Here is a 72,089-nt window from a genome sequence, read left to right on the forward strand (position 1 = left end):
GACCTCAACTGGCGAACTTGTTTATCAACAATGGCAACTGGTTCTTTTTTATAACCCAAACTATTATCTAGCTGAACTGTGTTGTAGTCTAACACATATGATAGGTCGGCATGATACTTCCGGAGCATAGATACATGGAAAACCGGATGAACTCCTGATAGACTGGGAGGCAAAGAAAGCTCGTAAGCAATCTCCCCAACTCGTCTCAACACCTCAAATAGGCCTATAAACCTTGGGCTCAACTTGCCCTTCTTCCCAAATCTCATGATTCCCTTCATCGGCGAAACCTTCAAGAGAACTTTCTCACCCACCATAAATGATAAATCACGCGTTTTTTGATCCGCATAACTCTTCTGTCTGGACTGTGCGGTACGAAGTCGCTCCTGAATTAACTTTACCTTTTCCAAGGTATGTTTTACCAAATCAGTACCATATAACTTAGCCTCACCGGGCTCAAACCATCCTATGGGCGAACGACATCGCCGACCATATAAAGCCTCAAATGGAGCCATCTTTATGCTGGATTGGTAACTGTTATTATAAGCAAACTCGACCAAAGTTAAGAAAAGATCCCACTGACATCCAAAGTCAATCAGACATGCCCTGAGCATATCCTCTAAAATCTGAACTTTCCGTTCCGACTGCCCATCGGTCTACGGATGAAAGGCTGTGCTGAGCTCTACACGGGTCCCCAATTCACTCTGTACTGCTCTCCAGAAATGTGAAGTAAACTGAGGGCCTCTATCTGATATGATGGAAATTGGTACATCGTGCAACCGTACTATCTCCTGAATATAAATCTGGGCCAACCTCTCTGAAGTATACGTAGTCACAACCGAAATGAATTGTGCCAACTTGGTCAACCTGTCAACAATGACCCAAACTGCATCAAACTTCCGTAAGGTCCGCGTCAACCCAACTACAAAGTCCATAGTAATGCGTTCCCATTTCCACTCTGGTATAGTCATCTGCTGAAGTAGGCCACCTAGCCTCTGGTGCTCATATTTAACTTGCTGGCAATTTAGACACCTAGCTACATACTCAACTATGTCCCTTTTCCATTCGCCGCTACCAATAATGTTGTCTCAGGTCACGATATATCTTTGTAGCACATAGATGAATAGAATATCGAGAACTGTGTGCCTCCTCTAGGATCTTTTTCCTCAGTCCATCCACATTAGGAACATATAGACGATCCTAGAGTCACAGAACACCATCCGCGCCAATAGTAACTTCCTTGGCACCACCCCATAGTACCATTTCTCGAAGAACCATTAAGTGTGGATCATCATACTAGCGAGCCTTGATCTGCTCAAATAGTGAAGACTGAGCTACAACATATGCAAGAACTCGACTGGGCTCTGAAATATCCAATCTCACAAGTCAGTTAGCCAAGGATTAAATATCCAAAGCTAATGGCCTCTCCTCTGCTGCAATAAAAGCCAAACTACCCATACTCTCCACCTTTCTATTTAAGGCGTCTGCAACTATATTTGCTTTGCCTGCATGATACAGGATAGTGATATCATAATCTTTCAATAACTTCAACCATCTGCCTGCCTCAAATTTAGGTCCCTCAGCTTGAACAAATGCTGCAAGCTACGATGGTCAGTGTAAACCTCACAAGACAGCCCATAAAGATAATGCCTTCAAATCTTAAGAGCGTAAACAATCGCAGCTAACTCCAAATCATGCACCGGATAATTCTTCTCGTGGGACTTCAGCTGACGTGAAGCATATGCAATAACTTGCCCTTCCTCCATCAATACACAACCCAAGCCAACGCGTGAAGCATCAAAATACACTGTATACATCCCCGAACCGGAAGGAAACACTAACATTGGTGTTGTGGCCAATGCTATCTTGAGCTTCTGAAAGCTCACCTCACAATCATCGGACCATCAGAACGGAGCACCCTTTTGGGTTAATTTGGTCAAAGGTGCTACAATAGATGAAAATCCCTCCACGAATCGACGATAATAACCTGCTAAACCTAGAAAACTCCTGATCTCAGTCGCCGAAGTGGGACGATGCCAATTTTGAACTGCCTCAATCTTTTTGGGATCAACCTTAATACCCTCGCCCGATATAATATGCCCCAAAAATGTTATAGAATTTAGCCAAAACTCATATTTGAAGAACTTAGCATATAGCTTTTGTTCCCGCAAGGTTTGAAACACCACTCTCATATGCTGCTCGTGATCTTCCTTGTTGTGCGAGTAGATCAAAATATCATCAATAAAAACAATGACAAACGAATCAATATATGGCCTGAATACCCTGTTCATCAGATCCATAAACGCTGCCGGGGCGCTAGTCAAACCGAAGTACATAACCAAAAACTCATAATTTCCATATCTAGTCCGGAAAGCAGTCTTCGGAACATCCAAATCCCGAATCTTCAACGGATGGTACCCCAACCTCAAGTCGATCTTAGAGAACACCCTAGTACCCTGCAACTGGTCAAATAGATCATCAATATGTGGCAACGGGTACTTGTTCTTAATTTTGACTTTGTTCAATTGTCGATAATCGATACACATCTGCATAGTACCATCCTTCTTCTTCACAAATAATACTGGTGCACCCCAAGGCGATACACTCGGTCTAACGAACCCTTTGGCTAGTAACTCTTCAAGCTGTTCTTTCAATTCCTTCAATTCTTTTGCAGCCATACGATACGGTGGGATAGATATAGGCTGGGTATCTGGAGCCAAATCAATACATAAATCAATATCACGATCAGGTGGCATGCCTGGAAGATCTAAAGGAAATACATTGGAGAATTCCTGAACTACAAGCACTGAATCAATAGTCGGAGTCTCTACAGTAGTATACCGAACATAGGCTAGATAAGCTAAACAACCCTTCTCAACCATGTGTTGAGCCTTCATAAAAGAAATAACCCGATTAGATGCACAAATAGACGAACCCTTCCACTCCAACCTAGGTAATTCTGGAATAGCCAAGGTAACAGTCTTGGCATGGCAATCTAGGATGGCATGATATGGAGATAACCAGTCCATGCCCAGGATGATTTCAAAGTCAGTCATCTTAAGCAATAGGAGATCTGCTCTAGTTTCATAACCACAGAATGTAATAATACAGGACCGGTAGATCCGATTCACAACAATCGAATCGCCTACAGGAGTTGACACATAAACAGGAGTATTCAAGGACTCATGAGAAACACCCAGGAAATGAGCAAATAGAGACGACACATAGGAATATGTAGACCCTGGATCAAATAATACGGAGGCATCTTTGCCGCAAACAAAAATAATACCTGTAATCACGGCATCTGAGGCCTCTGCATCTAGTCTGGCTGGAAAAGCATATAACCCAGCTGGATTGCCAACTAGCTGGCCTCCGCCTAGATGACCTCCACCTCTAGGACGACCCCTACCCACCTGTTCTCCACCTCTTGGTGGTCGGACGACTGGTGGAGCCAGTGGTGTGGTAATCATAGGCTGCTGACCCTGCTGCATTGGTCTACCCCCGAAGCCTGGGAAAGAATCTCCGCATGTGACTGGGATCCCCACACTCGTAACAACTCTTCGGTGCGATAGCCTGCTGACTAAGAGTCTGGCCTTGGTGACATGAATACCCACTGGAAGAACCCTGAATAGCTGGTGGGTGATAAGAACTCTCTGGCATGGCACTGAAATAAGGTCGCACTGGAGGACCAAGGGGAGTCAGTGGTGCTGGATATGGGGGTCTGCTGGACTGCCCTCTTACGAACTGACCTCTGCCCCCAGACGGAGCACCTATGAACTCTCCAGAATATCTAAACCGCTTATCTCTCATAACCTGCTCTCGGCTACGCTGACGCAAACCCCCAATCCTCCGGGCTATCTCCACGACTAGCTCATAAGAAGTACCCATCTCAACCTCTCAAGCCATAGTGGCCTGAATGCCAGTATGTAAACCCTCAACAAACCTCTGCACTCTCTCCGCCTCAGTAGGGAGTATCATAAGTGCATGGCGAGATAACTCAGAGAACCTCGCCTTGTAATCGGTCACTACATCTGACCTTGCTAGAGCTGCTCAAACTGAAACCGCAACTCTTCCATCTGGGAGGGTGGAATAAACCTATCCAAGAAAATACGGATGAACCTATCCCAAGTCATGGGAGGAGAATCTGCTGGTCTGCCAAGAAGATAAGACTTCCACCATTTACAGGCTCTGCCCTCTAGCTGAAAAGTAGCAAAAGTCTACCCCATAAGACTCCAATATGCGCACGTTGTGCAGTCTTTCCCTGCATCGATCAATGAAGTCATGTGGATCCTCATGCCGCTCACCCCCAAAGAGAGTAGGATGTAGTCTAGTCCATCTGTCCAATAGCTTATGTAGCTCAGCGGTCGCAGCTGGTCTGGGCTCAAGTGTAGCTGATGCCACTGGCTGGGCTCCACCCACGGGTAGTGCACCCTGGGTCTGATATACAGTAGTTGCCTGCCCATGAGCCTATGCGGTAGGGGTCTGGGCTCCCCCGCCCACCTGAGATGTGGCTGGGTCTGCCGAAAATAAACCGGCCTGAGCCATAGTGTCCATGAACCGCAGTATACGGCAATGACTTCCTAGAATCCCGGTGCAGGCGTAAAATCCACCGGAGCTGGCTCTGCCACGGGCACCTCGCCATGTTCCTCAATAATGGGATCCTCTGTCAGACCCACTGGTGGCATAACTGGAATAATCCTGGGACGTCCTTGTCTCCTACCACGGGCTGTAGCCCTCCCTCGGCCTCTAGCAACTGGGGGAGTAGCTCTTCCCTGGTCTGGAACCTCATTAGAGCGCATTCCCACCATCTGTGAGAGAATAAGAGAAGGATATTTAGTATTACATCAATTTCACGATAGAATATGAAGAAAGGTAGTTTCCTAACACCTTATAGCCTCTCGAAGATAAGTACAGACGTCTCCATATCGATCCGCAATACTCTATTAGGTCTGCTCATAACTTATGAGACCTACGTGAACCTACTGCTCTGATACCTTGTTATCACGAGCCAATTTCACCTATAGGTCATGATGACGCCCATCACTACAGCTAGGCAAGCCGACTAGTAATTTAAACACATATTCAATCCTTTTAAATTTAACCGAGTAATTAAACTCTTCTTACTTGCAGGAATTTAGACAATATGAAAAGATTTGGTAAATTAAATAACCAAGAACAGAATTAAATCCAACATTCTACTAGTGTATGTGCCAAGACCTGGTGTCACAAGTGTATGAGAATCTAGTAGATTATACAAAAAATTTAAATACTATCTGAAATAAAATAGACAGAATAAAATTTCAAGAAGAGGCACTAGTTGCTGCAGAACAACTCAGAAAGGCAGCTCACCACTAAGCCTCTGGATAATGTAGATGCGCTCTGATAGGTCCTACTATAGCACCTGCCTCAGGTCCTGCACAAAAAGTGCAGCAAGTGTAGCATGAGTATGTAAACAACGTGTACCCAGTAAGTATCAAGCCTAATCTCGAAGAGGTAGTGACGAGAGGTCGACTTTGAAACTCACTAAGGGTCAATAATAATAAATAAAGTAAAAATAGAATTATTTAAATCAACATGATTTATAGGATTAAGACTAATTTTCTCTAACCAACAGAAATAATTAAATTCCCTCAAATGGAACAATTTCCAATTTATTAATTAACTTCACAAGCTGCAATAATTAGCAAAGTATTGTGTAATTATTATTATTAGGCACGATGTCTGCCGAGGTCGTACGGCCCGATCTAGAGTGTCCTGTACACTGCCGAGGAAAGTTCGGCGCGATCCATAGATGCATCTATACTATCGAGGCGTTCGGACCGCTCCACAAGAAAGGAAGATATTTTCTTATGTACCTCCGGAATTAGAGTATATTTATTAAAAGATTAATACGAGAGGATTCACAATTCCTTTTAACAATTAATAATTTATACAGAAATTCAAGTATATGAGATTTTAATCTTTTACTATTTTCTCTAACAACTCACAATATGGTTCCAATAATTAATTAAATAAAGGATACAATTATCACATGTAATTCATGATTTAAGTCCTAAATTACCCGGACTTTAGCATAAATAGTAGCTACGTACGGACTCTCGTCACCTCGTGCGTACGTAGCCCCCGCAATTAGCAACAATGATTAATTTAAATCACCTATGGGGTAAATTTCCCCCTTACAAGGTTAGATAAAAGAGTTACCTCGACTTTCTCCAATTTAATTCACTAGTAAGCCTTTTCCTCGATTATCCAACTCTGAATGGCTCGAATCTAGCCAAAACAATTTGATACAGTCAACAAAAATTATAGGAATCAATTTCATAAGAAAATATTACATTTTTCAATAAAAATCCGAAATTAACTCAAAATTTCGTCTGTAGGGCCCATGTCTCGGAATCCGACGAAAGTTACGAAATATGAACGCCCATTCAACCACGAGTCTACCCACACCAAAATTACTAAATTCCGATAACAATTCGGCTCTCAAATCCTCAAATCTATCCAAGAGGGTTTTCAAACTTTTCCAACTTAATTCACCAATTACATGATAAAAAGAGTGATGGATTCGGGTAATTTAACCAATATTGAGTTAAGAGCACTTACCCCATTGTTTTCTCTAAAAAGCTTCCAAATTTCGCCTCTATCCGAGCTCCAAATCGGTAAAAATGGAACTTAAACTCTCTGCCTAGTGATTTCTTCTACACGATCGCGAACTTTCTCACGCGATTGCGTAGCACAAATTTGTATTTCCCAAAAATAACCCTATGCGATCGCGAACTTGTCCACGCTATCGCGAAGTTCAAACTTACAGGCCTACGCAATCGCAAACCATTTCACGCGATCGCGAAGCACAAACACGTGGTCTCCCCTTCTGCTCTACTTACTCTACGCGAACACGACCTTCTTCACGCGTTCGCGAATACCTAACTCCCACACCTATGCGATCGCGGCCCTATTCACGCTATCGCGAATTACAAAATATCACTGCCTCAAACAAGCCTATGCGATCGCAAACCATTTCACGCGATTGCGTAGAAAAAATTCACCTCTGCCCCAAATTAGCTTATGCGATCGGGTCCCCATCTTCGCGATAGCGAAGAAGGTCTGAAACACCAGCAAACAGCAGTGCCAAAATGAAGGAAAATAATCTGAATACCATCCGAAACACACCCGAGCCCCTCACGACCTCAACCAAATATACCAACAAGTCCTAAAACATCATACGAACTTAGTCGAGCCTTCAAATCACATTCAACAACGCTAAAACCACGAATCATACCCCAATTTAAGCCTAATGAACTTTGAAATTTCAAGTTCCACGAACGACAACGAAACTTATCAAATCACGTCCGATTGACCTCAAATTTTGCACACAAGTCATAAATGACATAACAAAGCTATGAAAATTTTCGGAACTGGATTCCGACTCCGATATCAAAAAGTCCACTCCCCGGTCAAACTTCCAAACTTAAATTCCTATTTTAGCCATTTCAAACCTAATTTAACTACGGACTTCCAAATAAAATTCCGAACACGCTCCTAAGTCCAAAATCATCATATGGAGCTGTTGGAGTCATAAAAATTTTATTCTGGGGTCATTTTCTAAAAATATTGACCGAAGTCAAACTTAGCATTTTAAGGCCAACTTAAGGAACCAAGTGCTCCGATTTCAACTCGAACACTTCCAAATCCCGAGCCAACCATCCCCGCAAGTCATAAATTAATCAAAGCACATACAGAGAGTTTTATTTAGGGGAACGGGGTTCTAAAAGTCAAAATGACCGATTGGGTCATTACAGATATTGGTACTATATAATTTATTTACAGCATAACTACAATTATTTCTACAACAACTATACAAAAATACATAATCTATTCAATTTAGCAGTATTGTTAGGAAAGGCTGAAAGAAATAAATAAACCCAGTATTTGAACAAAATAACTACAAACCAATTCCATTAAGAGTTGAAATCTGTTTAGCAAACATTCATTATATGAGACAATCTTTATTCAAATTAGTAACACAATTACACTACAACTATAATTCTCCAGAACATAACAAATATAACTTTTTATGTCTTAAAGGACAGATTATCATCAATAGTACTCAGTAAAAAAAACTTTAAACTGCATCAATTTTTATTTCCTTTTGGGAGCATTCCTACAAGATCTTTTGTTATGCCCTTCTAGTCCGCAGTTGCCACATGAAACCTTGTAATATTTTGCATTTACTTCATCATATGATTTGTATCTTTGTTTTTGAGGTCTCTCTGACTGCCTTTTACCGGTAGGTGGCTTTATAACTTCTTCAGCTATATGTTGTGGCACATTCCATTTGCTTTTATTAGGCAGCGGGTCTACTAGTATTTCATAAGTCTGTTAAAGGCTATCCCTCATGTAATAAGGAGAACAATAGTTTTCATAAGACTCGTTCATGTGCCTCAAAGCCGCCAAAGCATGTGCACAAGAAAGTTCATCAAGGTGGAATTGTCCATAACTACATCTCTTGTTTTGAAGGCAAACAATGAAATGCTTCACACCATCTATCACAATATGGATGTAATTTGTTGAAGCCCTCACCTACAATTTCATTACAAACACACAACAAGTTATCAGCAACGGATACAAAATAAAATAACTACAATTATACAATAACTTTTCTACAATTAACAGTATATATTTAGTTTGATGGAATCAATGATCTGATATTATTGGCTTTAGCTTACTCTCATCTTCTGCGATAATGTCATGTTGTCCTCCAGCTCTTTGTTGTATTTTTTCCCAAGGTATGTGAACGTACCATTTTCATTCAATAACTTTTCATTAGTCGAACGTTCAAGAAGAGTCCTCATGTACTTTAATAGTTCTACTACGGGTAGCTCTCTTGCATCTTTGGTTACCGCATTCAATGACTCTGTAATATTTGATGTCATCGTCCATATTCCGTTCACCGTAGCATGTACCCGAGACCATCCATGATAGCCAATATCGGGTAGGTATGCTTTAACATGTGTGTCGATCTCTTCAATATTTGATATTCTTTCATTAAATTCATCAAGTGTGTATGATCGTGCCATGGCAAAGTATAATTCGCTTAACTTTAGATGACCCTTCTTGAACTCTAACCTTACATTTGTCCAGATATGCCACATGCAAGCATAATGTGGCATGCCAGTATAACCAGTAGATGTTGCCTTCAAGATACTCTCATCCCAGTCCAAAACAACACTCATATTTGGTTTTTTACCATATGCATGTTTGAATTGCTCAAAAAACCACCTCCATGATGTGTAATTTTCTGAATCAACAACGGGGTATGCTAGTGGTAATATGCTACCTATCACACAGGTGACAAACAGAAATTCAATTTCTGTAATAAAACTTGAGAATATAAAAAATACAATCTCAAAAACAACTATATAACAATATTTTTATAATTAATCTACATTACCTGTTGCATCCATTGTGCTAGTTGTTAGCATGATTCCCCTATATGTTGACTTCAAGAAGGTTCCATCAACTACAACAACTGGCATACAATGCTCCCAACCCTTGATGTACGTAATAAGTGCAATAAATGCATACAAGAAACCGTCATCTTCAGTCTTCTGCAATTTCAATACCGACCCCAGATAAGTCTTCTCCAGAATATATAAATAACTCGGCAAGAGACTGTAGGAATCAGCAAGATGACCTCTCAAAAATTCCAAAGCCTTTTCCTTTTCTCTCCAAGCTTACATGTATGTACGTTCAAACCATGATCTGACAACATGTTAGTTTGTACGTCTTTTGGTGTGTATATTATCTTAGATCCGCGTATTTTGGCATCTCCATGTTTCCAACTACCATGGCAGTAGGTTTGCGTTGTATGCATGTGTTGTCCATCAAAGTGCATGTGTGCAAGCTGTTGAGTTTTCAAACCTTAAACAATGTTGATTCATTTATGCTGGTAGACTTGAAGTACCACGTATAATTGTCCCCAACACATACGAGGCAATAGCTACAGAATAAAAATAATTCAAAAAATATTATGCAAATTGTTGCTACAAAATACGAGGTTGTTAATGCACAAAAACTTATCTTAAACAATTTATATACAAAACAACTACAACTTATACACAATATGAATTTGACAAATAAAATGTTCCTACCTTCTTGCACTAAACCTTTTCACCCTAAATTGGAACTTATTCATGACAGAATAGTGCTTCATTGCACTGACAATTATTTGCTTGTCATGGTAAACTTGGCCTACTTCAATTACATTTGTCATATGTTATATTATGATGATACTTTCATATTTCACAATTGCCGGAGATGTTTTCATATCAATCAACTTCATTGTTCCTGATACTTCTCCAATTTTGTTACTATTGCTTGACAATTGTACCACGTTAGTATTACGATAAACAGAAGAACCTGCACTCAATTAAAAGTATAGTAATTCAGACCTCTGTATATTCATGTGTTCAGTATTTGATAGAATGCTTGTAGAGACATAACAATTGAACTACATTTGTTATGTAGTAAAATTATAGATAACTTGTAGTAAAATTATAAAATACTTGAAATTGAAAAAACATCAAAACTGGAAAAACAGAGCAAACCTGCAATTGTGCTCGCATTCGACATACTGCATTCCAAATAGAAATCACGTACTATTATACACAACGGATACATTCCTAAGTTTTTGTTTTCCTTTTTCGTTTCCATATACACTCGAACTCTCATATCGCTCCGAATTCTTATTAGAGGACAACATTAATTGACAGTGTATTTGATTTTGATAATTTTTGCGGAGGTATCGATTATTAGATGCTCTGCAATTACGGAATTCAATTGACTATAATTTGAATCGTCATTGACTACAATTCCGTCAACATCAAAATCTTTGTATCTCCCAACGTTATCCCACCGACCATTAAGCTAAAACATAATCGTTAATTTTGATATTATGTTGGAAAATTCAATTCAGTTGTAGCTAATTATTTTCAATTATTTTGTTCAAAACCTTTGTTTATGGAAAACCAGAGAAAATCAAAGAATAGAAGGATACTATAAATATGTTGCCTTGATTATGATGCGATGATAACCAGTGAAAATCTGCGTAATAGAAGAATTCTACAAGTATGTTGCCTTGATTATGGTGCGATGATTGCGTCAGTAAAATCTCTAAGCGATCCAAAAATCTCACGTCTAAATAAGAAAGACTATCACAGAAAGGATTTTAGTTTAAACAAATGTATATATTTTGTAGCTAAATCGTGTTTAGGTCGCGTAAATTCAAAAACATGGATATTTTTTATAATAAGGTTTCAAATAGTATATAGGAACGAAACAATCCCTAATGTAAACCCAATGAATATTGGAAGGCCTTAATTAGGTTGCCGTTGTCAAACCCATCAATTTTTTTTTCTTTTTTGCATTGTTTGTCTTCTAATGAACTAACACACTAAACAATTTCCTATATCAATACCCTAGATTGTATAAACAGGTGACAGCATAAGGTATGAGCTTGGTCCCGCTTATTTTCACCTTTAAATTAGATCTAAAGTCCTTTATAATCCACTAATTAACATGTGGCCTATTTATTTATTTTTTGGTAATAAATGTGAAATTGTATTACCAGTCCGTCAAACAAATTCAGATTTACAAAGAGAGAGCACTTTACCTGATGATTCCAGGAAAAGCCTCAGTAAAAGAAAAAAATTCAAACAAATTAACTCATCTACGACATCCAGTATCTACCACTAGCTACATAGCCTATGTATTATGTATTTAGCCTTCCTAGATCGTTTTGAATTCTTTATCATGTCCACTCCTTCTCTAATTTCACTTTGAATCTGTTGCACTATGATATTACTCTGTACAATAGAGTCCCTAAACATCTTCCATTTTTTTGCCTGCCAAATCTGGTATAAACCTGCTCCATACACTGTTGCGATAATGCTCTTCTTCATCATACTCCATCTCCTACCCTCTATTCTGCTTAAGGATTGTAGAGCATCCTGCTGCTGAAGTCTGGTACCACTCCATTGGTTCAACATCTCCCACAGCTGCGTAGACCATACATAATTAGAAAAAAGATGTATAGCATTCTCCATTCCAGCTCCGTCACACAGTACACACGTAGTATTTTCACATTGTAGTCCCATTGTCAACCTCCTTTCCTTTGTCAATAGCCTACCTTGAACAGCCAACCACAGGATGAACCTATGGTTTGGTAGACTGATTTTGTTCCACACTAACTCTGCAATTTCTATTTTTGGTATGTCCCCAATCAGTTTTAGGTATCCTTGCATGATTGAATATTTACCATTTGCATTCAGACTATATCTTCCATCCATATACCAGTTCACCATGCAAAACTTCAGTTTGTGTAGCCTCTTCCAATACCAACTACTATCATCCTGAGGTATGTGATTCCATAAATCCACTCCATTGTTCATATAGAGACAATTTACCCATTTTACCCATAGGTTATCAGCGTTTTCCATAATCAACCAAATCGTTTTACCTACAGAAGCTTTATTCCAGTTCTTACATCCTTTTACATTTAAACCACCCTCCTTCTTAGGTTTGCAAATTTTCTCCCATGAAACTAAAGATAATTTCTTTTTCTCTTCTGAGCTTCCCCATAAAAACTCCATGCACTTCCTATCTACCTCGTTCAACACACTTGATGCAACACAAATACTACACCCCAAAAATTATGAACTGAGAATAGCACAGAATTTATTACCTGTAGCTTCCCAGCATATGATAGATGTCTTGAAGAAGTTGCCCTAATTTTCTCTGTGATCTTGACAATCAATTGGAGATACTCCATTTTATTCCACTTTTCGGGGGATAGGGGAAGGCCCAGGTATCTGATAGGGAAATTTCCCAGGGTGAAGCCAGTCATTTGAACTATTCTTGCTTTTGTCTCCTTGTCAACTCTTGTTATGAATATGTGTGATTTGTCAATGTTGGCCACTAGCCCAAATGCCTCTGAAAAGTGGTTTTATGCTTCCATGACCCTCTTCACTGAGCTATCATTTGCTTTATAGAAGATTATTAGATCATCAGCAAAAACCAAATGTGTAAGCTTCTGTCTTTTACACAATGGGTGATGTCTGAAGTCTGGTAGCTGGCTCATCCTATTTAGAATTCTTGAGAGGTACTCCATGACCATGACAAATAACAATGGAGAGATTGGGTCCCCTTGACGCAGGCCCCTCTTCCCTTCAAAATACCCATGCCCTGTACCATTCACTTTGATAGAAAAAGTAGTAGTGGTCACACATGTCATAACTAGCTGTGTGAAGTTGCTCGGAAAACCAAATCCTAGCATCATCTCTGCTAAGAAATCCCATCTAACCATGTCATAGGCCTTCTGTGATGACCCAAAAAGTTATCTTTAAATTTAATAATTAATTCTATATTCTAAGACCTCAAAAAGCACTATTTATCATTCCTCAACTTGCATGCACAGTCCGTATAATTTTTCAAAAAGTTTTTATGTGAAAAATAGATTAAAATGTGAATTAGAGCCTTAAAAACTCAACTAAGTTGACTTTCATCAATATTTTGAGCAAACAAATCTGGATCAATATTTTGACAGTTCCGGTAGGTCTGTATCATAATTTGAAACTTGAGCGTATGCCCGGAATTTAATTTGGAGGTCCCTAGCTCAAGTTATGACCATTTAACGGAAACTAGGAATTTAAAGGTTAAAGATTTTCAAGTTTGACCACGGATTTGACTTTTTGATATCAAGCCCGGAATCTGATTATGGAAACTAGAATAGCTCTGTTATGTCATTTATGACTTGTGTGCTAATTTTGAAGTCATTCCGGATTCGTTTAATATGTTTTGGCACGCGTTTTGCAAATCAAAAAGTTTGAAAAAACAAAAGTCTGAATCGAGGTGTAAATTATAATTTCAGCATTGTTTGACGTGATATGAGACCCCGAGTAAGTCCGTATTATGTTATGAGACTTGTTGGTATATTCGAACGGGATCCCGAGTACCCCGAGTGTGATTCGAATCGAAATCGGAGCAAAAATTGGACTTAAGCAAAATCTGGAAGTTTGCTGCTTCTGGTGCCTTTGCTTCTACGAAGCCTTGTCCGCAGAAGCGGATGGGCTGTCGCAGAAGCGCGACCGCAGAAGCGGCCCACGCGTCGCAGAAGCGGGAAAGGGGGAAGGGGCAGCCTGCGCATAAGCGGACTCCTCTTCGCAGAAGCAGACTCTTGTCCGCAGAAGCGAGCCGGCCCGCAGAAGCGACCCCATTTCCATAAAAGCGGAATTCGCAGATGCGGTTATGTGTCCGCAGATGCAAAAAGTGCTGGGCAGAGCCCATAAATTCGAAAGTCACTATTTTTACTCATTTTTGAGTTTTAAGTCTCAGATTTGGGCAATTTCAAAGGGGATTTTCACGACTTTGAATTGGGTAAGTGTTCTATAACCAAAAGTGATTATATTTCATAAATCCATGTCTATATTCATCATTTATTTCGGATTTAGATGGAAGAAATTGAAATTTTTGTAAAACTTTCCAAAAACGAAAAAGTAAGATTTGAAGGTCCATTTGACATCGAAATTTGATAATTTTACTATGGTTGGACTCATCTAGGAACGGGTGTTCGGATTTCGTAATTTTACCGATATTCGATATGTGGGCCCCACTGTTGATTTTTTAGATGAATTTTGGATTTTAATCCGAAAAATTAGTAAATTCATATGGAATTAATTCCTACCATTTGTATTGAGTATATTGAATTGTTTATGAATAGATTTGAGGATTTCGGACACGAATTCGGGAGGCAAAGGTTTATTGGATTTTTGAATTTGGTTGCAAAGCGAGGTAAGTGTCGTGGTTAACCTTGACTTGAGGGAGTAGGACTTATTTGTCTATTTGCTACGTGATTTAATGTGCGGGTACAATGGATATGTGAGGTGACGAGTACTTATGCGTTGTGGTTGAGTCAAAGCAGGCGGGTGGAATTTGTTTATTATGAATAATTGCCTATTTATTTTAGATATTCCTGTTTAAGTTTAATATTGGTTATTTGATCATTATTCATGAAATTATTATTCATTTAATAATTGTTGAATATTTTGGAAGGTGAAGTCGGTATTCTGGTATTGAATTGATTGATAAGTACATATTCCCGCATTTAAATACTCTTCCAAATTTATATTATTATTTTCATGGTAAGAAAGAGTGTAAAATCATGAAGGGTGATGTCGTGCCATTATTATTGTTTATAATATCATTGTCATGGTAAGGAAGAGTGTAAAAGCACGAAGGGTGTTGTCGTGCCATTTGTGAGTGTAAAAGCACGAAGGGTGATACCGTGTCATTTTCAAGGAGTGTAAAAGCACGAAGGGTGATGCCGTGCCAAATGAGAGTAAAAGCACGGAGGGTGGTGCCGTGCCATTTTCATATCATCAGTTGCTCATTTTATTGTTGAGAAATTATTTGGCTGCTAAGTGATAATTCTCCTGCCGAAATTATTATATCAACCCCCTTTGCATGTTCCCTCCCAAATTTATAACATGTTAATTTATTATTTTATTGTTGCTTCGTATTTGTATATACTTGTACAATTTGTTTACGTACGTGTCTTGTCATAGCCCCGTCACTACTTCGTCAAGATTAGGCTCGACACTTATGGAGTACATGGGATCGGTTGTATTCATACTACACTCTGCACTTCTTGTGCAGATTTTGGAGTTGGTCCCAGTAGCATACCATAGACGTGCTCGGATTCAGCTACTCAGAGGAGACTTGAGGTATAACTGCACAGTGTTCGCAGTTCTAAAGTCCCCTTCTATCCTATCTCAGCTGTGTATTATCTTTCAAACAGCTTGAATTTTATTCATACCTTTATTTGTATTATTTTGGTAGCTCGTGCACTTGTAACACCAGATTCGGGGATGTATTTTGATAATTCGGTATTTATGGTCTTCCGCACTTTATAGTTAAGATTATTTTAATGTTGGCTTGCCTAGCAAGTGAAATGTTAGGTGCCATCACGATCCTGAAGGTGACAGTTGGTATCAGAGCACTAGGTTACTTAGGTCTCACGAGTCACGAGCAAGCTTAGTAGAGTCTGAAGGATCGGTACGGAGACGTCTGTACTTATCTTTCTGAGGCTATGAAGTTTAGGAACAATATCACTTCTTTATTAATCTATCGTGCGATCTTATTCTATCATCGATGATTGAACCATTCTATGCTTATTCTCTCGCAGATGGTGAGAACACGTAATACATCTACCGATGGACAAGGACCAGAACCCCCGGTGGCAACTATGACCAGGGGTAGAGGTCGAGGCCGAGGTCGTGCTAGAGGCCAAGGCAAAGGCAGAGGTAGATCTCAGTCTAGAGCTCGAGCATCAGCACCTGTTGTAGAACCTCAAGTGGATCTTCAGGAGGAGGTTCCCGTTCAGACCGTACCGGTTGGACAAGTTCAGGTCCCGGAAGGACTTATAGCTACTCCGATGCTTTAGGACGCTCTAGTCCGTTTGCTGAGTCTTATGGAGGGCGTGGCCCAGAATGGTACATTTCCAGTGCACCAGCCATCTCACAGGCTGGGGGAGGAGCACAGAATCCCACTACTCCCGCTCCAGAGCAGATGGTTCCATAGTATCAGGCTCCAGCTACCCCGCCAGTTGGGGTAGTTTAGCCAGTTGTTGCGGCACAAGCCGATGATAGGCCCGCCATGTCTTCTGAGGCCTTATTAAGACTGAATAAGTTGACTAAGCTCTTTCCAGTTCACTTCAGTGGTTCACCTTCGGAGGACACACCGGATTATCTTGACCGCTGCCATGAGGTGCTGCGGAACATAGGCATAGTTGAGACCAATGGGGTTAATTTTGTTATATTTCAGATGATGGATTTCGCCAAGAGGTGGTGGAGAGATTTTATGTTTACCAAACCAATTGGGTCGCCTACACTGACTTGGGAGCAGTTCTCATGACTATTTCTAGAGAAGTTCCTCCCTGTCACATTGAGAGAGGATTTTCGCAAGCAGTTTGAGCGTCTCTAGCAGGGCAGTATGACTGTTACTCAGTACGAGACCCGTTTTATGGATCTAGCCCGTCATGCTATCCTTTTACTTCCTACCGAGGGAGAGAGAGTGAGGAGGTTTATTGAGGGACTTACTCACCCTATTAGGCTTCAGATGGCCAAGGAAACCGGAAGTGAGATTTCTTTTCAGGCGGCTGCTAATGTTGCTAGGAGGATCAAGATGGTTCTTGCACAGGAGAGAGGGTAGGGGTCTGATAAGAGGCCTCGGCAGTTCGGTGGGTTCAGTGGTGCCTCATCTGGAGGCATGGGTAATTTTTGTAGGGGACATCCTCCCAGGTCGTTTCATTCAGCACTTCAGGCATCCTATAGTGCACCACCAGCTCCTATTAGTGCACCTCCGATCCAGAGTTTTCAGGGTGGTTACTTAGGTCGACAGGGACAATTTCAGGGTCAGCAGTCACAGCAGCCGAGGTCATGTTATACTTGTGGTGATCCGAGGCACATTGCTAGATTCTGCCCCAGGTCTAAGGGCAGCATGCAGCAGCATGGTTCTCGTGCTATGATTTCAGCACTGTTTGCTTCACCGCTTGCTCAGCCAGCTAGAGGTAGGGGTCAGGCAGCTAGAGGTAGAGGTCAGACCATTAGAGGTGGAGGTCAGACCATTAGAGGTGGAGGCCAGCCAGTTAGAGGCCAATCCAGGGATGCAGTTCAGAGTGGTGGGGCCTAGCCGCGATTTTATGCTTTTCCAGCTAGGCTTGAGGCCGAATTATCTGATGTCGTGATTACAGGTATTGTTCCAGTTTTCCATATAGATGTTTCAGGTCTATTTGATCTAGGATCTACTAATTACTATGTGTCCTCTTACTTTGCTTCATATCTGGTGATGCCTCGTGATTCTCTGAGTGCTCCTGTGTGTCCACTCAGGTGGGAGATTCTATCGTGGTAGGTCATGTCTATCGTTCGTGTGTGATTACTATTGGGAGTCTTGAGACTAGTGTGTATCTTCTACTTCTTGATATGGTAGATTTTGATGTCATCTTGGGTATGGATTGGCTGTCACCTTATCATGATATATTGGATTGTCATGCCAAGACGGTGACCCTAGCCATGCCGGGGTTACCTCGGTTAGAGTGGAAAGGAACTCATGTTCATTCTACCAGCAGGGTTAATTCTTATATGAAGGCTCGATGTATGGTCGAGAAGGGGTGTCTAGCCTATTTGGCTTATATTCGCGATCCCAGTGCGGATGTTCCTTCTATGGATTCAGTACCAGTTGTTCGTGAATTTCCAGAAGTATTTCCTGCAAATTTGCCGGGGATTCCACCCAATAGAGATATAGACTTCTATATTGATTTGGCTTCGAGCACTCGGCCCATTTCTATTCCACCATACCGTATGGCCCCGATGGAACTGAAAGAACTGAAGGAGCAGTTACAAGACTTGCTTGATCAGGGATTTATTAGGTCTAGTGTCTCGCCCTGAGGTGCACCAGTGTTATTTGTAAAGAAGAAAGATGGATCAATGCGAATGTGTATAGATTACCGGCAGTTGAACAAGGCTACTATCAAGAACAAGTATCCACTGCCAAGAATTGATGACTTATTCGATTAGCTTCAGGGTGCCAAGGTGTTTTCAAAGATCGACTTGAGGTCTGGTTACCATCAGTTGAAGATTAGGGCATCTGATGTCCCTAAGACAACTTTTTGGAGTCGGTATGGGCATTACAAATTCCTATTGATGTCATTTGGGCTAACAAATTCCCCATCAGCATTTATGGATTTGATAGATCGGGTGTTCAAGCCCTATTTGGATTCTTTTGTGGTTGTATTCATTAATGATATCTTGATTTACTCTAGCAGTCGAGAGGAGCATGAGCAGAATCTTCGGAGTGTGCTTTAGACTTTAAAGAATAATCAGTTATATGCCAAATTTTTAAAATATGAATTTTGGTTAGACTCAGTTGCCTTTTTGGGGCATGTTGTATCGGCAGAAGGCATGAAAGTGGATCCTAAGAAGATTGAGGTTGTTCAGAATTGGCCTAGACCTACTTCAGTTACAGAGATCCGGAGTTTCCTGGGTTTGGCAGGTCATTATCGTCAGTTCGTGGATGGGTTTTCATCTATAGCAAGCCCATTGACCAGACTGACCTAGAAAGGTGTTCCATTCGGATGGTCAGAAGAGTGTGAGTTGAGCTTTCAGAAGCTCAAGACTGCTTTGACTACGGCGCCAATGTTGGTATTACCCACAGGTTCAGGATCTTATACGGTGTATTGTAATGCATCTCGCGTTGGGCTTGGTGCATTATTGATGCAAAATGGCAGCGTGATTGCATATGCGTCGCGGCAGTTGAAAGTTCACGCTAAGAATTATCTTGTTCATGACTTAGAATTGGCAGCCATTTTTCATGCACTGAAGATTTGGAGACATTACCTGTACAGTGTCTCGTGTGAGGTATTTACTGATCATCATAGCTTACAATATCTGCTCAAGCAAAAGGATCTAAATTTGAGGCAGAGAAGATGGTTGGAGCTGTTAAAGGACTACGATATCACTATTTTGTGTCACCCCAAAAAGGCCAATGTGGTGGCCGATGCTTTAAGTAGAAAGGTTGTGAGTATGGGCAGCCTTGCGTATATTCTGGTGGGTGAGAGACCGTTAGCGGCAGATGTTCAGACTTTGGCTAATCAGTTTGTGAGGTTAGATGTTTCAGAACCCAGTTGGGTTCTAGCTTGCACAGACGTTCGGTCTTCTTTATATGAGCGCATCAGAGAGCGGCAGTATGATGATCCTCATTTACTTGTCCTTAAGGACACGGTGTGGCACGGTGATACCAAACAGGTTGTTGTGGGGGAAGATGGTGTTCTACGGATGCAGGGTCGTATTTGTGTGCCTAATGTAGATGGGCTTCGTGAATTAATTCTAGAAGAGGCCCACAGTTCCAGGTATTCTATTCATCCAGGTGCTGCCAAAATGTATCAAGATTTGCAGCAACATTATTGGTAGAAGAGAATGAAGAAGGATATAGTTACATATGTAGCTCGGTGTCTGAATTGTCAGCAAGTTAAGGACGAGCATCAGAGACCTGGTGGTTCGCTTCAGAAGTTAGAAATTCCTGAGTGGAAGTGGGAGCGTATCACTATAGATTTTGTTGTTGGGCTCCCACAGACTCAGAGAAAATTTGACGCAGTTTGGGTCATTGTGGACAGGTTTACCAAGTCAGCACATTTCATTCCAGTGGCAGTTACCTATTCTTCAGAGCGGTTAGTTGAAATTTACATTCGTGAGATTTTCCGCCTTCACAGTGTGCCCATGTCTATCATTTCTGATCGAGGTATGCATTTCACTTCACAATTCTGGAGGGCTGTACAATGTGAGTTAGGCACGCAGGTTGAGTTGAGTAGAGCCTTTTATCCACAGACAGACGGACAGTCAGAACGCACTATTCAGATATTGGTAGATATGCTCCGCGCTTGTGTTATAGACTTTGGAGGTTCTTGGGATCAATTCTTGCCACTTGCGGAGTTTGCCTATAATAATAGCTACCATTCGAGCATTCAGATGGCTCTGTATGAAACATAGTACGGGAGGCGATGTCTTTCGCCAGTTGTCTGGTTTGAACCAGGAGAGGCTCGGTTGTCGGGTACCGATTTGGTACAGGATGCCTTGGATAAGGTCAAAATTATTCAGGATCGACTTTGCACAGCTCAGTCTAGGAAAAAGAGTTATGCCGACCGTAAGGGTCGTGATATTGCATTCATGGTTGGAGAAAGAGTATTGCTCCGGGTTTCACCTATGAAAGGTGTAATGAGGTTTGGAAAGAAGGGCAAGTTGAGCCCTGAGCATATAGGACCCTTTAAAATTCTTGAAAGGGTGGGCGAAGTAGCCTACAGGCTTGCATTACCACTTAGTTTATTAGCGGTTCATCCAGTGTTCCATGTGTCTATGCTCCGAAAATATCATGGTGATCCGTCCCATGTGTTAGATTTCAACTCAGTCCAATTAGACAAGGATTTGACTTACGAAGAGGAGTTGGTAGCTATTCTAGCCCGGCATGTCCGACAGTTGAGGTCTATGAGTTATCCTTCAGTTCGAGGCAATGGAGAGGTCAATCGATTGAGACAACTACCTGGGAGTCGGAATCAAACATGCAGAGTAAATATCCACACCTTTTTACCAGCTCACGTACTTTTCTAATTCCGTTCGAGGACGAACGTTTGTTTTAGAGGTAGAGAATGTAATGATAGAGAATGTAATGACCCAAAAGATTATCTTTAAATTTAATAATTAATTATGTGTTCTAAGACCTCAAAAATCACTATTTATCATTTCTCGACTTGCGTGCACAGTACGTATAATTTTTCAGAAAGTTTTTATGTGAAAAATGAATTAAATGTGAAATAGAGCCTTAAAAACTCAATTGAGTTGACTTTGGTTAACGTTTTGAGCAAACGAACTCTGATCAGTGTTTTGATAGTTTCGGTAGGTCCGTATCATAATTTGTGACTTGGGAGTATGCCCGGAATTTAATTTGGAGGTCCCTAGCTCAAGTTATGGCCATTTAACGGAAACTAGGAATTTAATGGCTAAAGATTTTCAAGTTTGACTACGGATTTGACTTTTTGATATCGGGGCCGGAATCCGATTATGGAAATTAGAATAACTCTGTTATGTTATTTATGACTTGTGTGCCAATTGTGAAGTCATTTCGGATTCGTTTAATATGTTTTGACACGAGTTTTTTCAAATCAAAAAGTTTGAAAAATCAAAAGTCTGAATCGAGGTGTAAATTGTAATTTTGAGCATTGTTTGACGTTATATGAGACCCCAAGTAAGTCCGTATTATGTTATGGAACTTGTTGATATATTCGGACGGAGTCCTGAGTACCCCGAATGTGATTCAAATCGAAATCGTAACAAAAATTGGACTTAAGCAAAATCTGAAAGTTTGCTGCTTCTGGTGCCTTCGCTTCTGCGAAGCCTTGGCCGCAGAAGAGAGCTCGCAGAAGCGAGCCATGCCTTGCAGAAGCGGACAGTCCGCAGAAGTGGATGGGCTGACGCAGAAGCGCGACCGCAGAAGCGGGAAATGGGGAAGGGGCAGCCTTGCATAGAAGCGGATTCCTCTTCGCAGAAGTGACCCCATTTCTGCAAAAGCGGAATCCGCAGATGCGGTTATGTGTCCGCATATGCAAAAAGTGTTGGGCAGAGCCCATAAATTCGGAAGTCGACATTTTTACTCATTTTTGAGTTTTAAGTCTCGGTTTTGGGCAATTTCAAAGGAGATTTCACGACTATGAATTGGGTAAGTGTTCTATAACCAAAAATGATTATATTTCATAAATCCATGTCTATATTCATCATTTATTTCGGATTTAGATGGAAGAAATTGGAATTTTTGTAAAACTTTCCAAAAATGAAAAATTAAGATTTGAAGGTTCATTTGACATCGGAATTTGATAATTTTTATATGGTTGGACTTGTCTCGGAACGAGTATTCGGATTTCATAAGTTTTTCCGAGATTCGAAACGTGGGCCCCACTGCTGATTTTTAGATGAATTTCGAATTTTAATCCGAAAAATTAGTAAATTCATATGGAATTAATTCCTACGATTTGTATTCAGTATATTGAATTGTTTATAACTAGATTTGTGGATTTCTGATACGAATTCGCGAAGCAAAGGTTTATTGGATTCTTGAATTTGGTTACAAAGCGAGGTAAGTGTCATGGTTAACCTTGACTTGAGGGAGTAGGACTTATTTGTCTATTTGCTACGTGATTTAATATGCGGGTACAACATATATGTGAGGTGACGAGTACTTATGCATTGTGGTTGAGTCAAAGCATGAGAGTAAAATTTGTTTATTATGAATAATTACCTATTTAATTAAGATATTCATGTTTAAGTTTAATATTGATTATTTGATCATTATTCGTGAAATTATTATTCATTTAATTATTGTTGAATATTTTGGAAAGTGAAGTCGGTATTCTGGTATTGAATTGATTGATAAGTGTATATCCCCACATTTAAATACTCTTTCAAATTTATATTATTATTTTTATTGTAAGGAAGAGTGTAAAAGTACGAAGGATGATGCTGTGTCATTCTTATTATTTATAATATCATTGTCATGGTAAGGAAGAGTGTAAAAGTACGAAGGGTGTTGCCGTACCATTTGTGAGTGTAAAAGCACGAAGGGTGATGCCGTGTCATTTTCAGAGAGTGTAAAAGCACGAAGGATGATACCGTGCCAAATGAGAGTAAAAGCACGAAGGGTGGTGCCGTGCTATTTTCATATCATCAGTTGCTCATTTTATTGTTGAGGAATTAATTGGCTGCTAAGTGATAATTCTCCTGCTAAAATTATTATATCAACACACTTCGCATGTTCCCTCCCAAATTTATAACGTGTTAATTTATTGTTTTATTGTTGCTTCGTATTTGTATATACTTGTACAGTTTGTTTACGTACGGTCTTGTCATAGCCTTGTCACTACTTTATCGAGGTTAGGCTCAACACTTACGGAGTACATGGGGTCAGTTGTACTCATACTACACTCTGCACTTCTTGTGCAGATTTTGGAGTTGGTTTCAGTAGCGTACCATAGACGTGCTCGGATTCAGCTACTCAGAGGAGACTTGAGGTATAACTGCACAGCGTTCGCAGTTCTGAAGTCCCCTTTTATCTTATCTCAGCTATGTATTATCTTTCAAACAGCTTGAATTTTATTCAGACCTTTATTTGTATTATTCTGGTAGTTCGTGCACTTGTGACACCAGATTCGGAGATGTATTTTGATAATTCGGTATTTATGGTCTTCTGCACTTTATTCCAGTAATTAATTTCTATTTAATTAAATTAGCTTTAAAATAATTAAGATTATTTTAACGTTAGTTTGCTTAGCAAGTAAAATGTTAGGCGCCATCACGATCCTGAAGGTGAAAATTTCGGATCGTGACACCTTCCTTAGGTCTATCTTCATTAAGCACTAGGAGTAATCTTCCTTTGGTAGTGCCTGAAAAGGTCATGGCATATGAGGACATTATGGACCAAAGATCTACCTTGCACAAATGCAGCATGTGATTCATTCACTAGGTGTGGTAGTACTTGCTTCAATCTTTCGCATAACATCTTTGAAATGCACTTATATACAACATTATATACTACATTACAGCATGATATGGGCCTGAACTGGCCAGCATTTAAAGGATTGGCAACCTTTGGTATAAATGTAATTATAGTAGCATTTATTTGCTTGAGGAGTTTCCCATTTCTAAGAAACTCCAATACTACCTCAGTCACATGTGAACCCACGTGTGGCCTATTTATTAATCACTTATTTAGTATATAGAATAAATTCCCCTTCCACTAGTTAGTATTTGTCCCGATAGCTATAAATAAAATTAATTCTCTAGTCTTACAATTAATAAGTATATATAAAATAAATAGGATTATTACAAAAATAAATAGGATTATTACAAAAATAAATTCAACTACACCTAGCGGCTCAACTTGTAAAATATTATATCTATATTAAGGTTTGCAAGTGTCACAAAATAATATTGTGTCGTACTTTACGCATACTAACTTAAGATCTTAGATTACAGTTCCTGTACATATATAATCCAAGCTGAATACAGAGCGCGCTAAGTGAACGCAGCATGAGAATTACATCTATATATATTGTAATAACCCAAAATAACTTAGACACCAAGTTGACTATAACGTGAAGTTGAGATCAAAGCTCTGATCACGAATCATGGAAGTTGATTCCTTATTCTTTGAAGATGATGGCAATGGATTCTGCACTTGGTATGGCGCTCTAGCCGTGTCTCTGGACGCCACCAAAAAACAGAAATAAGTGAGATCAGTGGCGGAACCAGAAATTTATACAAGGGAATTCAAAAAAAAAAATTAGGATGGTATTTAAACCTATGACCTAAAGTAACTTGTGAATCCCCTTCACTATAATAATTGAATTTTTTTTCATGTCAAAGGAATTCAACAGTTCATGTATAACAACAATAAAAAATTACTTTTACCTTTTTTTCCACAGTGTAATTTTTCGGCGAAGGGGGTTTGCTCGAACCCCCTTCAATGAACTTAGTTCCGCCACTGTTATGAGACCTTTTGATAATAAGAATAATATTGGAACTGTATATGTTTGTTAATAGTACAGCTAGCTGTAGAACTAATCCTTACCTATCTTTCCTCCTGCCAAGGAACCTATGAAGTGAAGATCTTCTTGCAATAGGTAAATCTGAAGGGACAAACACAAAACACGTATCAAAAGCAAATTAAGAAAATTATAAGTATAGCTCAATCTTAAATCCATCCAATCTATCTTAAATTTCATTTAAGATCTTGGCATATATCCATTAATAAGAAAATTGTTTAATACTATCATTAATCATAAATGTTATTCGACTAAAATTATCTTTATCGCTCATCAAAATGAATAATAAAACTGACACTTTTTAGAAAACTAGTCTCAGTATACACGCGTTGAGAAAGAAATCCACCAGAGCAAAAATACTATAGATGCAAGATAGAAAAGAGGAGTGAATGCTTTCTTTTTTGTCATTTTTTTATCTGTGAATTATTAATCAATCCATTAATTTGTACACTCTATGTGATTGAATATTTCTTACACACACGAGTTTTATACAAGGTATCAGACTAATGAATCTATTTTCTTTGTGATTTTGTGGTTAGTCTTTGAATTTTGAAAGAATCCAGAAAAAAGCTAAGAATTTATTTAATTCGAATGAAAAAATTCAAAATATTGTTTTCTTGATACTGATACCTCAATTTCTCAAAATACGAAGAAAATTATATATAGTATAGCTCATTTAATATTGGAGCTAAGGGTAGTTGTGGTTTCATAAATGGACACTTATTTTACTCTTAATTTATTTGGCTAAAATGACATTTAATTACTCAAAATGGACCGGAGGGTGTCATTTAGGTAAAGTAATTAAATGCTTACCAAAGTTGTTAGCAGCAGAATTAGAGCCGAGCTTAAGAGGACCAGTTTTGTCAATGTTAGCCGTCTGAAAAACAGCACAAGAATTCTGAGGGCTTCCTTTGCTAGCTAATAACATCATTGCTCTGGCTTTATCAGCTGGGAAATCATCAAATACTATTACTTTACCACCATAGAATATAGACAACTGCGCTGCCTTTAACTCCTTTTGTGTCTCTTTACTGGAAAAAGAAAAATAATTATTGTCACAGATTAGTAACTATAAGTATTCAAAATGTAAGCAAATTCATTGTATAATTAATTCAATAATGCGATTTTGATGAAAGGAACGAACCTACTGTTGCTGGCTTTATTTATGGACACTTCCATTTCTCTAAAAGAATTTCTTGTTGCATTTCGAGGAACATGATCTATTAATTTCTTGTCTTGGCCCATTGTCTTAGTTGATTGCTCTTCTATGTTTGTCAAAAAATCCATGGTTGCCGTTTCTGTTACCTGAGGTATATCAGTTTTTCCTGAAAGATAAGTATAAGAACGTATCACCTTAGGGTGTAACCTAGCGCCCAATAAAGTGGAAAAAAACGTTAGAGATTAGGAATCAAAGTTATATCTTAGTGTCTAAATTTTAATAGGCAAAGTTATCCAATAACTAAAAGAGTACCAAATAATACTCGATAGGATAGTAAAAGGTAAACACCAATAATATTATAAAAAGGAAAAAACCTAGTGAGAACTTAGATCCCTTTGACCCAAAGCCTACTGGCATTTTGGATGCATGTATTTGAAGCTCTGAAATGTGGATAGAGTTGCAATAACAATTTATAAAACAAAAAATACGTCCAATTAGACTAATTAACAACAAAAGTAACTTGGCGGAGAAAACGATTTTGGCAGAATACCTAAAACCCTCCCCAATTAAGTGCATACTTATATTTTGAGTTGTCTTTATTTACCTTTGAACTTGAATATTTGGTATTATCATGTAACCCCCCGACCAATCTCACCTAATGGAGGTGAGATTCATGGGCTCCCACATGAATTTTTTTGTCACGTGATATTTTTTGAAATACAAAAAATATAATAGTATATTTTTTATATTTTTAAATTCATTAATGTTTTGGATTATTTTTTTTGGATCAAATTTGAAAAAAGCATGGCTGGAACTCCATTGTTTAGGCAAAAAAATTTAATTTGACAAAAAATAATGGAGGTTCAGCCGATTTTCTTTTACAGATTTGGTATGAAAAAATACATAATTAAAATAAATAGCCATTGTCTCTAAAGAGAAAAAGTAAAAATATATTGTTGAAACTCCATTATTTTTGCTAAAACCCATTTTATTAAGATAAATATAATGAAGTTTCAGCCATTTGTTTTACAAATTTTGTTTGAAAAAGAAAAAACACATAGTTAGAATAAATAATCTTTGCATTTAAAGAAGAAATAAAAAAGAAATACACAATCGAAGACGCTCCATTGAGGCTGATTTTTCAATTTTTCTTTATTTCCATGAGCCTAAAAAGATTATATGTATCCACGCTCTTTATCACATTAACGTTCATAGGGTAAACGAAAATAAATAATCAAAAGTTCAGGGAGGTAGTTAAGACAACGCAAAGTTTAAGTATACATTAAATAAAACATGTCAAGTTTAAAAACGGTTTTTGGCATTCTGTCAAAAATCTTTATTAAACTTTAACTCCATATAAATGAAGTACAGAGAAGGAAGCCATTACAATAAACATGGAAATATAACAACTGAAATAATGGAGCTTAATTCTTTGGCTATTATGATAATGTGAAAAAAAATAAAAAAATTCCATATATACCTGGGATTTCTCCCTCGCCATTGATTCCAAGATTCATGAGATCTTTAAGTGTAGCCTTTCCTTTGAGATACTGACTCAACAAATTACAAGTCTGCATGTTATTTGACATGTTTATACACTGCTAAATTATATTCTACTTAATTGTGCAATTCTTCTATTTAGCTTGAGGAAAAATGATAAGTTTTGAAGAGGGGAATATATCTTGATCAACGGTAGGTGTAATTTTACGTACGGAGCTCAGGTTTTTGTTGTGCGAGTAAGTACAGTTGTGCTTGTCATGAGGTGTCTTTATTTCTTCATCTATTAGACAACCTTTTCACTTTCAATTATATATCCACGTTTAATTTGCTTCACCAAAACACAAAAACTGTGTATACTACTAAGTTAATCGCACGGATGTGGGGTCCGATATGGGTATCGATCCAGAGATCAGATCCTTCCAAATGTAAATTATTAGATTCGGGAATGCGGACCTTAGTACGTGTACGAGTGTGCGGGGATTCCGCTAAAAAATAATTCAAAATATAAAAATATAAAAATATTTTTAAATTATAAGAAATTTTGTGAAATATTTATGTATAGCTTGTAAAGTGTGAATTTCTTTTTTATCTTAAGTTGTAGATAAGTAAAGAATTGATTTCCTAGATAAAGTATGTTATTTTCTTCAAATTTATCATAGTTTTGCTTCTGATTTCGTGAATCAAATTGTATCTCGTCTCAATTTTTTTTCTTCCATTATAGTTAAAGAACCCAAAATTATTTGACCAAATCCGATATAGACACGCACTGGTCGGAACAACTTAGTTATACTATGAACATCACGAAGATGACTTGTGGGCCAACCTGGGGCTAGTGCAATAGGACACACACTAGAAACACGTGCTTTAAATTCGAGCTCTCAAAATTCTACTCGATATTTGTGGTCGAAGTAAATGCTCAATATTTGTTAACAATTTAATTGTTTTACCGTTTGATAGAAAACTTTTGTTTAACTCATAGTAGTATTTTCTTATGCTGGTTCGATATATAATTTAAATTGAAAACTATGTTGAGCTGATTTAGCTTTTTAATCCATCAAATTATGTATCGATCAATAAAATATGTTAATTGAGTTGACGCGATGTAAGTCGTATCATGTTTTACTGTTAGATACTACTCCCTTTTGTGGTGTTGTACCAGCTACAAGCACAAAGAGCAGGGGTGTCAATGGTTCGGTTTGGTCGGTTAATTTATAAAATTTGTACCATACTAATTTTTTGGATATTCTATTATGTATAACCAAAATTAGACTTTTCGAAACCGTCTCAATCATGTCGGGTTTTTTTCGGTATCGGTACGTTTCGGTTAATTTTTGATATTTTTTTAAATATCATTAAAATTTACCTGTAGAAGTAGAACGCAATAACATATGTTCTTTTATATGACTTAGCAAAACTATCTAGATATTTTTACTGTTTAAAGGGTGATGAATTAAAAAAATAAAAGATGGCTAGAGCATAGATTTGTCAACTATTCTACAACAACGTAAAAGAAATCAAGCAAAGGCAAAAAAAAAAATATAAATCACACGAGTGGAAAGACATTAACCAAGCTAGGACTCAAGAATAAAGTTTATAGAAGATTAAATATTCAAAAAGATAAATTTAAATTATATGAAAGGAAACATATTCAATACATACTAGTTTGCTACTCATAATCGCTAGAATACTTTGTTAGAGTTTTAGGAATTAGTTGCTACTCATAATCGCTAGAATACTTTGTTAGAGTTTTAGGAATTAGTTGCTACTCATAATCACTAGAATAAAGTTACTTGAAATAACTTTGTTTTAGTAGAAGTAGCAAAATGAGTTATAGGAATTAGTATTTTGAGTTTAATTACTTGTTGACTTGTAACAGTTTTCATAATTCCAAGGCCCAAAGAAAAATTTAATGCATTATTATTTTTAAACTTACTATATAAATATATTTTTCACATGTAAAATTTATTCGGTACGGTTCGGTATTTTTTCGATTTATTTTCATAAAATAAAAAACCTACCCTAATTATCGGCGCGGTTACAGATTTATATAAAAACCTATTGTTTCTTTAAAAGAAACTTAAAAATCGGTTCAGTACGGTACGATTCGGTCGGATTTCGAATATCTATTGACACTCCTAACAAAGAGTAAAATACAATTTACCCTGATGTTTAGATTTAGGAAATTACTCCCTCCGACTATAAACTAAGAGCCTGTTTGGACATAAGAAATTTTTTTCTTTTTTTCAAAAAATTCACTTTTTTCCGAAATCAGCGTTTGTTCATAAAATTTCCAATTTTCACTTGAAAATGCATTTTGAAAATTTTTAAAAATTTGAAAAACTCCAAAAAACTGTTTTTCAAAATTTCACTCAAATCACTCACAAAACTTCAAAAATAACCCAAAATTATATTTACGTCCAAACACAACTCTAAATTTCAAATACCATTTTCACTTGAAAAATAATTTTTTCCTATTTTAGAATTTTATAATTTTTATGTCCAAACACCCTCTAAGCATTTACAACAATCAATTTTGAGAAGAAAAAATGAATAAAAATTGTTGTGGTCCACCTTGGGGCCTACTGCAATAATACACACTAGGAACACGTGCTTCACATTCGAACTTTGCAAATTCTACTCAATATATTTATTACAAATGGTAGCATGGTGAACAAAGCATTTCGCGTTCACGCAGGGTCTCAGAAAGGGTCACACAGTCTGCTGTAAGCAGTATGTCCTGATGTAAGTATCAATGACTGATTCCACGACTCAAATTCGTAATCTATAGATTACATGTAAATAACTTGATCATTGTTACAAGACTTCTCTTCATCAATATTTATTACAGTAAATCTTAATTACCCCTAGTCCCCTAGCATATTTTTTGTAAGTTATTTTTTACCGTTTTGAAAGAATTTATTTTAAACTCATAGTATTATCTTTTATGACTTGTTCAATAGATTTAAACTTAATTTAAAAAGTAAGTTAAGTTGATCTAGTTTTTTAATCGATCAATCAAATATTTTAAACAAATAGAAACGATGGATGTCGCGTGTTTCATTATAGAAAACATGTTTTACTTTTGGCCGCTATTCCCTTTTGCGGTGTTTTACCAGTTATTAGCATAAAGAGTGAAATACAATTTACTCATTTTATTTTATTTTTTATTCTCCTTTGATCATTTTGTTAGAGCTATTGTTCTTTTGATGACTCGAACCCACAACTCTGATATAAGTATCAGTAAATAATATTAGATATATTTTATAAAATATATACATAAAATATCTAGTTTGACGAAGATACTACGAGTTCACGTACCCCATGTGTCAGCCTATAAATCCGCCCCTAGTTGTAGGTAGGGTGCTGACCATAACTCCTGTTGTTTGTTTAGATTTGGCACACTACTCCGTCCGTGACTTGAGACTAGGCATTTGACTATCAATTTTGACAAAAAAAATGAAGAAGAATTAATTCTATTTTACTACTGTAACAACAAATTTGGTGCCTGAAAAAATTAAAGACAAGAAAAATATAATAAATTGTACTCCTGGTATTCAATTTAAGTAAAGTGAGTGTTAGAATTGTTTGACCAAAAAATATAATTTTCTGTTAAACTATTAAATTTATATAATGAGGGGTTAAATCTAGTTAGGGATAATAACTCTAGATATTTAAGCACAAAGACGTATATTAGTTGAGACAGATTTCGTATATGGTTGGTAGTAATAAATATAGAATACTCATAAAGCAAGAATATTAAGGGAGATATAACTAACAATAAATGTCAATAAATGGCATTTACGTAAATAAGGAGAATGATTCACCCAATCATTGATGAGTTGGACGAATATTTTGCCTGACAATGATGAATGATAGATAGATCTAAGATTCATATGAACGGTCCTCGGATCTGATAGAAAAGTCGGTAACAATATGAACAAGTATCTTTGTAAAAAGTTAATCTTTGTGTTTTTGCAAGAGGGAAAGTCTTCTTCTCAAAAGTGTTCTTATCAGAAGATGAATATTACATGCTCCTATCATTTGTCTCTTCTTTCTATATATATGGAGTCATTTTCCTAAGAATCCCTAACAGTACAAATGTAGGGAATATCCATTAGAATATTCCCTTTTAGTACCCTATTCTGACAAACTAGTTGTTACAAGTCTTATCATCGGTAGTCAATCTCGGCCTCGACGCTTGTTGACGTCTTAACTACGATCTCCGCCGATGTCTCGACCACGGCTCATGTCAGGATCTCGGCCATTGACCTCGTTGCGTCTTGGGCGAGCTTGACCGATAACTTTCTTTAATGTCATATTTTGTTAAATATTCTGAAGACAGATTTTGGCCTATACAGTTAGTCCCTCCGCTTATTAAGGTCGGTCTCAGACGGCCTTGATGAGCGAACTCTATTTGCCGTAGTTAACGAAAATTGGGCGAGCAAGTAGGGTGGCGACGCTTTAGGCGAGGTGGCAACATGACTTTTCGTGAGCTGTAAACTTTGGGGATGCGTTGTTTTAGAATGACGTCATGACATCATACGTCACTGTGATGCGCTTTCCCGATGCCTTGCGTCGTTTCCCGCGCCTCTGCCTTTTCGATACCTGTGATGGGCAATGATGGCTTGATTTCTAGGTCTTGGTGCCTGAAATTTTATAAATATGGACCTGAGGTCCCTTGTGTTTGTTTTGCGTACTTGCATTATCGAATCCATGTGTCCCTTTCTTCATTCTCCATATCAAACCCTTGTCTCCTTTTTGTTTCGTCATTGCATGCCCATTCCCTCGGTTCCAGTGATTTCAGTTTTTCTCTACTCTTCTGTGCTTAAGATATCTTCTGTCGAGAATATGGTTAACGCACCCTCTAGTTCTAGTATGGCGCTTAAACCTACCCCTTTGGCGGTGCGCATGCCTCCTCATGGCGATGGTGTTTTCGTTGCCCCTGAAGATGAGGGGTTCTTTATGGTGGAGGAATTAATTCCTCATAGTGAAAAGGTTAGATCTGACTTTTCAAAGTTACCCGAAGACGATCCTGAGGTCTCGGAGTCGATGATGAATGAGGTTGACCTCGCTGCATTTAGGAAAAAGTTCAAAATTTCGGCTCACATCGATCTAGTTCCGGCGGGGCACGATGTTGTACAGATACATCGCCCAGGATATTGTGCGTTCTATGCGTACCGTTTTACGTGGGCTATTCTTTTCCTCTTCTTCCATCGGCGGAGGAATTCTACCGCTACTATGGCATCTTCCCGGCCCAGCTCTCCCCTTATATCCATAAGCTTATCCGTATGCTGACGAAATATGCGGAGTTGGCTAGCCGTGGGGTCTCACTTCGCCACCTGATGCATCTTTTCGCCCCTAGTTTCTATAGGGAGACGATGCTACACCTTCGCCACCGAGGAAGTAAAAGTTTGGTGGTGAAGATGGACGATAAGGCAAATCGTCGGTTCTATCTCAACTATTTCTTCGTCAAGACCGAGGACGTGGTGGCCAACGGAAGCGGGTTCCCCGAGTCTTGGAATTACGCCCGTAAGTATCTTTTTGTTGAGGATTCATTTTGCATGTTTTAGTCGTAGTCTAACATTCCGTCCCTTCTCCGTACAGCTGAGTCTTCTCCCCCTCCTTTGGTAGGGGACATTCATGACTGGGTCAGCCAGGTCTTGCCTCATACAGTGTGGATTCGTGAATGGCCGGCCTTTATTAAGAAATTCGAGCATGCGCCTTCCGCGATCGGAGAATTCGTCTATATGTATTTATTTATGCATACATAATTATCTTGTCTATAATGTTTTGACCTCGTGGTTGTTTGCTCGTTGCAGTTTTGTACGGGGAGTGATGGTCTTCTAATTTTTTTTTTCAGCCCAGGGACCTTCGAGAAGGCAGAGGGCTCCTGCTCCGGTATTCCGTAAGAGGATGGTCGCTTATGTTCCTTCTGCTACGGTGAGGTCTGCTCGGTCATCGACTACTCCTGCAGCAGGGCTTTCGACTTCCCCTTTGCGTCATCTAGTAGACGAGGACGATGAGTAAGGATCATCGCCGAATGGCGATAACTTGCTTCCCCGCAAGAGGTGATCTGTAGATGTCAGCAAAAGAGTTGCCCCGTGCGGGGAGTTCGCTGATGGAGGATTTTGTCGTCCGAGAAATGGCGACCATAGAACTTGGAGATGGCACCAAGTTACCGCCCACAAGTCCACCGTCGTTGGGGGCCGAGGAATGTACGTCTCTCCCTGAGGCCATGATGGATTTTAAAGGGCCGTCGGCTAGAGTCCCTGACATCTTACGGGAGGACGAGCCATCAGCCTCGCTACCAGTCGAGGATCCTTTTTCCCTGGTTGACACAAAAGTAAAAAATATAGCCGAAGAAGGTTACGAGACGGGCTCTGATATGGACGCTGAGGAAGTTAGGATGATGGGGGAAGGACTTACCCGACTCGAGGTGAGATTGGAGGGGACCACGCGGACTATCGCGATCCACTTGGACAAGTATCTGCTGATTGATACGGAGGACGTGGTCCCTTATCTTGGTCCCCTCTATTCCTATGTGGAGGGTAAGACCCTTGAGAAACTAAAGGATGCCACTTTGTCGAGGAGTATAGCCGTCCTCGCTCTTAGGGTAAGCCTTTGATTCTTTCTGCATTTTTTATGTCGAGTCTAGTTTTGTTCAGACTAGTTCTGTCTTTCTTTCAGACCGTGATCTTGGAGATTTAGAGCGCCGGCCGAGAGGAGAGGCATAAGGCCATTTTCCAAAATATGGAGCGCAAAATATCGCTAATACCGTGATAATCACCGCGAGATCTGCAGGTGGTTCGGTGGAAGCGGCATTTTCCAGGCTCTCCGAAGTGAACTGAAGGAGAAGGATGATGAATTGATGAGGGTCATTAGAAAATGTAGCGAACTCGAGGGGGCGTTGAGGGACAAAGAAGAGGAACTCGAGGTGAGCAAGGGGGTTGAGTCTCAATGCGCCGATCTTTAAGCCCAGGTGGTTTCATTGGGCGCCAAGCTCGAGGAGTGTCAACTCAAAGTGGGTGCTCTGAGTGGCGAGGTTGCTGATGAGGTGGCGGGCTTAGAGAAGGTAGAGTTGGACAGTTGTCGTCTGCGAGGAAGGCGGAGGCTTTCATAATCGTGATCAGCATTCTTCGTTCTGAGCGGGAGAGTGCTTTGGAAACATCCAGGCTCAAGGAGGAGCGGCTTGATGAGCGGATTGGGGAGCTGGAGAAAGAGGCTTCGAGCCTTAGTGATCGAGTTGCAGTTCTAGAGGCTGAGAAGGCGCAATTGTTGGCTCAGCCATCCTCGTCCCGCACTTCTGCCTTTTCTGACGTTCTGCGCGATTTATACGAGGAATGGATTCATGTTGAGGCCCAACTGGATATATTCAGGGACCTGATGGGGACGGGGGCTATTTCAGATTCTGACTTCGAGGACGCTCGTGCTAAGGCACATTATGCTCGGTTTGCTTGTGGCTATGATACCGCTACATCGAAAGTCGGCGAGGAGGAGGAGGATGTGGGCGTGGATCGGATCGAACAAGATGCCTGGTATGAGAATGAATATCCCGCTGGCAATGGTGATGGCGAGGAGGTGGGTGGAGACAGTGTGGGAGATCAAGCTGGTGGCGCTACTGGGTCAGGCGGCGATTAGTTGTTGCTCTTTTTGGTTTAGCCGCAGATTCGTATGTACTTTTTGTAGGTGTGCAGCCTTTGTAAAAAATATTCTAAGTATGAAGTGTTAGTTTTGTTATTCGTACCTGATTCCTTTTCTTTGTTTGAGTTTGTGCGCTTTTCTGATTTTGTTGCTTGGTTGCCTTTGTCGTAACAAATTTGTTCGAGTAGGCTGAACGATGTTCGAGTAGGCTGAGTGTAACCTTTAATTAATTGAGGTTGTGGGCTGAATAGGTGTTAATTCGAACGAGGTAGAATGTAACCTTTAATTAATTAAGGTCGTGGGCCGAATAGGTGTTAATTCAAACGAGGTCGAATGTAACCTTTAATCAATTGAGGTCGTGGGCCGAATAGGTGTTATTTCAAACGAGGTCGAATGTAACCTTTAATTGATTGAGTCCATGGGCCGAATAGGTGTTAATTCGAATGAGGTCGAATGTAACCTTTAATTAATTGGGGTCATGGGCCGAATAAGTGTTAATTCGAACGAGGTCGAATGTAACCTTTACTTGGGGAGAGCGGGAATAAACTTCATCTACTTGTGCTTTATTGATATTCTTGGAGAGATTTACATATTTTCCGGACGCTGGCTGGTAGTTTAGTTCTAGTCCCGGTCTATCTAGTCCCTTCATTGGTCGAGCTAGAAAAGTAGTGAGAGGTCGAGCAATGAACTGGTCGTCCAGTGTCTTCGTTAGTGTGAACTTCAATCCTAAAGAATCCTCATCATCACCTCGTTAAAAACCTCCTTGAGCAAACCCATTTGGGACAAAACTCGGGTGAGGGAAAAGGAGTACGACTTTGGGGACCTCATCTTTAAAAGTTGAAGTACTTGAGGTGTGTGATGTTCCAGTTGTTTGGTAATCGCTTTCCTTCCATTATTTCTAATGTGAATGAGCCTTTGCTTGCCGCTGCCGTGATATTGTAGGGGCCGTCCCAATTTGTTCCTAGTTTGCCTTCCCGCAGATCTTTGCTTGCTTGTGTTTTAGCTTTAAGCACGTAGTCCCCGACTTTAAGTGGCCTGATATTTGCTCTTTTGTTATATTAGCGTTCTGCTTGCTACTTTTGGGCGACCATTCTCACATAGACCACATCTCTTTGTTCCTCGACTTAGTCGAGTTCCTGCCTTCTACTGTCATTGTTCTGGGGTCCGCTTTCGCGGAAGTATCTTAGACTGAGATCCCCAACCTCGACTGGTATTACTGCATCAGCCCTATAGACTAGCGAGTATAACGTTTCCCCTGTGCTCGTTTTTGGAGTTGTTCGGTAGGCCTAGAGTACTTCTGGTAATATCTCCAGCCACAGTCCTTTGGCGTCTTCGAGTTTCTTTTTCATGATGTTCAGTATTGACTTGTTGGAGGATTTCGCTTGTCCGTTACCCGTGGGGTGGTAAGGCGTTGACAATATTCTTTTGATATGCCATTTTTCAAAAAGTCGGCGAACTTCTTTCCTGCAAATTGAGGTCCGTTGTTGCAGCTGATTTCTTTGGGGAGACCAAAACGACATGATGTTCTTCCATATGAAGGTGATTACTTCATATTCGCGTATTTGGGCGAATTCTCCTGCTTCCACCCATTTAGAAAAATAATCAGTTAAAACCAAGAGAAATCGTACGTTACCTCGTCCGGCCGGGAGGGGGCCCACGATATCCACTCCCTATTTGATGAACGGGTAAGGGGAAGTTACTAACTGTAGATGTTTGCCTGCTTGGTGGATCATTGGGGCATACTTCTGGCACTGCTCACATTTTTTCACAATGCGTCCTCCTTTTTCATGGTGGGCCAGTAATATCCCGCTCGTATGAGGCACCTGACCAATGCTCGATTGCCGGAGTGAGCTCCACTGTGGCCTTCGTGCACTTTTTCAAGGACGCGCCGCGTCTGATTTGGGTCCAAGCATTTTGCCAGGGGGCCACCGTATGTCCTTTTGTACAGGTCATTATGAATGATGCTATACCTGGCCGCTTGCATTCGCAGCTTCTTGGCCTTTTTTTATTATTTGGGAGTATGTCATCCTGCAAATATGTAATAATACGGTTGCTCTAGTCCCAAGTTAGGTTTATGGCTCTTACCTCGATTTGATCTATCGACGAGCTGAGGAGGTGGACTACATTTTGGTCTCTGGTTGTGATGTTTTTGGTGGCTGCTGCTAATTTGGCGAGGCCGTCCGCCTCGATATTCTATACTCGACGGATCTAGTCGAGCTGACATTCGTCGAACTCGGGTAGTAATTTACAGATTTCAGTCTGGTATTTTTTTAACCTTTGCTCCTTGATTTGGAAGGTCCATGTGACTTGGTTGACCACGAGCTGAGAATCGCAGCGCATCCTTACTCGCTTTGCCCCGTATTTGAGTGCTAGTCTTAGTCCTGCAATTACGGCCTCATACTCGGCCTCTTTATTGGTCATGTCCGGGCACCTTATGGACTGGCGAATCACTTCGCATGTTAAGACTTCGAGTACGAGTCCTAGCCTAGATCCTGACGTGTTAGATGCACCATCGGTGTATAGGACCCAGAGGTCATGTATTTGGGAAGAAGCGTGGACGACTTCTTTTTTGACTCCGGGCAGTATATGAGTACTGAAGTCAGCGATGAAGTTGGCGGACCTGAAACTTTATCGCCGTTTGCGGTCGATATGTAATATTGTGCTCTCTTATTTCAATGGCCCATTTGGCCGATCTACCCGAAAGTTTGGGTTTGTGTAAAATACTTCTTAAAGAGAAAGTCCTGACGACCGAGATGGGGTGGCATTGGAAATACGGTTTAAGCTTCCGTGAATCTACGACTAAGTCCAGAGCCAGTTTTTCAAGGTGGATGTACCTCGTCTCAGCGTCGCCTAGTGTCTTGCTAATGTAATAGATAGGAGGTTGCGTACCTTTATTTTCTTGGACTAAGACTGTGCTCATAGCTACTTCGGACACGGCGAGATAGAGGAGGATAGGGTGTCCTGGTTCCGGTTTTGAGAGCAACGGTGGAGAGGATATGTACACCTTTAATTCCTTCAGTGCTTGCACGCTCTCAGAGGTGCATTGGAGGCCGTTCTCCTTTTTAGTATGCCGAAGAACTTGTGGCACCTATCGGAGGATCGCGAGATGAACCTTGACAGGGGCAGCGATACGGCTGATTAGCTTCTAGACTTGCTTTTTGGTGGTCAAGTGCTCTGGTATACCCTCGATGGCCTTGATTTGGTCAGGATTGACCTCGATACCTTGCTACGACACTAGGAAACCCAATAATTTTCCCGAGGCCACACCGAATGCATATTTTTCGGGATTTAATTTTATGCTGTATTGCCTGAGTATGTCGAAGGCTTATCTTAAATGGTCGATGTGATCTTCTCTCTTTTCTCACTTGACCGGCATGTCATCGATGTATACCTCCATCGTTTTTCCGAGTTGTTCTTTGAACATCTTTGTCACCAGTCTTTGGTAAGTTTCCCCGCATTTTTCAATCTGAAAGGCATGACCCTGTAGCAGTACGTCCCCTAGTGGGTAATGAAGGTGGTTTTTTCCTGGTCCTCTTCCTCCATAAGGATCTGGTTGTAGCCCGAGTACGCATCAAAAAAACTCAACAACTCATGCCCGGCTGTCGCATCGATGAGTTGGTCGATATGAGGTAGTGGAAACGAATCCTTGGGTAAGCTTTGTTCAGGTCGGTGAAATCTATGCACATCCGCCACTTGCCGTTTTTATTTTTCACCATGACAACGTTGGCGACCTATTGGGGGTACTTCGACTCTCTGACAGATCCATTTTCCAATAATTTTTCCACTTCTTCGCGCACCGTGTCATTGATTGTGGAATTGAACATACATCGAACCTTCCTTACCGGGGGTAGAGTGGATCGACGTTCAATCTGTATGGGGCGATATCCTTTGGGATACCTAGTATATCTGCATGGCTAAAAGCAAACAAGTCTATATTAGCAATTAAAAATTTGCAAAATTTACCTGATTCTTGGAGTTTGCAACCAATGTAAGCTTTCTTGTTGTGGTCGTTGACGTCTAGATGAACGGGGTCGAGGTCCTCTATGGTTGATCCTGCGGCCTCGGCCACATCGGGGTCTCTGATGACCTATTGATTGCTATGCTTCCTTCTCTTTATCTCTTATTTTTTGGGTGGCTGTACAATCTAGGGCGATGCGGTAGCACTCTTGGGATGTGCGTTGTTCCCCGCTTATGCTGAATATTCCCCATGGAGTTGGGAATTTGATGACTTGTACAAGCTGGAGGGTATGACCCTCATGGTATGTATCCACGGTCGCCCTATTATGGCATTGTATGTCGCGTCTTGGTCCATGATGTGGAATGTGGTCTCCAGAGTAATGCCTCCCGCCAGGACAGGGAGTTTGATCTCTCCAGATGTTCATTCAACTGCATTGTTAAAGCTTGTTAGTGTGATGCAGCGTGGTATTATCTTGTCCTCGAGTTTCATTTGTGTGAGTACTCGAGGATGGATAATGCACGCGCCGCTCCCGTCGTCTACCATAATCCATCTTACGTCGGTATCTAAAATCTGTAAAGTAATAACAAGAGCGTCATAGTGAGGGAATGCCAAACCGTTGGTATCTGACTTATCGAAGATGATACTTTCTTCGAGTTCATCATACCGTTCGTGGGTGATCGACCGTTTGAACTTGTGGGTCCTGGTGAACTTCACACTATTGATGGAAGCGTCGTCTCCTCCACCGATGATCATGTGAATGGTGCGGGCTGGCGAGGGCGGCTTCGGCGGCCCTTGATGTTGTTCGCGTCCCCTGGCAAAGTTGGTTCTTCCCCGATCATTCAGTAATTCTTTGAGGTGTCCCTGTCGCAACATGTTTACTACCTCCTGTCTTAGGGCGATGCAATCTTCGATTTTGTATCCTCGCTCTTGATGGAACTCGCAGAGGGCATCTGATTTTCTGGTATTCGGGTCTGACCTCATCGATTGCGGCCACTTTACCTTTGGTCCGAGCTTCTCCAAGGCGTAGACGATCTCTGTAGGTGACACGCAAAATTTGTGAGCGGATAATAAAGGGGGCATACCTCTTTCATTCCGGTGAGTCCCTGCTCTTGATCGGGGTGGGCCTTATTCATGGCGAGATAAAGATACATCAGTAGTTCTGACATATGGGAGATGTCATTCCCGGTTCGGCCGTGAGGTCGCCAGATCTCTCTTGATATTACTTCTCTGATCTTTTCTGGATTCTGCTTGTACTGAGGTCAGTCGATGAGTTGGCCCATTGAGGTTGTCTTCGTCTGCTCGTACTTCGGCACAATATGCATTATGTATTTCTTCCCAAGTTGTTGGGGGGTATATCATAAGCCGACTTAATAATTTTCTCGTCGCTCTCGAACCATTTCTGTTCAGCCTGTTTTGAAAAGTGGCTACCGCCATTCCTTCTGATACATTGGGCAGAGTCATTCTCACTCGGTTGAAACAGACGAGGAAGTCCCTCAGTCCTTCTCTCAGGGACTGTTTGATAGTAAAGATATCATTCACTCTCTCCTCGGCCTTCTTGGCCCCGGCATGGGCCGTTACAAACTTATCGGCCATTTCCTCGAAGGTTTTAATGTAACGAGCTGGTAGTTGCGAGTACCAGGTTAATGCCCCTCTCGTGAGGGTTTCGCCAAAATTCTTCAACAGAATGAAGGATACTTGTTCTTTGGCGAGGTCATTGCTTTCACAGCGGGGATGTAGTGAGTCACATGATCCTCGGGGTCGGTCGTGCCATCGTATATTTTCAGGTAAGACGGCATTTTGAAAGTCTTTGGTATGGCATGTAGGGCAACACTATAACTGTACGGCTGCTCGACAAACCGACCTGCATCTCTCTTTAGCAATAACTTAGGAGCGCCCGATATTTTATCGACCCTTTCTTGGTGCTCTCTCATTTGGTCCTGAAGTGTCTTGTTCTCATTTTCCATTTCCTCCATCCTTTTCAGAATGGTTATGAGAGCATCATCGCCTGCATTGTTAACAACATTGTGAGTGTTACCTGTCGTCGCGGGTGGGGGGGGGTTGATCATGTTGCTCGTTCACTGGTGGTGCAACACAGGTTCTCGCGTTTGCTGCGGCTGCATCCTGAACAGGATTATGGAGGACGCTGGTCAATGTATCAGTCAGCTAGGCCTCAAGGAGTTTCTTTATCGTTGGCGGTGTCTCCTCTCCCACGGACGTGGAGGTTGTCTTGCCAAGGCATTTTGTGATGCTACAGTGGGGGGAGGTGATCCACCTCGCCTAGGGAAGCCATTGGGCGTTATGCCCTCGTCCACTGCTTTAGAGCTTTCGTGAATGACGTTTATGAGGTTGGTTGGGATGTCACTCATTATTCTCATTCTTTCTTCTCTGTTACCTGCCATGTTAGATCTATGCATATAGAGAGAAGAAGAGTTTTCTTTTTGTTGTTGTTTTTTTTACGTCAGCAACCAGTATCGGTTGTAGATCTAGAAGAAACTAAAAGACTTAGCTAGAAGATCCCCACAGACGATGCCAAATTGTTTGACCAAAAAATATAATTTCAGATTAAACTATTAAATTTATATAATAAGGGGTTAAATCTAGTTAAGGATAATAATTCTAGATATTTAAGCACAAAGACGTATATTAGTTGGGACAGATTAGGTATATGGTTGGTGGTAATAAATATAGAATACTCTTAAAGCAAGAACATTAAGGGAGATATAACTAACAATAAATGTCAATAAATGGTATTTAAGTAAATAAGGAGAATGAGTCACCCAATAATTGATGGGTTGGACGAATATTTTGCCTGACAATGATGAATGACAGATAGATCTAAGATTCGCATGAACGGTCCTCAGATCTTATGGAAAAGTGGGAAACAATATGAACAAGGATCTTTGTAAAAAGGTAATCTTTGTGTTTTTGCAAGAGAGAAAGTTTTCTTCTGAAAAGTGTTCTTATCAGAAAATGAATATTGCATGCTCCTATCATTGTCTCTTCTTTATATATATATGGGGTCATTTTTCTAGGAATCCCTAACAGTACAAATATATGGAATATCCAATAGAATATTCCATTTTAGTACCCAATTCTGACAAACTAGCCGTTACAAGTCTTATCATCGGTAGTCAATCTCGACCTCAACCCTTGTTAACGTCTTAACTATGATCTTCATCGATGTATCGACCACGGCTCATGTTGGGATCTCGGCCATTGACCTCGCCGCGTCTTGGGCGAGCTCGACCGATAACTTTCTTTAATGCCATATTTTGTTAAATATTATGAAGATAGATTTTGGTCTATGCAAGAATCTCTTGAAATTTCTCTAAGTCTAGAGAAAGTATCATTTGAATTTTCTCTCTCCTCAACTGTTTGCTCAAGGGCTTGAATCCTTGTTCTCGAGTTTGATTGATTTGTATTTTAATTAAACGATTAGAAGCTTGATCTTGAATCTGAGTTCGAACTTGAGTTATAAGAACGGTAAGGAAGGCGTGATGACCAGAGGTGGCAAACAGACGGGTCGGGTCGGGTCGGATATGAACGGGTCAGGAACGGATAAAAATGGATAAATTATCTGACCCGACCCATATTTAATACAGATAGAAAACGGATTGACCGACAAATAACTTAGGGTTCATTGGGTATGCGGGATAAGGTGAGATAAAGTGTGGGGATTAAATTTATACTGTGTTTAGTTGACGGTTTATTTATACCGTCAACTAAATATTGATCCCAAACTTAATTCTGGATATCCCACATTATGTCACGTCCCGATTTCGGGGAGCGCGACCGGCGCTCAACCGAGATACCCCGGTCAAGCAAGCCTGCTAGATTCCTTTTACCCAACCTTTCCCATTAACAATATTAAATCAATATCAAGAGATATACATGAGGAGAGTGAAATGTTCCCCATTCTTTTCCCATTTCTCAAAAGAAATTCATTTACGATTTACAAAATATTGCGAGTTTATAGATATAATAATAAAAAAAAACATGTTTGCCAAATACCAACACTTCTAGTTCAATTCACAACATCAAACACCACCCACAATCTATCGACAGAGCCTCTAAATACAACAAAAGAGTAGTATGGAAGTGCCGGCAACAAGGCCCCGGCTATACCTCGAAACATAATGTACAACATCAAATGAAATTAGGCGCGGAATAGAGTAAGGCTCACCAAAACCTGCTGAAAAGAGAGTAACTGCTAACGAGGACTAAAGTTGCCCGCTGATGAACTACCTTCATCCATTGAAGATGCAGCGCCCCCGGAATAGTACTAGTATGTAAAGCTAACTATCCTTTTTTTTTATTTGCTAAAAAAAATAATAATCAATGATATCCAAATGCCAAGTTAAAACATAATAATTTCCAAAATACGAAGATAATATTATTTTTGGTTGGGAGATCTTTAGTACCGATATAGATATACCACCGTGTATTTTGCATGGAGTCCGATCACGGCCTGATCGACTAGGTCGTCTCACCCGAAGACATCAACCACAATCACAATTTACTATCACAAACTTCAATCATTATCTCGATCACAATCTCAAGCACAATTACCACCATGTGTGCGGCATGGAGTCCGATCACAACCCGACCGGCTAAGCCGTCTCACCACAATGTCGTGTGGATCGACATCACCCTTTTCTAGCAATCATCTCATCCCAAATAAGGGGAATAATATCATCACATAAATCACATCCCAATTAAGGGGAATAATTTTATCATATCAATACAGGGATTTACCCATCAATCACTCCAACACCGGCACGTGTAGTTTCGGGGTTAGGTTGTTACCTACCCTTTCTCGGTGACGAACGATACTCCCAAAAATATTTTTGATTTGCATACAAAGGAAAAAGCAATACAAATGCATTTACCTCAGAACATTTCATACCGCATATAGCTTCATTGGTACTTTCAACCACTTACAACGTCATTATTTCATTGACTCTCTTGGCCATACATATGATTCTTCATTTATGACACAATGGCCGTATTTCATATTTCACACTTTCATTTCTTTCCTTTCATGGATCATCATCAAGAATATCAACAAATAGAATATTTCGGAAATCACAACTTTAGGTTCATTAGTAATGAAGACTTTAAACACAATGGATTTCTTTCCAAGAAATAGAGTAAAATGATTGGCAATCGAAGCACAGGTTAAAATCATAAACGAGTAACACATCATTTATTCTTGAAATACTTTTCCCCAAAAGGGTAATATACAATTTCAACTCATGAATATATAAGAGCTCAAAACACATTGAAAATACTTACAAAGCATATCATTAGTTAAAACAGTCACATTTGGGCATGACTTGAGTACATAAGCTTTTAGGCAAATCTATTTTCGAAGTCAATTTGGAACAGTTAAATCAAGGCTCATTTCATAACATTTCTCACGTCATTTCATTTCCTTGGCACCATTGACCACAAGTATAACTTTCATTATTGGCACGGTGGCCCACTTCTTTCAATTTCAAGCATCCTTATGGATTATCAACAACAAGGCATTTCAAATCAAGACTTTAGGTACACATATGAGCAATAGGAGTTTTAGATGCATGGAGTATTATTTTCAAGTTAAGCATAATAGACTCTCATTTGAAACACGACTCAAAGCCATAACATTTTAATACACATATCATTCTTGAATACATTCCCGAAGGATAACATAATGTGATAGGAATATTCAGAACACATTTTGAATACATAATTCTTGACACTTTGCTTACTCGGGACAGTCGAATTTATTGAGAACAACTCGGAACATGGGAATAATGAACTTGAGCCAACCATACTTGAAACTTACGGGAACATTATGGAATTCGATTCTAAGAGAGTAGTTTAGCCAACATACCTCGCTTTGAACTTTCCTTAAATTATTACAATATTTCGGAAATCCTAGCAATCCCAATCTATTTTGAGACATAACAAAATTGAACACAAATTAGGAAGATATTCATGGTTTCAGCTCATTTGAGCATTTCGTCAAACATTATGTGTGCAAATTTGATTACAAGGTTCTTCTATAAGTTTTTCTTTATTTCACAATCCAATCTTTACTTATTTGAGCTCAACAATCTTCCCACAAACCTTATTGGTACATGCATGTATAAATAATACTCTTACACCCAAGAATCATACTCCCAATCAACCATCTTCTACCCAATTCAAAATTAAAAACTAGGGTATGGAACCTTACCTCTTAGATGAAGAACTTGTGAGGTTTCTTGTTGAATTTCAAGGCTTGAGCAAGATTTTGATGAACAATTAGCTTAGGGATTTCTCCTCTCACTCTAGGGCACTTTCTCTCTCTAAAAATATCAGACATTCCCTTCAAAAGTTGTCCCTTACTTATCGAGATATGGTCGGGTTATAAAGATAGAAAAATGGACCCTCCGAAATTCGGACCGGGCTACAGACCAGGCTTTGAGAGCTCTGTAGCACGGTCTAGCGCACTACAGACCTTGTGCCGCGAGCTCTATAGATAGCACGGTCTAGCGCACTACAAACCTGGCTTCGCGAGGTATATAGCACGGTTTAGCATGCTACAGACCTGGTTTCGCGAGGTCAAAACGATTCAACTCCCCAACACATTGTTCAACCCAAAAAGTCCGAAAATATAATAAATTAGCCTACCCTGGCATCACGAAACCTTAAATTCCTTAGCGAAATTTTCTGGGGCCTTACACATTAACCCCTAAGATAAATTTATACTGTCAACTAAATATAATGTAAATTTAATCTCAAACTTAATTCTGAGTATCCCACCTTACTCCTTAAATTTGAGATTATTTTATCTCACTTCCAGGTGTATAAATTAGTTCATAGATTATAATTCCAAGACTATAATTTATGGAATAATTTAGTCCACGCACCAAAGACGCCTTGGACACTTAATTGTGACAAATTACACCCTCGTACTATAAACTAAGCATTTACAACAATCAATTTTGAGAAGAAAAAATAACAAGAATTGTTGTGGTCCACCTTGGGGCCTACTGCAATAATACACACTAGGAACACGTGCTTACTAAGCATTTACAACAATCAATTTTGAGAAGAAAAAATGAATAAGAATTGTTGTGGTCCACCTTGGGGCCCACTGCAATAGTACACACTAGGAACACGCGCTTCACATTCGAACTTTACAAATTCTACTAAATATATTTATTACAAATGGTTACACAGTGGATAAAACATTTCGCTTTCCCCCAAGGTCTTAGAAGGGGCCGAACAGTGTCATAAGCAGCATGTTCTGATACAAGGATAAGTAATTAATTTCATGACTCGAATTTGTAATATATAGGTCACACAAAAATAACTTAATCGTCGCTACAAGACTCCTCTTCATTAATATTTATTACAGTAAATCTTAATTACCCCTAGCCCCCTAACATATGTTTTGTAAGTTATTTCCTTTACCGTTTTGATAGAATTTGTTTTAAATTCATAGTATTATCTTTTACGACTTGTTCAATAGATTTAAACTTAATTTAAAAAGTAAGTTAAGCTGATCTAGTTTTTTAATCGATCAATCAAATATTTTAAACAAATAGAAACGATGGATGTCGCTTGTTTCATTACAGAAAACATGTTTTACTTTTGGCCGCTATTCCCTTTTGCGGTGTTTTACCAGTTATTAGCATAAAGAGTGAAATACAATTTACTCATTTTATTTTATTTTTTATTATCCTTTTATCCCTTTTGTTAGAGCTATTGCTCATTTGGTGACTCGAAACCACAACTATAATATGAGTGTCAGTAGATAATATTAGATATATTCTATAAAATATATACATAAAATATCTAGTTTGATAATGAGACTACGGGTTCACGTACCCCATGTGTTAGCCTATATATCCGCCCCTGGTTGTAGGTGGGTGCTGATCATAACCCCGGTTGTTTGTTTAGATTTGGCACACTACTCCATCCGTGACTTGAGACTAGGCATTTGACTATCAATTTTGACAAGAAAAATAAAGAAGAATTAATTTTATTTTACTACTGTAACAACAAATTTGGTGCCTGAAAAAAATTAAAGACAAGAAAAATATAATAAATTGTACTCCTAGTAATTAATTTAAGTAAAGTGAGTGTTAGAATCTCTTGAAATTTCTCTAAGTCTAGAGAAAGTATCATTTGATTTTTCTCTTTTTCTTCAACTGTCTGCTCAAGGGCTTGATTGCTTGTTCTCGAGTTTGATTGATTTGTATTTTAATTCAACGATTAGAAGCTTGATCTTGAATCTGAGTTCGAACCTGCATTATTATGAGAACGGTAAGGAAGGCGTGATGACCAGGGGTGGCAAACAGACGGGTCGGAAACGGATAAAAACGGATAAAATATCTGACCCGGCCCATATTTAATACAGATATAAAATGGATTGATCGGCAAATAATATGGATATCTATATTATCCATGGCTTATTGAATATAATCACTTTTAAGAGAATTCCTAGTCTCCCAAACTTGAGTAACCCCCAATTTGAGTCTTTTCAAATGTTAAAGATAAACTTATTAGTTATTCATTGATTATCTATTTTCTAAGTGGACAATATAGTTCTTATTCATATTTGATCCGTTTTCTAAAAGTTCATTATCCAACCTATTTTTTAGTGGATAATATCAACAACAACAACAATAACAACCCAGTATAATCCCACTAATGGGGTCTGGGAGGGTAGCGTGTACGCAGACTTTACCTCTACCCTGGGGTAGAGAGGCTGTTTCCGATAGACCCTCGGCTCCCTCCTTCCAAGAACTCTCCACCTTGCTCTTGGGGTGACTCGAACTCATAACCTCTTGGTTGAAAGTGGAGGGTGCTCACGTGAATAATATCGGTACACAAATATTTTTTTTTTAATCCATTTTGCCACAACCAGCGATGACATACACTTGAGATTAAAGTGACATTGCATAGACAGCTAAGAGCAATAATAGAGAAGTTAAAATAAAATGGACATTGACTAACGCCAAAGAGAGTAAAAAGCATACTGCAGGATTAACAGAGTACACAATTTCATTTATGTGGCAGCTCCAGTGGACAACATCACAGTATACAATAAGTACTGGAAAAAAAAACATGAACGAAGAAAGGCAACGCGGCAAACAACAAATTTGCCACTCACTTCGGATGGACTTCTTACATCATTTGTTGGCAGAGGGGACGGTTTTAAGAGCGTCAGTGTTTCGTCCTTGTCAAACTCTTCACTATCATCCGAATATGCATATCTGTATGTATCAAAAAGAACCCCAATGAGTGCTGAAGTGCGTAGATAGAAGAGAGTAAATATCACGTATATATAGGTTCTAACAAATGCTGAATTATCCCAAAGAAAGACTCATTTTTGAGATTCTTTTTGTAGGGAAAGCAGGAATACATGAAATGATTTTAACAAAACAATGCTGGATCTTTGACAGCAGGAAAATATGTTTTATGTACTTTCCGCCTAAATTGACGAAGAAAATTAGTTCATGATCTCTCAAATGATCATGAGGAGGAAGTCATCTCATTTTCTCGCATGGTTGATGTATTCTCCTCTCGTTCTAGGTCTAGCAAATTAAAGTTGAAATGCTAGACAATACTCTATGAACATAAAAACTGCAGCGGATGAATAGGGTAAGCAATGCGCAAGAGGAGCTCTGTGAACTCAATAATACTTAATACATGCATTACAAAGATAAAAAGCCTGGTATTACCTCATGGAGTTTTGAGATGGAGCCCAAAGAGCACAGATGACGCAAAGGAGAGAGAAAGACAGCACTTGCCAGAAGGCAGGAATAATCCAGGCATTTTGCCATCGCTCATTGTACACATCAGTGGATTTGAAGTACAGCTAAGTTCTATTTCTTTGCTTGGTGATATACAAATAGGGAACATTAGGATGACAAGAACACTACATTATATGAACTCAAGTACGAGTATGCAATAGGAGTACATTTTAATTTCTAGATGATTTTCTCTGTATCTTCAAGGATTCACACAAAGTCCACAATCATGCCCAATCTAATCCGAATTGAGGAATATAAGAATTCCTCTAACTAACTATTTGCTTCAGCTTATAGAAATTCTCAAAAAATAGGTAGCTCTCCTTGCCATTGCACTTGTTGAACTTACTTATTCATTATCCCTCTGTGTTGGATTTACTTTAATCCGTTTCTGAAACTATAGTTTGTCTAGGTTTCATAAGAACTCCTGAATAAGAAAAAAGATAACATGAATTATGATGCTTTTACTTATTTAATGGACTTAAGAATAGATGAAATTGGACATGAATAACAGTATAACTGCGACTCTTTAATTAAAGACCCTTCTTATCACCCATGAGCACCTTATTTCACTTCTTCATGTTTGTTTGATGAGAACCGAAGTCCTTCACCACACACAGACACACACACACATCTATCAAATTAGAATTGCAGGTCAAACTAATAGATCAGTGGAGTGCTCCATGTTTTGGCTACTGTTTCTGAAGCTCATTCCATATACTCATGAAGGGGACAAGTTGACTAAAAGGTTTGGCCTTTCTTCTTTTTTAATTCAGATCTCTTCGAAAACATCACTTTTTGTGTTGACATCACTTGGCACTTTTGCAGACAAACGCTAAGAATCAGCTATATTAGATTAAAGGAACTAAAACAACAAATCAGCTTCAATCTGGAGACGGCCAATATTACCTCATAGCATACCCAACCAACAGAAACAATAACTGCCACAGCCAGTGCATTTGTAACTTCCGGTATATATCTAACTTGGCCAACAACCTTCTAGCCTGTCAGTTCACAACATCACCCAAAATTAACTACCATTGCTTGATAGTAATAATGGTTAAGAAAATGAAGCTGTGTAATGATTAAACCCTCAACCCAAATTCCTCAAGAAAAAAGAAAAGGTAAATTCATCCTCTATTGCAAGAACCACATTAAATGCTCCTTACTTGGCAGAGAGGTAGAAGTCCTATCTTAACCATATCTAAATAGATATACAGAAGAATGTTTATAAATAAGTGAGTAACTAACAATCATTCTGCACTTCCATGAACGATTTTATTTTTGAAAAATATAATGTATAATCTTTCTTCACACTGTACTCCAACCATCTGAAAAATGAACCACTGAATAAGCCTGAATTAAATTGACGCATTCTCCCTCCTAGAGTGTTTTAGATTTGATGAACAAATGGTTGACAAGACCCTTTTTAAATGGGTATCTCCTCTCATCATCTAGTATTTGAGAACTATTGTCAGCAGTTGATATTCTTTTTCTTTGATCAACCTCAATTGTTACCAAATCGAGTCATTACAAAAAAATAGTGAATTTGCGGCGGTTTTTATTGCGTATTACGATTTTTCTTGCGTATTACGGCGGTGTTTAACCGCCACTATGTCCATTAATGGCGGTCTTTAAATACGCCGAAATTACATTCGCCACAAAAGAAAAATGGCGATTTTGGAGAAACTGCCATAATTGCACATTGCATAAAATGGCGGTTCCATATTGTTGAAAATGGCAGTTCTAGATCACCGTAATTTACGAAGTTGTTTATCTCAAACTAATTCACAACCGCCATAATTTTCCTTATAGCTGTGCCATACCTCTTTCTTTTCCATATGTAATTCTTTTTTACAGTGTTCTCATTCCATATTCATACTCTGCCCAACGCATTAAAAGTTGTGTATTACTTTATAAAGTTTTGATACATATAAAAGAAAGATTATTATACTATAAGTAGGAAGCCACAAATGTCAAGATTGAATTACCAAAATAACCATGTAAAATTGATGGACCCATTTACCCTTTCAAAAATCAGATAACTCTTCTGCATTAAACTACAAATATGTAATTTTAGATGTTAGCTTTCAAAAATCAGATAACTCTTCTGCATTAAACTACAAATATGTAATTTTAGATGTTAGCTATTGGATTTTAAAGTCTTGACATGACATGATCAGAAAATTTATTATGGTTACTTCAACATTAAAAGTATATTCATTGTATAAAGTGTTCTTTGGGAACGTTACTATCTTTCTCTATTAGAATTTATAACTTGAGATAATAAAATATTAATGTGGCAATTAATAGTTCCATTTTCATCATAAGAAAATACAAGGGGAGCAAAGGGACAGAGGTTACGTTGAGGAAGAAAGGAAAAGAAAAGGCCAAGGATTGTTTTGATCAACTCATGGCTATAAAGTCTTCGTTCATGTGAGTTCATTCATTCCCATAATTAGTTTTGCAATGACATTTTAAATTTTTTCTTTTTGTCGATCTCGATTTTGTTGCATGCATTTGATAGTTTGATGTGCTTCAACGTCAAATTAACCACTTTGGGATCTGGAACATAAATAGCTGACAAGTCATAGAAAGAAAAATTTGCTGTGTATGTAACACCTCTTTTTAGCCCAAAAGATATACTATGTGTTATGTATTGTTGTGGGTTAAAGAGTTTTTCCAATTAAAGTGACAAATTTGAATAGAAATTATTTTATTTACAGAGTCGCCACTTGGAATTGATTTTTTGGGTGTTCCAAGTCACCTTTTATTTGAATCCCTAGTCAAGAAAGGTTTGACTCTATTATTATTGGTCTGCAAAACCAAAGTACGGGTAAGGAATTCTGTTGAATGGGGAGAAGGTGTAAGACATTCCCCGAGTCCCGTGGTTCTAGCACGGTCGCTTTATTGACTACAACTTGGCTTGAATTAATTTTAGATAAACTGTGATTTATTGGTTTCCATATTTTATATGTCCTCTTTTATATTAAAATATGAATTTATCTTTGAAATGAATCACGTGTGTGAATCCGTTTTGTTTATTGTACCAAAATCATGTCACGTATATGTGCACGCAATTAATAATATTTTTATTATATTTAAGGTTGTTTCGCCCAAAGTTGCGCAAGTGCATACCTTGATTTTAGTTTTGGGAATTGTAATTATGTCACGTGAACGTATACATAACCACGATGATTCAATTAATTATGAGTATGCCTAAAGCATTCTAGCGCATTCATGATTTGTTTCTTTCCTAAGTTTGAGATTATTGTGAAAGCCATGAATTATGGAATTACTTGTGGAAAAAGTGTATGATTTCTACTCGTATCATTCTTTCTTCGTCTTTCTTTCAAATAATCCAGCAAGTCATCACCCAAAACCCAACAAAAATACTTCATAACATCCTTTTTTACACGCCAAAAAGTGGAGTCAATAGTCGAGGTCGAGGATTCCATTGGAGCTCCGTTCACTAGGTTTGATGTTATTCGTCGCTTATGCTTGTTCGACGTTTGTCTGAGTTATTGTACCTGTTCTTTGAGACTCATTTAATTGGAAATTTTACATTAAAGGTTTATTTTTTCCTCTGTTCTTTTTATCTTAAGTATCTAATTTGGTTGAAATGAAGATAACGGGAGTAGTATAAACTAACTATGTGAGGATATGCAACCACGAGGGAAGTAACTTATGTTACCAAAGGAAATGGAATTAGAGGATGGTACCCTGTATTACTGAAAGGGAACGTAACCAGGGGTTGGCACCCTATATTACAAAGAGGGAACATAACCAAGGGTCGGGGACCCTGTATCACCAGGAAGGAATGTAACCAGGGGTTAGTACCCTGTATTACCGAAAGGAATATAACTAGGGATTAGTACCCTATATTACCGAAAGGAGTGTAACCAGGGGTTGGTACTCTGTATTACCGGAAGGAGTGTAACCAGGGGTTGGTACTCTGTATTATCGAAAGAAGTGTAATTAGGGGTTGGTACCCTGTATTACAGAAAAGAGTGTAACCAGGGGTTGGCACCCTGTATTATTGAAAAGAGTGTAACCAAGGGTTGGTACCCTGTATTACTGAAAGGAGCGTAACCAGGGGATGACACCCTATATTACAGAAATGAGTGTAACCAGGGGTTGGTACACTGTATTACAGAGAGAAGTGTAACCAGGGGCTGACACCCTGTATTACTGAAAGAAGTGTAACTGGGGGTTGGCACCCTGTATTACTGAGAAGGAATATAACCAGGGGTTGGTACCCTGTATTACCGAAAGGAGTGTAACCAGGGGTTGGTACCTTGTATTACAGAAATGAGTGTAACTAGGGGTTGGCACCCTGTATTACTAAAAAAAATATATCTAGGAGTTGGTACCCTATATTACCGAAAGGAGTGTAACCAGGGGTTAGTACCCTGTATTACCGAAAGGAATGTAACCAGGGGTTGGTACCTTGTATTATCGAAAAGATTGTAACCAGGGGTTGGTACCCTGTATTATAGAAAGTAGTGTAACCAAGGGTTGGCATCCTGTATTACTGAAAGGAGTGTAATCATGGGTTGGTACATTGTATTACAGAAAGGAGTGTAACCAGGGGCTGGCACCCTGTATTACTGAAAGGAGCGTAACCATGGGTTGGTACTCTTATTACAGAAATAAGTGTAACCAGGGGCTGGCACCCTGTATTACCGAAAGAAGTGTAACTAGGGGTTGGCACCTTGTATTACTGAGAAGGAATGTAACCAGAGTTTGGTACCATGTATTACAGAAAGGAGTGTAACTAGGGGTTGGCACTCTGTATTACTGAAAGGAGTGTAACTAGGGGTTGGCACCCTGTATTACTGAAAGGAGTGTAACCAGGGGTTGGTACCCTATATTACAGAAAAGAGTGTAACCAGGGACTGATGCCCTGTATTACGGGAAGATGCTGAATCCCTTGGGCTAAAACGTTCTACCTGGGTTGAGCTACTGTAAAACAACCTAAGCGAAGAGTACTTCTACCCAGAACTATGAGTTGGGTCTCCCTAGGCAAAAAGGGTCCTAACTGGGTTAAGCTACAATAAACAAGCTTGGGCGAAGAGTACTTTCACCCGGAACTATGAGCTGAATCCCCCTAGGCGAAAAGGTTCTACCTGGGTTAAGCTACGTATAACAACCTGAGCGAAGAGTACTTCTACCCGGAAACATGAGCTAGATCCCCCTAGGCGAAAAGGTTCTACCTGAGTTAAGCTATGTAAAACATCCTGAGCGAAGAGTACTTCTACCCTGAAATATGAGCTGGATCCCCCTAGGCGAAAAGGTTCTACCTGAGTTAAGCTACGTAAAACATCCTGAGCGAAGAATACTTCTACCCGGAACTATGAGTTGGAACCCCCTAGGCGAAAAGGTTCTACCTAGTTTAAGCTACGCAAATGAGAGGTATGAGCAGTAGTGATTCATGCTGCAAATAAAGAAAAGTGGAGATTTTGAGGAAACTTACCTTTGGTGACATTCGTCCTTTGAGAATCGCCATTCTGCAGTGCTTTGATCCTGCTTCAAACAAAGAAAAATTTGTGAGTTTTTAAAGTGGTGGTCGGTTTGTGGCCTTGATGCCCTGAGTAGTTTGAATTCACCGCTCCGCTGTCGAAGAACAGATTTTATCAGTGTGGTACCGAGGTGCCCAGATATTTTGTATCACTTTCTGGAGACATTATCTTCCTGACATTGCCCCTGGCTGTTTCATACCCGGATGTCCATGGTACCGCTAATCTTTGTCCCAAAGGGAAGGCAATTTTCCTTTAAAATCAAACTTAGTTGTCTTGCACCCAAAACCAATTTGTGTCTAAGCACAACTTTTTCCATTAAGCAAGTCTTGCTTAGGCGACCTTTTCAGTTTCTTTGAGACACATTGTCCGCCTTATCAAAAGAGATCATAGATGGATTCCTACCTTCGTCAATGGCGTATATGCTCCAAATTGTGCTCGGTCTTACGGGGAAACTGTAGCTAGTTTTGCAGCCATTTTGCTTTGGTTTTGATGCAATATTAGACCGAAAAGAAATCAAAGAAACATTATGGAAAAGAATAGAAGAGCAATTAGAAGTGAAAAAGGAATTATGTCTAAAAAGGTATCCCTTTCGGGGAGAGAAATAAGGAGACTTATCTGGAGATATGTGCCGACTTCAATAAGTCATGACGTGCATTTTGGACTGGACGCCTGATCCGTCTGAATTGTCTAATTCTCAAAATACGTCGCAAATGTTCATCTTGAAACTGTATTGGTTATGCTCATGCCGGAGCATCAAAGACCCTCATTCAGCTAGTAGCGCCCTTTGCGGGTTTTCGCTAACTGACCTCTCTCATTTCTCTAATCATCGTCGCCTTATGGTGCCCATCTGGTTTTCACCAATAAGACTCTCTCATTTCTCTGCTCACTATCGCCTTACAGTGCCCATATAGGTTTTCACCGATAAGGCTCTCTCAGTTCTTTTTATCTTTAACTTTTCTAAGATACGACATGCGGAAGGTTGACCAATGCCCTTGGCATGAGGACTTCAATTATTCTCAAAGATCGATCAGAAGTTCATAACAGGAAAAGGCGAAAAGAACCTTGGACTGAATTACAACTTTTGGAACCGTTTCCATAGAAAAAATCATAAAATAAAACAAACTCCTGGCCCAGTTTTGGAGTATGGGGAATATGGTTTTTTTTTTGTTTTGTTGTGATGGGACTGAACCCAGGGTAAGGCTGCCTACGTATCCTTTCGGAATCAGGTCGGACGTAGATCACTGACTTAGAAAATTTGTTGTTAGACTTTTTTTTTTGTAAGTACACAGGTTCCAAAAAGTGGAAAACAAGGAAGACAAATACAACTTAAAAGGGGTAACAAAAGGGTGACACTTATTTGAAAAGCTAGCAATGATAGCCTTCGTCGTCTCGATCTATGAAGACATGCATGAAAGTTCCACAGTGGGTATATATCAGACATAATATCTTTTGACTGCATCTGCATTAATAGTCATGTCTGGTACCCGTCTTTCTTCATCTACCAAGTGCAAGGCCCCTTTTGGTAACACTTTCTTGATGATGTAGGGTCCTTTCCAATTTGGGAAAAACTTTCCTTTAGCTTCTACTTGGTGTGGAAGAACGCATTTCAGAATGAGTTGGCCTACCTCGAAGTGCCTTGGACGCACTTTCTTGTTGTAAGCGCGTGCCATTCTTTGCTGGTATAACTGGCCAAAGCACACTGCTGCTAGCTGTTTTTCATCAATCAACATTAGTTGTTCTAATCGGGTCTTTACCCATTCTGTATCTTCAATCTCCGACTCCACAATGATCCGAAGAGAGGGAATTTCGACTTCAGTCGGTATTACAACTTCCGTTCCATATACCAACAGATAAGGAGTTGCACCAACAGATGTGCGAGCAGTCGTGTGGTATCCCAAAAGAGCAAAAGGCAACTTTTCATGCCATTGTCTGGAACCTTGGATAATTTTCCTAAGAATCTTCTTGATGTTCTTGTTCGCCGCTTCAACAACTCCATTGGCTTTTGGCCGGTAAGGGGTAGAATGGCGATGTATAATTTTAAATTGCTCGCATACCTCCTTCATCAAATGACTATTGAGATTGGCTGCATTGTCAGTGATAATGGTCTTTGGGATACCAAATCGGCAGATGATGTTGGAATGAACAAAGTCTACCACTGCTTTCTTGGTGACTACTTTGAAAGTGACGGCCTCCACCCACTTAGTGAAGTAATCAATTGCAACCAAAATGAATCTATGCCCATTTGAAGCCTGTGGCTCGATTGACCAAATAACATCCATTCCCCAAGCAACGAAAGGCCAAAGAGAGGAATCAGGTCACCGTGAATCTGGCAGTGATGACACTTGCGAACAAAACTGAAGAATCTCACTCCATTGCAAGCCAATAATACCCTTCCCGCGGAATCTTCTTCGCTAAAACATATCCATTCATGTGAGGTCCACATACCCCCGAATGCACTTCACTCATGATCCGCTCAGCTTATGTGGCATCTACGCATCTCAACAAGTTCAAATCTGGGGTCCTTTTGTACAAAATTTCCCCATTCAGGAAGAAACCGCTAGCGAGCCATCTTATAGTTCTTTTTTGATCTCCCTTGGCATGCTCTGGGTATTCTCTTGTTTTCAGGAATCGTTTTATGTCATGATACCATGGTTCACCATATGGTTCTATCTCAACTGTATTGTAGTAACCGTGTTGATTTCGAACTTGGATTTCTAGTGGATCGATATGAGTGTTTCCTGGATAAGGGAGCATCGAGGCTAAAGTAGCCAAAGCATCGGCTAGCTCGTACTGAAACCTGTGAATGCACCTGAACTCGATGGATTTGAATATTTTGCTCAAATCTTGTACACATTGTCTGTATGGAATAAGCTTGATGTCTCGAGTCTCCCATTCGCCTTGGGCTTGCCGGATAAGCAAGTCAGAATCTCCCATAACTAATAGTTTATGCACATCCAGATCGATGGCCATTTTCAAACCCATGATACAGGCTTCGTATTCTGCCATATTATTGGTATAGAAGAATCGAAGTCGGGCCGTTGCAGGGTAATACTGTCCAATAGGTGAGATGAGGATTGCCCCAATCCCAACTCCTTTGATATTGACAGCTCCATCAAAATACATTTTCCATACAGGGTTGTCGTCTGGAACTACTTCCTCTATTGAGTTGACCTCTTCGTCTGGGAAGTATGTGGTAAGTGGCATGTACTCATCATCAACTGGATTCTCTGCCAAATGATCGGCCAAAGCCTATGCTTTCATCGCGGTGCGAGTGACATAGACGATGTCGAACTCTGTGAGCAGGATTTGCCATTTTGCGAGCCTGCCAGTGGGCATTGGCTTTTGGAAGATATACTTTAGAGGATCTATTCTGTATATGAGGTAAGTAGTATAGGCCAAAAGATAATGTCTCAACTTCTGAGTGACCCAAGTCAAGGCACAACATGTCCTTTCTAAAAAGGTGTACTTAACCTCATAATTGGTGAACTTCTTGCTCAAATAATATATTGCTTGTTCCTTTTTGCCTGTTGCATCATGTTTCCCCAGAACGCATCCAAAGGAATTATCCATCACCAATAGATATAAAAACAAAGGCCTACCAGGTTCAGGTGGGACTAGTACAGGGGGTTTTGATAGATAATCTTTGATCCTGTCAAAGGCATTTTGGCAATCGTCCGTCCACTTGATAGCAGCATCCTTTTTCAGCAACTTAAAGATGGGCTCGCACGGGGTTGTGAGCTGAGCAATGAACCTACTGATGTAGTTCAACCTCCCGAGCAAACTCATGACTTCCTTTTTGTTCTTCGGGGGTGGCAGATCTCGAATGGATTTTATCTTAGATGGATCCAATTCGATGCCTCTCCGACTGACTATAAAACCGAGGAGTTTCCCAGATGGAATCCCAAATGCACACTTGGATGGATTGAGCTTAAGGTCATACCTTCGAAGCCGTTCGAAGAACTTTTTCAAATCGCGCACGTGATCAGTCTGTGTCTTTGATTTTATGATGACATCATCGACATATACTTCAAGCTCTTTGTGCATCATGTCGTGGAAAATGGTATTCATGGCTCTCATGTAAGTTGCCCCTACATTCTTCAAACCGAATAGCATGACCCTGTAACAATAAGTACCCCATGGAGTGGTGAAAGCGGTCTTTTCTATGTCATTCTCATCCATTAGAATCTGGTGGTACCCAGCATAGCAATCCACGAACGACTGTATCTCATGCTTTACGCAATTATCTACAAGAATGTGAATATTTGGCAAAGGAAAATTATCCTTTGGACTTGCTTTGTTTAGGTCTCTGTAGTCAACACAGACTCTAGTTTTTCCATCTTTCTTTGGCATAGACACAACATTTGCCACCCAGGTGGTGTATCGTACGGCTCTGACAACATTGGCGCTTAATTGCTTCATTATTTCCTCTTTGATTTTATCACTCATGTCCATTTTAAATTTACGTTGCTTCTATTGGACTGGTGGAAAATCAGGATACGTAGGAAGCTTATGAACCACTAAATCGGTGCTTAAACCCGACATATCATCATAAGACCAAGCAAACACATCTCTATACTCAAATAAAAGTTGAATCAAGTCATCTCTGATTTTTTGTTCAGTGTGAATGCTTATCTTTATTTCTCTGACTTCTTCATGACCTCCGATATTAATTGGCTCAGTTTCATTGAGGTTGGGCCTAGGCTTGTTTTCAAATTGTTCCAACTCTCTTTTTATTTCCTCAACAACCTTATCTTCATCATATTTGACCTCTTGATGCATTATTTCAAAATTAGATAACTTTTTGAGATCTGGGCGTGAATTCCGCATGCATGTCATGTTATTAAAGCCGACATTAATAAAACTGAAATGGAAATAAAATGGCAGGAATTAGGAAAAGGAAAAGATACAAAATTTAATAGGAAACCGAACTGCATTTCATTGAATTTGAAAGGATAGAAGGGTTAACATCAAAATAAAACAATCATACTAAGATGTTTGGATTACAACCCTAAAAGTAACCCAAAGTACAAAAGAAAGAAGCTGCAAAAGTCAACTACCAAGACTCCTTCCTTGTGGGGAGAGGAGTTGCTTCCCAGTTATTGAGCAAGGTGTCTGGGCCAATTAGTTGCATATCGACACGACTAGTGCCTTCACCAGCTTGGATCATATTCACTTCAGAAAACATCTGGCTGAGGCCATGGAAAATTTCATCAATGTTTGCATGCGCCGAGGAATTTTGACCCTCTTTGAATCGTGGCTTGACAAAAGTGTAGAAAATGTGAGGCATAGGTTGCTGCAAGACCCACCCATGCTTTTTGCGGTGCTTGGCTTTGTCTTCGTCTGCTTGTGTTGGCCTGAAGCCTAAACCAAAAGTACCCCTATTACTGACCGGAGAAATGGGTTCTGAAATTCCTTGCATTGATGTCCCCAAGCCTTTTCCTGGCTCATAACCTTGTCTCATCATAAGTGCAGCCACCATTACAGATGTGGCGGAGAGACGAGGATGCAGGATGGGCTTTCCTTCCTCAACATGGTCCACAACAACCACTTCAAAAGACTGATAGACAATAGACTCACATCCTTCCTTGGCCTTAATACATGGAATTAACGGGTCTTTATAAATGGATGACTCGTCTTCTCCATGAACAATAATTTCTTGCCTGTCGTGCTCGAATTTGAGCATCTGATGCAAGGTGGATAGCACAGCTCTGGCCGTATGGATCCATGATCTTCCAAGAAGAAAGTTATAAGAAGTTTCCATGTCCACTACTCGGAAGACAATTTCAAAATCAACAGGCCCAATCATCATGGTGAGGTTGATCTCCCCAATGGTATCTCTCACTGAGCCATCAAAAGCCCGGATGCGAACATTGCTGGGTCGGATTCTGTCCGTGTTGATCTTTATGCTCTGCAAGGTAGAGAGAGGGCATACATCTACACTCGAGCCTCCATCAACCATGACTCGCTTTACATAATTCCCCTCACATTTGACAATCAGGTGCAAAGCCCTATTGTTCCAGGCTCCCTCCTCAGGAAGTTCATCATCAGCAAAGGAGATTCTGTTCACCTCAAAAAATCTGTTGGTTATCTTCTCTAACTGATTCACGGTGGTCTTCTCTGATACATGTGCCTCGTTTAGGATTTTGATTAGTACATGAGCATGTTCTTCTGAGTGTATGAGCAAAGATAATAGAGAGATTTGGGCAGGAGTCTTTCTCAACTGGTCAATGATTGAGTAATCCTGAACTTTTATCTTTTTCAAAAACTCCTCCGCCTCTTCTTCCGTGACCAGTTTCTTTATTGGCATTTGGCCTTCTCTGATTTGCTTGGCCTTCCTCAACTCTTCTGGAGAGTAACATCTCCCTGATCGAGTCAAACCTCCAGTTTTTCCTACTTCTTCTATGATTTCCTTGCCTTTGTAGGTTACTACAGTTTTGTTGTAGTTCCAAGGAATGGTTTTCGTGTTTGTCACACAGGGTTGTACGACAGGTTTGATTATGATCAGCTCTGTTATACCCTTCGTACTGCCCTAATTCTTCTTTGTGATGGGGTGACCTCCAAGGACATACAACTTTGGGCTTGGAACATTGGAGCGAACTTCCAACCCTAATATTTTTGGAACAAATAAAGTTGCCTTCCCTGAGCTCTGGGCGCCTTTCACAATCAATGGTACATCTCGGCTTGGACTTACTTCCAGTCCTATTCTTTCTTGAATCATTTCCACTGTCATTTTTGCTCGACCAGCCGGCTTGTATTCACGATCTCGACCAATCATATCACAAAATAAACATCATTGTGTACTGGCAACGGGTTATTGGTCACATTAGGAGGGTCCTCGTCATTCATGACTACAATCAATTTTTCCGTGATGAGTCTTTCTATGGCTCTTTTCAGAGTCCAACAGTCATCAGTGCTATGCCCTGGGGCACCTGAATGATATTCATATCTAGAATTTGCTTAAAATCCATGTGAATCGGGATACATATGGTGGGGAGAAATAGGTTAAATCACGCCCATCTGCTTTAGCTTCTAGAATAGACTAGAGTATGATTCAGCCAATGGAGTGAATTTTTCCACCGACCTCTGCTCTCGACCATAATCCTACTTGGGACGAGTATTGTAGGGTTGCCAAAAATTTTGCTGCTTAGGTCGAGGGAGCCTTGGAGCTGGTGCCCGTACCTGTTGATTGGGAGGCCGAGCATATGATTGAGCATTAAACACTGCATATTGTGGTGGGCCCACAGAGTATTGAGTAATTGGTGGGGGATAATAATGTTGAGGGTAGCTGGATTGCCCCTGCTGAACTTTCGCATAAGGGTGTGATGACCCTCTTTGAACTTCCTTAGATCTTGAAGTCATCATGGACCCTTCATCTCTCTTCTTTCTATTTGCCAAACTTCCCGACCCATTTTGGATAGCTTGGGTAGTGGCTTTGAGAGCAGATTGACTTACAATTCTGCCAGTCTTGAGGCTATTTTCGACCATCTCTCCTATTTCGATTGCTTCCACAAAAGGTCTACCCATCGCGGACATCATGTTCTGAAAGTAATCAGGCTCCTGAGCCTCCAAAAAAATAGTGATTAACTCATGGTTATCCATGGGTGGCTTAACTCTGGCCGCTTGCTCCCTCCACTTGATTGATACTCCCTAAAGGTTTCAGACGGCTTTTTCTTCATATTAGATAGGGAATTGCGATCCGGCGCAATATCAATATTATATTAAAATTGTTTGACGAAGGCCTGGGCCATGTCGTCCCAGACATGCCAGTGAGAGATATCTTGGTCAATGAACCATTCGGAGGCTACCCCCACAAGACTTTCCCCAAAATAAGCCATCAACAATTCTTCTTTTCTACCTGTACCCCTCAGTTGGTTGCAGTACCTTTTCAAATGGGCGATAGGGTCGTCGTGTCCATCATACTTCTCAAATTTTGGGGTCTTGAACCCTGGTGGCAAATGGATGTGAGGGAACATGTATAAATCACTGAACGAAACACTTTTGTGACCACCTAGTCCCTGTATGTTCTTTATGTTTTGTTCAAGACTTTTCATTTTCATGGCTATCTCATCCGGCTCAACCGTCTTGGCAGGATTTCCATTTTCCACCGGTGACTCGTACTGAGGAGTCTGATTATATGGAGTCGAGACCCCAAAATCCATATTTGGAGAGTAGTATTGGCCATCATAAGCATAAGATGGTGGCTCGTTGATTGTCTTGTCACAGGAGGTGGAGGCGGGATTGTGTATACCAGTGCACCAGACACGACTGTAGGAGTGTTCCTGACTGGTGCTACTGGAGGTCGCACATTAGAGGTACCAGGAGCAACGTGGAGACTGTAGTTTGGCACATACCCTGGTGGTAGGATGTGTTCGCTCGTTGCATGGGACGGTGGTTGAGTAGCCAGGGGTACGGTGGAAGTTTCCTCTGAGGGACCCCGGGGTGGAGGCTGACCAGACACCCAAGCTTGATATACATCAGACAATTGCTTTCTCAATTTTCTTATTTCCTCTGACTCTTGTTCAACTGACTGACCCTGGGGGTCATCACTGACCAGCTTGATCTCATCATCGTTAGCCATTACTACTGTTCCTTTAGATCTAGTGAACTAATGGTGTGTTGCCAGTTTCACCACAAACCAACCACCTTAAGCTTACTAGATAAGAAACAACAAACGTGTTAGGGTTAATCATTTTATAGATATGAATCACACGTAATGTGCCACACTTCTATCATTGTCACTATTTCTAACATGCTTTTGGAGGCTTCATGTTTCATTCCGGCTCATGAGGTTGCATATTATTGACACTCTTATCTTCTTCTCTCCTTTTTTCTTTTCACTCACGCCTCATTTTGATCCCTCATCTTAGAATCATTGAAAAATATTTTGATCGAACCTTTTGTGGGTTGCCTACGTATCATGTTGTCGTATGAATCAAATCATTACGTAGTTCAGGAGGAAATAATAACAATTTTGATTTTTTTAATTATTATTATTATTATTATTATTCAAATTAACACTAAAGACATAAGTATGACTGAAAATGCGACAAATATAAAATTAAAAATGCGACAAATGAAAAATGAAACTAAAAACTAATTGACTGCACTAAAACTTTAATCTTCAATGGCATTCTTACTTTTACTGATATCATCAATGGTCTGCATCCCTTGGCCTCCACTCTCCCCCCAAAATCTCGTACAAATTCTAAAACACTGCCGGCAACTGTGGAACGAGGGTACATGCTTGTTGACCAACTTTCTCATTGTTTAGATGACGATGATCGTCATGAATATATGTTGCTTTCTCTGCCAATTGAAGTACTTGCTCTCTGGCTTGCCCCATATTCACGTGACAATTCTGCAACCATATCTGGGTAGTGTTGAGGGCGTTCCCCATCTGAGTCTCGCGTCCCTCGTATTCTTCAATACGACAGTTTAGCACAGCTCTCTCAATCATCCACTGACGTCGCTCTGCCTCAAAATTTGCATGTTGATGACCTCTCTTATGCCTTTTTATTTCTTCCAATTGTGCATGAAACTGACCCTTTAAGCGTATCCGATGGGCCCTTTCTATTTCAAACTGCTCTCTCTGCTGATCAAACTCCAATTGTTGTTGGTGCGCATCCTCTTCAATGATACTCAAGTCTTCTTGCAGCTTATGCATTTAAGCATTTTTATTTGCCTCAACTCTTCTGACTAAACCAATAGTGCTTGCCAGTTCTTCTAAGCGGGCCGCCTTATTTTTAGCATGCTTTAGATCTTTATCCATGACCCGTAAGGAAGATTGATAATCTTTCTCAATATTTAAATGAATCTGAGCGACTACGGCTTGCAGTTGGGCTTGTTGTTTGGAAATGGTCATCCGGGCATGCTCCAATTCCTCTTTTAGCCTTTCTATAGCTCTTTGATCATTTCTCCTCCTGTTGGACCCTTCAGGCCTATCTCTAAGCGACGAAGGGTCATGAAACCAGATAATATATTCAGGGATTTCCTCTCCATGATATCGGTCTTCTACCATATCATTCAACTCCGAGACTTTACTTGCATACCAAATTTTCATAATTTCTTCTTCGTCATGAGGTTGATCTTTACCAAAATCATAACAGAACTTGCTCATATCTCGTGTTGGTGGCACCTCCTGTAGTCGTGCAAATTGGCGCATTACCCGAAGTGGAGCATAAGACTGAACACCATCCAATCCTATGAGTACCAAATAAGAATGGTATGCAGATTCACAAATGACCTCTTTAAAGGAGAACCAATCGTAGTTCCAAGTGACCCGTTTAGCAGATAGAGTAAGAAGTAGTTCTTTCCAGGCGCCAATCCCCTCTAGTAAGTCACATTCGTTAATTCATTCTGGTGATCATAAGTATGATTGGGCCATAGCTCACTAAAATCAGTGATCGTAGGATGACGATAGAAATGCTCTAAAAACCATATCTGTAACAAAATATTGCAACCATCAAAGTTTCGTGCGCCCATTTTTTATCTAGTTAAAGCACGAAAAATGCAAGAAAGAATCATAGGGGACAGAGTATAATCATCCCCTTCTGAGGTCAGAGCCTCAACTACACCTGCCAAGCGGATGTCAATGCGTCCCTCCCTTTTCGGGAAAACTACACGCCCCAAAAAAGTAACCATAAATGCAAACGTTCTATGTACCTTCCATGTTTCCTTATCTTCCTTTGATTTCAATTTTCCCACATTCCTTTCGAAATTGCATTCTAGGCCATACAACTGAAACAAAAAATCCAACTTAACCCACTTGCCTCCTAAACCTTCATATTGTCCGTAATTTATGTTCAACAGCTTCAGAAACTGCCCTCATTCTCATTTTTTGGTACTATGGGCCTTTGGCGGCAAAGATTGCGGCCCCACCCCTGGAAATGGGTGATTTCCTCCAAGGTCGGAGTCATTTTACAGTCGGTAAAATGGAACACATTATTTTTAGGATCCCAGTGCGGAATCAAAGCTTCGATCACATCCCTCTTGGGTTTGATCGTAATCATGTGAACCAAATATCCCAAGTATTTCTTTATCTGGTTTCGCTCATATTTCTTAGAGTCTCTCCACCAATCCCACAACAACTGTGGTATCTGATCGACAATCAGAAAATTTGGTATCCCTTCTGATCTGGACCTCTTTTCAGACTTACCTCTTTCCCCACTCATGGTTGTAACAACCCGACTTGTCATTTTAAGAATTAAAGCCCTGTTCAGTGGCTTAAGGTCTCGATAAGCTTCGTAATATGTATTATGACCCGCGGGTGTGGTCGAGTTTGATTTTCGGAAGATTCGGAATCTAATTAAAAGAACAAATCTTATTTAGAAGCTTAAATGGAAAGAGTTGACCGGAGAGTTGAATTTTGAGAAAATGACCCCGGAATGGAATTTTGATGATGGAAATAGTTTCGTATGATGATTTCGGACTTAGGGGTATGTTCGGATTCGTATTTGGAAGTCCGTAGGACAATTCGACACATTTTGGCGAAAGTTAAAAAATATAAGATTTTGGAAAAGTCCGACCGAAGGGTGAATTTTTGATAATGAGGTCGGATTTTGATTCCGAAAATGGGAATAGATCTCTTACGTCAATTATGACTTGTGTGCAAAATTTGAAGTCATTTCGGATTGATTTGATACGTTTCGGCGCAAAATATAGAAGTTGAAAGATTTGAAAAACTTATAATTCGATTCGATGCGCGATTCATAATTTCGGAGTTGTTTGATGTGGTTTGAAGCCTCGACTAAGTTCGTATTGTACTTTGGGACATGTTGGTATAATTGGTTGAGGTCCCGGGAGCCTCGAGCGAGTTTCAGATGGTTAAACGGACCAAAATTGTGCTTGAAAGAATTTTGGAATTTTTTCAGTTCTGGTACCATCACACCTGCGATGGAAATGGTCGTAGGTGTGCGACCACAAAAGTGACAAAATGGTCGCAGATGTGGCCTGGAGCGAGAAGGGCAAGGGTCGCAGGTGCGAAGCATTTTCCGCACCTGCGTGAGCGCAGAAACGGAAGCTCTTCCGCAGGTGTGAGGGCAGTGGTCTGGGCATCACAGAAGCGAGAATTTTCTCGCAAAAGCGAGCTCGCAGGTGCGATTAAAATGTCCGCAGGTGCGAAACTCGGCAGAAACATAAAGATTGAACTTGGTCATTTTTGGCATTTCATTTTGGAATTTTTGGAGCTCGGATTTGGGCGATTCTGGATGGATTCTTAACAAGCTTGGTTGGGGTAAGTGTTCTATATCCTAAAGTGATTATATTTCATGAATCTATGATTATATTCATCATTTAGTTCGGATTTAAATGGAAGAAATCAAGATTTTTACAAACTTTTCCAAAAACGAAAATTTAAGATTTGGAGATCGAGTTGTTATTGGAATTCAATAAAATTGGTATGGTTGAACTCGTTATGGAATGGGTGTCCAGATTTCATGAAAATTATGTCAGGTTCCGAGAGGCGGGTCTCGCGTTGACTTTTGTTGACTTTTTGGAATAAATTTTTAAGTCGACGTATTACTATCCGGAATTATTTCCGATGAATTTTAATGAAGTTATACAATTAATTTGGATAGATTTGAGCGGTCCGGAGGTCAATTCAAGCAAGAAGGCGATTTTGGAATATCGGCATAACTTCAAAAAGGTAAGTGTCTTGCTTAACCTCGAGTTGGGGAATTACCTCTTAGGTATTGAGTCTTATGTGCCATTTGTGAAATGTGAAAAACCGTGTATGTGAGGTGACGAATACGTACTCGGGCTTATACGTGCAAAATTCATTGAATTAAAGTCTTAGGCATTATTGTGTAGTAAATTAAAAAATTATGGAAAACTATTAAATCATTTGTTTGCCATGCCTAAATCCTTATTGTTGAATTTATTTTTATATGATAATTTGATGTGATTGTTACTTGAAATATTTATGAAATTTCGTGAGTATTGTTGGTTTAATATTTCTTGGAAATTTATTCCAATATGAATTTTCTTATGCAAATAATTAGTTTAAGTGAGTTCAAGAATAAGTATTAATATAATTATCTAAATTTGAATTAATGAAGGCTTTGCTTTATGCTGAGTAATTTCTATATCTATTGATTGTTTTTGGGTGTTATATACATTGTGTGGAGCCTTGGGCTATTTGTTGTGAAATTAATTAATTTTTGTTATATCTTTGAAATTTGGTTGTGGCCATTGGGAAAATTGTGATATGAATTGATTTTATTATGTTACCGTGTAAATTGTTGTGTTGTGTGAGTTATTATTTTGGGGAGATAAGGACGGCATTTCACCGTTGATATTATGTAGGTATAAGGATGGCATTTTACTGTTGTTGGGTTAGTTAGAATATTGTCTGGGCGGAGTGATAAGGGTGGCTATATGAGCGATAAGGGTGGCTATTGATATTGTCTAGGCGGAGCGATAAAGGTGGTTACAGGATCGATAAGGGTGGCGCAATAGGAGCGATAAGGGTGGCTATTGTCAAGGACGATATGTGATGATGTGGAGTTGTGGCGTTAATGATTTTCATGTGATGTTGTAATTTTCTTGTGTTTATTTTTATACCTTGTGCAATTTGTCTTCTTGTTCGTAAATTGATAACAATCTGATTTATGTTGAAATTGAGAGCCTGTGGCTATTGCCAGGCGGATTATAAAAGGAATTGTGGGCACGAGGTGCCGTAAGTAAATAATGAGGATAATTGGCACGTGAATTGTCCGTGCAGTTGTGATATGAAGTGTGGGCATGAGGTGCTGTGATGAAATGATAATGATATTTGGCATGTGAATTATCCGTGCAGTTGTGATATGAAATGAGGGCACGAGGTAGCGGAAAAATATGATGATTTAACTATGGGCACGACATGCCGTGGAAATATGAAAAATGGGTTGAGACCCGTGCTTAAGAAAAATATGAAAATGGGCTGAGACCCGTATTTTTATGATTATGAAATGAGGTATCACATAGTGACTTTTTAATTGAAAGAATTATATTCAAAATATTTATTTGGAAGGATTTTTACTTAGAAAGTATTATATGAAAGAATTGTATTTGAAAGATATTTATTTGAGAAAATTATATTTGAAAAGATTTATTGAAAGAATTATATTTGAAAAATAATTATTTGAGAAAATTATATTTAAAAGAGAGTTATCTGGAAGAATTATATGTGAAAGACATTTATTTGATGAACTTGATTTAATTGGGTGTAATTGTGTTTATTAATTGTTCAGTGATATTAATGGTACTTGTTGTCTGTTGAGCATATAACTGGTCGTTTTAATAAGTATAGGTTGTTTCCTATTATTTTGTATATTATATTGCACAGGTTATTAGACTAGTGAGTGTCTTGACTGTACCTCGTCTCTACTCCATTGAGTTTAGTCTTGATACTTACTGGGTACCGACCGTGGTTTACTCATACTACACTTCTGCACATTTTTGTGCAGAGCCAGGTATTGGAGATATCAGACTTGAGCAGAGTTAAAGCGAGATCTTAAGGATTTAAGGTAGAGCTGCTTGGTCGTCGCAATCCCTTAAAGTCTTTTTATTTTATTGTACTATTAATTTGTAATCAAACAGTAATTGTATATTCGGTCCTCGTGATCATTCCATGTATTCAGTTAGAGTTCGGGACTCAGTACTACCAGTCTTGGGAGGTTGTATATTTATATTTATTTCGCTGTTAGTTTTGGTTACTTATTTAATTAAAAAAAATGGCTTCAAAAACTAATAGAAATCGGCTTACCTAGTCTTATAGACTAGGTGCCATCACTACGCCTGTGGTGGGATTTTGGGTCGTGATAAGTTGGTATCAGAGCTCTAGGTTCATAGGTTCTACGAGTCACGAACGAGTCTTACGGATCGGTACAGAGACGTCTGTACTTATCTTCGAGAGGCTACATAACTGTTAGGAAATTTCCATTTCTTTCATTCCTGTCGTGCTGAATTTGTTGAATTTAGAATTTGAGCCTTTGTATCTCTATTCTCTCATAGATGGTGAGGACACGTGCTACCAGGTTAGCTGAGCAGACATCCGCTCATACTGCTAGGGCTGTAAGAGGCCGGGGCTGAGATAGAGGCCGAGGTAGAGGTAGAGGGAGGGCACGTGCTGCGACTAGAGCACCTGTTAGAACAACAATTGAGGAGCCACCAATAGCTCCAGTTGGGGGACAGGTACCAGAAACACCTGTTACCCCAGGACTTCAGGAGACTTTAGCACAGTTCCTGAGTATGTTTGGTGTATTAACTCGGGCGGGATTGATCTCTGTTGCACCAAACATTTCGCAGATTGGGGGAGTAGCTCAGGCTCCTACCACAACTCCAGAGAAACAGGTTCCCGTTGGTCAGGTTCCGGGTGTAGTACCGGTACAATCTGTTATTCCGGTTAGACCTGAGGTCAGGCTAGAGGCATCAAAAGAAGAACAAAATAGACTAGAAAGGTTTAAGAAATATGATCCTCCAACTTTCAGTGGCACAACTACAGAGGATGCCCAAGAATTTCTAGAAAATGTTCACCGTATTCTCCGCACCATGGGTATTGTGGAGGTGAGTGGAGTTGCCTTTACTACATTTCAACTGTCAGGCGCAGCGTATCGGTGGTGGAAAATCTATGAAGAAAGTAGACCAGCTGATGCCACACCACCAACTTGGGCTCGTTTTTCGAAAATGTTCTTGAAAGAGTTTGTTCCCCAGACTCTCAGAGATACGTGGCGCGCAGAGTTTGAACGGTTGCGTCAGGGCACTATGACAGTGTCAGAATATGCTATCAGGTTCAGTGAGTTAGCCCGTCATGCACCTATCTTGATTCCTACAATTAGAGAGTGGGTCCGCAGATTCATTGTGGGTCTCGAATATGATATTAAAATATGCATGGATCGAGAATTGCAATCTGATACTCCATTTCAACAAGTAGTAGAGATTGCAAGGAAGATTGAGGGTGTTTTAGGCGAGTAAAGGGAGTCTAAAGAGGCCAAAAGGTCTCGAAGATCTGGATGGTTCAGTGGATTTTACTCTTTAACTAGAACCCATTATAGCGGAGGCTCGAGCAGTCGGTCAGCTCAGTCCGCACATCAGATTACTCGAAGTGCTCCAGTTTACAGTGCACCACTGACACAAGATTCTTATAGTGGTTATTCTAGTTATCTGGCACAAATTCAGTACGAGCAGTCGCGACCTCAGAGGGGTTGTTATGAGTGTGGTGATACTAGGCATATCATGAGAGATTGTCCCAGACTTGGGAGGGGTTGATTTTATCAGAACACTCCAGTTACAAGCTTTATTCCAGTTGATACTCCATGGGCATAATCAGCTAGAGGTGGAGGACAGGCGGGTAGTGGGTGCCTAAGAGGTGGAGGCCCGACCCGTTGATTTAATCACTATGATTTGGCTGAGGCCAATACACCAGATGTTGTTGTAACAGGTACGATCCTAATTTTTATTATAAAAGGATATTTTCCTTAATTTGATTCGGTTCTAAATATTGAGGTGAGTCCTCCTATTATGCTCCACTTATGGGTGAGCTTCGTAAATTTGTGACCCACTTATATGTTTATCCCTGTTGGGAGATTTGAAGGTGTGAGCCCGTGTCTGTCATTTATTTTTGTACACCATTGAGGGCTATAAGTCTAAAAGTAATTTTTTATTATTCATTACAGTGGGTTTAATGTGTTTCAGAATAATTGATTCCAATTTTTATGAATTATACGTCCTACCGGTATGAGGGTTCATTATGTGTTGTGAAAACTGTTTATGAAATATATTGAAAAGAAGAAAGAAAGGAAAATTGAAATTTCAGTTGGCACAATATGCAAAATACTTGTGATTCGGAGTTGAGAATGAGATCCTCGCATTTTATATATGATGTGAAATATTTAAACCGGGCTACAAGTCGTGGTGGAAGTTATAAGGACGAGGTCCTTGTGGTGAAATATTTATGAGTTTAAAATTATCCCTTTGTGAAATTAATTTGTACAATAATATCAACAGGGAGTCATGCCTGTTAGGCTTATTTGATAATTCTTGTATATTTTTCTATTCATATTTAGCCATTTTAGTGCTGTAAATATTGAGTTTTAGCCTATGAGGTGAGTGCCCAAGTGGCGTTAAATATGACTCATTAATCCGTGTAAGTAATCATGAGGTCTTCATGCCTCACATTTCGTTGTCAGTATTGTGAAAATTCGAAATGAGGTGGTGGTTAATATGAGATTAATATATGATGCTGGAATTAATTATGAACGGATTTTAAGACCAGAGATGTGGTGATGAGCATACATATGATGTGCTTCATGTCCTGATATCATTGTGATAATACAGTGTTTATAACGCT

General features: G+C 39.6%; 1 protein-coding gene and 1 long non-coding RNA gene across 3 annotated transcripts; both read right to left on the minus strand.

Annotated features, from left to right (window-relative positions):
* Positions 1–24,528: 24,528 nt before the first annotated feature.
* LOC104092756 (protein TIFY 10b-like) lies at positions 24,529–28,101 on the minus strand. Of its 2 annotated transcripts, none has more exons than XM_070192145.1 (5): positions 27,832–28,101; positions 26,337–26,490; positions 26,006–26,223; positions 25,219–25,276; positions 24,529–24,850 (listed from the first exon to the last, which is right to left on the minus strand). In XM_070192145.1, the coding sequence occupies exons 1-5, from the start codon at positions 27,938–27,940 to the stop codon at positions 24,736–24,738; spliced, it is 654 nt and encodes a 217-aa protein (XP_070048246.1). In that variant the 5' UTR covers positions 27,941–28,101; the 3' UTR covers positions 24,529–24,735. The 2 variants fall into 2 exon arrangements, with proteins under 2 accessions (XP_070048246.1, XP_009596713.1); XM_009598418.4 differs by having other exon boundaries at positions 26,337–26,517; positions 27,832–28,099.
* Positions 28,102–48,596: 20,495 nt separating this feature from the next.
* Positions 48,597–50,297, minus strand: LOC104106153 (uncharacterized). The gene is made up of 3 exons (XR_688540.4): positions 50,151–50,297; positions 49,173–49,309; positions 48,597–48,704 (listed from the first exon to the last, which is right to left on the minus strand). It is a non-coding gene; the product is annotated as an uncharacterized lncRNA (long non-coding RNA).
* Positions 50,298–72,089: the final 21,792 nt, after the last annotated feature.

The sequence above is a fragment of the Nicotiana tomentosiformis genome, chromosome 12 (genome assembly GCF_000390325.3).
Source record: "Nicotiana tomentosiformis chromosome 12, ASM39032v3, whole genome shotgun sequence".
In the NCBI taxonomy this organism is placed as follows: Eukaryota; Viridiplantae; Streptophyta; class Magnoliopsida; order Solanales; family Solanaceae; genus Nicotiana; species Nicotiana tomentosiformis.

Coding starts and splice junctions, on each gene's coding strand:
- LOC104092756 (XM_009598418.4), bottom strand. CDS start 27,940: ATGTCAAATAACATGCAGACTTGTAATTTGTTGAGTCAGTATCTCAAA. Junction 26,224..26,336: donor AATAAAGCCAGCAACAGTAG/GTTCGTTCCTTT, acceptor TTCTTTTTCCAG/TAAAGAGACACAAAAGGAGT. Junction 24,851..25,218: donor CTTGGCAGGAGGAAAGATAG/GTAAGGATTAGT, acceptor GGTGGCGTCCAG/AGACACGGCTAGAGCGCCAT.